Consider the following 72089-nt stretch of genomic DNA (forward strand, 5'->3'; position numbering starts at 1 on the left):
GAAATGTTGTGTAACAAGTGTGTTCTTGATGACTGACTCTACGGTCTTCCCAGTGTGCGACTCACAAAGACACACGAGTCAGTTGTGTGATTAAGGGAACTTTATTGGCAACGACAACTTTGTGTACCTTTGCACAATTCCAACAGCAAATATCGCTGAGTCGTCACATTCCTTCCACGCTGTTGTGTATTCTTCTCACACGTGTCATGGCGGAAACACAAACAACACAAACAACAAGTACACACAACACTTTTTCTGTCATGCAAACTTCTGAACTTTTCAAGCGATGCAAACAAGTTAGAAATATTGGAATGTCTGAAAGAAAAGTCTTCGTATTTACCTTTTGTTGTCATGAACTGTAATTAATACCATCAATATTCAATAATCACCAATATTGATTTCATTTATTCAGTCTTTGGTTGGAAATCATACAGTGTGTGTGTGTGTGTGTGTGTGTGTGTGTGTGTGTGTGTGTGTGTGCGTGTGTGTGTGTGTGTGAATGCATACACTGAATGAGAGCATCAAACGTCTGACAAAAGACGACAACGTCTCTGATGAGTTTCACTCATGCAAAATGGAACATTTATGAAAATAATTTGCAAAGACGTTAAGAATATTTGCCACAGTTTGACGACAGTAAAGATAAAAAATATAAAATTTCTTCCTTGAGCCACAGAAGCTTGAAAGAAAATTCACACAACTTTAAAGCACAAGCGGCCAAAACGAGCACAAAGAGCAATAATCCCAATTTAACTCTGCATGGAGTTAATATATTATATTAATATTAATGTTTAATATTCACTTTTATTCAATGTAATACTAAATATTAATGTTTAATATTCACTTATCTTGGATATAATACTAAATGTTAATGTTTAATATTCACTTATCTTGAATGCAATACTAAATATTAATGTTTAATATTCACTTATCTTGAATGTAATACTAAATATTAATGTTTAATATTCACTTATCTTGAATGCAATACTAAATATTAATGTTTAATATTCACTTATCTTGAATGTAATACTAAATATTAATGTTTAATATTAACTTATCTTGGATATAATATTAAATATTAATGTTTAATATTAACTCATCTTCAATGTAATACTAAATATTAATCTTTAATATTCACTTATCTTGAATGTGATACTAAATATTAATGTTTAATATTCACTTATCTTTAATGTGGTACTAAATATTAATGTTCAATATTCACTTATCTTGAATGTGGTACTAAATATTAACGTTTAATATTCACATATCTTGAATGAAATACTAAATATTAATGTTTAATATTCACTTATCTTCAATGTAATACTAAATATTAATGTTTAGTATTTACTTATCTTGAATGTAATACTAAATATTAATGTTCAATATTCACTTATCTTGAATGTATTACTAAATATTAATGTTCAATATTCATTTATCTTCAATGTCATACTAAATATTAATGTTTAGTATTCACTTATATTCAATGTAGTACTAAATATTAATGTTTAATATTAACTCATCTTTAATGTAATACTAAATATTAATGTTTAATATTAACTTATCTTCAATGTAATACTAAATATTAATGTTTAATATTCACTTATCTTCAATATAATACTAAATATTAATGTTTAATATTAACTTATCTTCAATATAATACTAAATATTAATGTTCAATATTCACTTATCTTCAATGTAATACTAAATATTAATGTTAAGTATTCACTTATCTTGATTGTGATACTAAATATTAATGTTCAATATTCACTTATCTTCAATGTAGTACTAAATATTAATGTTTAATATTCACTTATCTTGATTGTGATACTAAATATTAATGTTCAATATTCACTTATCTTCAATGTAGTACTAAATATTAATGTTCAATATTTACTTATCTTGAATGTGATACTAAATATTAATGTTTAGTATTCACTTATCTTCAATGTAATACTAAATATTAATGTTTAGTATTCACTTATCTTGAATGTGATACTAAATATTAATGTTTAGTATTTACTTATCTTGAATGTAATACTAAATATTAATGTTCAATATTCATTTATCTTCAATGTAATACTAAATATTAATGTTTAGTATTCACTTATATTCAATGTAGTACTAAATATTAATGTTTAATATTAACTCATCTTTAATGTAATACTAAATATTAATGTTTAATATTAACTTATCTTCAATGTAATACTAAATATTAATGTTTAATATTCACTTATCTTCAATATAATACTAAATATTAATGTTTAATATTAACTTATCTTCAATATAATACTAAATATTAATGTTCAATATTCACTTATCTTCAATGTAATACTAAATATTAATGTTAAGTATTCACTTATCTTGATTGTGATACTAAATATTAATGTTCAATATTCACTTATCTTCAATGTAGTACTAAATATTAATGTTTAATATTCACTTATCTTGATTGTGATACTAAATATTAATGTTCAATATTCACTTATCTTCAATGTAGTACTAAATATTAATGTTCAATATTTACTTATCTTGAATGTGATACTAAATATTAATGTTTAGTATTCACTTATCTTCAATGTAATACTAAATATTAATGTTTAGTATTCACTTATCTTGAATGTGATACTAAATATTAATGTTTAGTATTCACTTATCTTCAATGTAATACTAAATATTAATGTTTAGTATTCACTTATCTTGAATGTGATACTAAATATTAATGTTTAGTATTTACTTATCTTGAATGTGATACTAAATATTAATGTTTAGTATTCAGTTCTCTTGAAGAGTTTTAGGAGTGACAGCAGCTCCGTTACAATCCAAGATGTACTGCAAGCAGCCTTGAGGAGGACGAGAACAACCGTTCTTCAGGTTCTCCATCACTTCTTCTCCTTTCTCAGCCACACCCTGAAATCATACAACAATATTTATATACTTGATATACTACATAATACAACAATATTTATATACTACATATTACAACAATATTCATATACTACATATTACAACAATATGTATATACTTTATACACTACATAATACAACAATATTTATATACTTTATATACTACATAATACAACAATATTTATATACTTGATATGCTACATAATACAACAACATTTATATACTACATAATACAACAATATTTATACACTTTATACACTACAAAATACAACAATATTTATATACTTTATATACTACATAATACAACAATATTTATATACTTACAACAATATTTATATACTTTATATACTACATAATATAACAATATGTATATATTTTATATACTAAATAATACAACAATATATCCTACATAATACAACAACATTTCTATACTACATAATACAACAATATTTATATACTTGACATGCTACATAATACAACAATATTTATATACTTTATATACTACATAATACAACAATATTTATATACTTTATATACTACATAATACAGCAATATTTATATACTTGATATACTACATGATACAAAAATATTTATATACTTTATATACTACATAATACAACAATATTTATATACTAGATAATACAACAATATTTATATACTACATAATACAACAATATTTATATACTACATATTACAACAATATTTATATACTTTATATACTACATAATATAACAATATGTATATATTTTATATACTAAATAATACAACAATATATCCTACATAATACAACAACATTTCTATACTACATAATACAACAATATTTATATACTTGACATGCTACATAATACAACAATATTTCTATACTACATAATACAACACTATTTATATACTACATATACTGCATAATACAACAATAGTTATATACTTTATATACTACATAATACAACATTTTTCAAATATTTTATATACTACACAATACAACAATATATACTACATAATACAACAATATTTATATATTACATATTACAACAATATGTATATACTTTATATACTATATATTACAACAATATTTATATACTTTATATACTACATAATACAACAATATTTATATCCTTCATAATACAACAATATTTACATACTTTATGGACTATATAATACAACAATATTTATATCCTTCATAATACAACAATATTTACATACTTTATGGACTATATAATACAACAATATTTATATACTACATATACTACACATTACAACAATATTTATATACTTTATATACACCATAATACAACAATATTTATATACTTTATATACTACATAATTCAACAATATTTATATACTACATAATACAACAATATTTACATACTTGATATACTATACAATACAATAATATTTATATGCTACATAAAACAACAATATTTATAAACCACATAATACAACAATATTTATATACTTGATATACTATATAATACAACAATATTTATATACTACATAATACAACAATATGTATATATTTTATATACTATATAATACTACAATATTTATAAACTACATAATACAACAATATTTATATACTACAAAATACAACAATATTTATATACTTTATATAATACATAATACAACAATACCTATGTACTTGATATACAACATAATACAACAATATTCATGTACTTTATATACTACATAATACAACAATATTCATGCACTACATAATACAATATTCATGTACTTTATATACTACATAGTACAACAATATTGATATACTTTATATACTACATAATACAACAATATTGATATTCTTTATATACCACATAATACAAAAATATGTATATACTACAAAATACAACAATATTTATATAGTTTATATAATACATAATACAACAATATTTATATACTACATACTACAACAAATATAATACATACTACAACAATATTTATGTACTTGATATACTACATAATACAACAATATTTATGCACTACATATTACAATATGTATGGGACGGCGTGGCGAAGTTGGTAGAGTGGCCATGCCAGCAATCGGAGAGTTGCTGGTTACTGGGGTTCAATCCCCACCATCTACCATCCTAGTCACGTCCGTTGTGTCCTTGAGCAAGACACTTCACCCCTTGCTCCTGATGGCTGCTGGTTCGCGCCTTGCATGGCAGCTTCCGCCATGTGTGTGTGAATGTGTGTGTGAATGGGTGAATGTGGTAATACTGTTAAAGCGCTTTGAGTACCTTGAAGGTAGAAAAGCGCTAAACAAGTATAACCCATTTATCATTTATTTATTTACTTTATATACTGCATAATACAACAATATTTATGCACTACATATTACAATATTTATGTACTTTATATACTATTATTACATAATACATCAATATGTATATACTTTATACACTACATAATGCAACAATATTTATGTACTTCATATACTACATAATACAGCAATATTTATATAATATAATATGTATTCCTGCAAATATTGAAGTATTACTGCAAGTAATCTTGCAACTATTGAAGTATTCCTGCAAGTATTCCTGCAAGTATTGCTGCAAGTATTGAAGTATTCCTGCAAGAATTCCTGCAAGTATTGAAGTATTGCTGCAAGTATTCTTTGCAAGTATTGCTGCAAGTATTGAAGTATTCCTGCAAGAATTCCTGCAAGTATGGAAGTATTGCTGCAAGTATTCCTGTAAGTATTTAAATATTGCTGCAAGTGTTCCTGCAAGTATTGCTGCAAGTATTGAAGTATTCCTGCAAGAATTCCTGCAAGTATTGAAGTATTCCTGCAATATGGACGTATTGCTGCAAGTATTGCTGCAATTATTGAAGTATTGCTGCAAGTATTCCTGCAAGTATTAAAGTAGTCCTGCAAGTATTCCTGCAAGTTTTGAAGTATTCCTGCAATATGGACGTATTGCTGCAAGTATTGCTGTAATTATTGAAGTATTGCTGCAAGTATTCCTGTAAGTATTTAAATATTGCTGCAAGTGTTCCTGCAAGTATTGCTGCAAGTATTGAAGTATTCCTGCAAGAATTCCTGCAAGTATTGAAGTATTGCTGCAAGTATTCCTGCAAGTATTGCTGCAAGTATTGAAGTATCCCTGCAAGAATTCCTGCAAGTATGGAAGTATTACTGCAAGTTTTCCTGTAAGTATTTAAATATTGCTGCAAGTGTTCCTGCAAGTATTGCTGCAAGTATTGAAGTATTCCTGCAAGAATTTCTGCATGTATTGAAGTATTGCTGCAAGTATTCCTGGAAATATTTAAATATTGCTGCAAGTGTTCCTGCAAGTATTGAAGTATTCCTGCAAGTATTCCTGCAATTATTGAAGTATTGCTGCAAGTATTCCTGCAAGTATTGAAGTATTGCTGCAAGTATTCCTGTAAGTATTTAAATATTGCTGCAAGTGTTCCTGCGAGTATTGAAGTATTCCTGCAAGTATTGGTGCAATTATTGAAGTATTGCTGCAAGTATTCCTGCAAGTATGGAAGTATTGCTGCAAGTATTCCTGCAAGTATGGAAGTATTGCTGCAAGTATTCCTGCAAGTATGGAAGTATTGCTGCAAGTATTCCTGCAAGTATGGAAGTATTGCTGCAGGTATTACTGCAAGTATTAAAGTAGTCCTGCAAGTATTCCTGCAAGTATTGAAGTATTCCTGCAATATGGACGTATTGCTGCAAGTATTACTGCAAGTATGGAAGTATTGCTGCAAGTATTCCTGCAAGTATTGAAGTATTGCTGCAAGTATTCTTGCAAGTATTAAAGTAGTCCTGCAAGTATTCCTGCAAGTATTGAAGTATTCCTGCAATATGGACGTATTGCTGCAAGTATTGCTGCAATTATTGAAGTATTGCTGCAAGTATTCCTGCAAGTATTGAAGTATTCCTGCAATATGGACGTATTGCTGCAAGTATTGCTGCAATTATTGAAGTATTGCTGCAAGTATTCCTGCAAGTATTAAAGTAGTCCTGCAAGTATTCCTGCAAGTATTGAAGTATTCCTGCAATATGGACGTATTGCTGCAAGTATTGCTGCAATTATTGAAGTATTGCTGCAAGTATTCCTGCAAGTATTGAAGTATTGCTGCAAGTATTCCTGCAAGTATGGAAGTATTGCTGCAAGTATTCCTGCAAGTATTGCTGCAATTATTGAAGTATTGCTGCAAGTATTCCTGCAAGTATGGAAGTATTGCTGCAAGTATTCCTGCAAGTATGGAAGTATTGCTGCAGGTATTACTGCAAGTATTAAAGTAGTCCTGCAAGTATTCCTGCAAGTATTGAAGTATTGCTGCAAGTATTCTTGCAAGTATTGAAGTATTCCTGCAAGAATTCCTGCAAGTATGGAAGTATTACTGCAAGTATTCCTGTAAGTATTTAAATATTGCTGCAAGTATTGCTGCAAGTATTGAAGTATTCCTGCAAGAATTCCTGCAAGTATTGAAGTATTGCTGCAAGTATTCCTGCAAGTATTTAAATATTGCTGCAAGTGTTCCTGCGAAGGCGCACCCCATGGTTTACAGAAGAAACCAGAGCTCATAAATTATCATGTAGAAAGTTGGAACGCAAATGGCGCACGACCAAGCTTGAGGTTTTCCATCAAGCATGGAATGATAGTTTAATATCGTATAAACGCATGCTTACCTTAGCTAAAGCTAAATATTACTCAAATCTCATCCGCCTCAACAAAAACGACCCTAAATTTTTGTTTAGTACAGTAGCATCGCTAACCCAACAAGGGACTCCTCCCAATAGCTCCACCCACTCGGCAGATGACTTTATGAATTTCTTTAATAAGAAAATTTAACTCATTAGAAAGGAGATTAAAGACAACGCATCCCAGCTACAACTGGGTTCTATGAACACAGATACAACTGTATCTACGACGGATACTGCAATACAAAACAGTCTCTCTCTTTTTGATGAAATAACATTAGAGGAACTATTACAGCGTGTAAGTGGTATAAAACAAACAACATGTTTACTCGACCCACTTCCTGGGAAACTTATCAAGGAGCTTTTTGTATTATTAGGTCCATCAGTGCTAAATATTATAAACTTATCACTTTCCTCTGGCACTGTTCCACTAGCATTCAAGAAAGCGGTTATTCATCCTCTGCTCAAAAGACCAAACCTTGATCCTGACCTCATGGTAAACTACCGACCGGTGTCCCACCTTCCCTTTATTTCGAAAATCCTCGAAAAAATTGTCGCACAGCAGCTAAATGAACACTTAGTGTCTAACAATCTCTGTGAACCTTTTCAATCCGGTTTCAGGGCAAATCACTCTACGAGACAGCCCTCGCAAAAATGACTAATGATCTACTGCTAACGATGGATTCTGATGCGTCATCTATGTTGCTGCTTCTTGATCTTAGCGCTGCTTTCGATACCGTCGATCATAATATTTTATTAGAGCGTATCAAAACACGTATTGGTATGTCAGACTTAGCTTTGTCGTGGTTTAACTCTTATCTTACTGACAGGATGCAATGCGTCTCCCATAATAATGTGACCTCGGACTATGTTAAGGTAACGTGCGGAGTTCCTCAGGGTTCGGTTCTTGGCCCTGCACTCTTTAGTACTTACATGCTGCCGCTAGGCGACATCATACGCAAATACGGTGTTAGCTTTCATTGTTATGCTGATGACACCCAACTCTACATGCCCCTAAAGCTGACCAACACGCCGGATTGTAGTCAGCTGGAGGCGTGTCTTAATGAAATTAAACAATGGATGTCCGCTAACTTCTTGCAACTCAACGCCAAGAAAACGGAAATGCTGATTATCGGTCCTGCTAAACACCGATATTTATTTAATAATACCACCTTAACATTTGACAACCAAACAATTACACAAGGCGAATCAGTAAAGAATCTGGGTATTATCTTCGACCCAACTCTCTCGTTTGAATCACACATTAAGAGTGTTACTAAAACGGCCTTCTTTCATCTCCGTAATATCGCTAAAATCCGTTCTATTTTATCCACTAGCGACGCTGAGATCATTATTCATGCGTTCGTTACGTCTCGTCTCGACTACTGAAACGTATTATTTTCGGGTCTCCCTATGTCTAGCATTAAAAAATTACAGTAGGTACAAAATGCGGCTGCTAGACTTTTGACAAGAACAAGAAAGTTTGATCATATTACGCCTATACTGGCTCACCTGCACTGGCTTCCTGTGCACTTAAGATGTGACTTTAAGGTTTTACTACTTACGTATAAAATACTACACGGTCTAGCTCCGTCCTATCTTGTCGATTGCATTGTACCATATTTCCCGGCAAAAAATCTGCGTTCAAAGAACTCCGGCTTATTAGTGATTCCCAGAGCCCAAAAAAAGTCTGCGGGCTATAGAGCGTTTTCTATTCGGGCTCCAGTACTATGGAATGCCCTCCCGGTAACAATTAGAGATGCTACCTCAGTAGAAGCATTTAAGTCCCATCTTAAAACTCATTTGTATACTCTAGCCTTTAAATAGCCCCCCTGTTAGACCAGTTGATCTGCCGTTTCTTTTCTTTTCTCCTCTGCTCCCCTTTTCCTTGAGGGGGGGGGGCACAGGTCCGGTGGCCATGGATGAAGTGCTAGCTGTCCAGAGTCGTGACCCGGGGTGGACCGCTCGCCTGTGCATCGGCTGGGAACATCTCTGCGCTGCTGACCCGTCTCCGCTCGGAATGGTGTCCTGCTGGCCCCACTATGGACTGGACTCTTACTATTATGTTGGATCCACTATGGACTGGACTCTCACAATATTATGTCAGACCCACTCGACATCCATTGCTTTCGGTCTCCCCTAGAGGGGGGGGGTTACCCACATATGCGGTCCTCTCCAAGGTTTCTCATAGTCATTCACATCGACGTCCCACTGGGGTGAGTTTTCCTTGCCCTTATGTGGGCTCTGTACCGAGGATGTCGTTGTGGCTTGTGCAGCCCTTTGAGACACTTGTGATTTAGGGCTATATAAATAAAGATTGATTGATGATTGATTGAAGTATTGCTGCAAGTATTGAAGTATCCCTGCAAGAATTCCTGCAAGTATGGAAGTATTGCTGCAAGTATTCCTGTAAGTATTTAAATATTGCTGCAAGTGTTCCTGCAAGAATTGCTGCAAGTATTGAAGTATTCCTGCAAGAATTCCTGCATGTATTGAAGTATTGCTGCAAGTATTCCTGTAAATATTTAAATATTGCTGCAAGTGTTCCTGCAAGTATTGAAGTATTCCTGCAAGTATTCCTGCAATTATTGAAGTATTGCTGCAAGTATTCCTGCAAGTATTGAAGTATTGCTGCAAGTATTCCTGTAAGTATTTAAATATTGCTGCAAGTGTTCCTGCGAGTATTGAAGTATTCCTGCAAGTATTGGTGCAATTATTGAAGTATTGCTGCAAGTATTCCTGCAAATATGGAAGTATTGCTGCAAGTATTCCTGCAAGTATGGAAGTATTGCTGCAAGTATGGAAGTATTGCTGCAAGTATTCCTGCAAGTATGGAAGTATTGCTGCAGGTATTACTGCAAGTATTAAAGTAGTCCTGCAAGTATTCCTGCAAGTATTGAAGTATTGCTGCAAGTATTCCTGCAAGTATTAAAGTAGTCCTGCAAGTATTCCTGCAAGTATTGAAGTATTCCTGCAATATGGACGTATTGCTGCAAGTATTGCTGCAATTATTGAAGTATTGCTGCAAGTATTCCTGCAAGTATTAAAGTAGTCCTGCAAGTATTCCTGCAAGTATTGAAGTATTCCTGCAATATGGACGTATTGCTGCAAGTATTGCTGCAATTATTGAAGTATTGCTGCAAGTATTCCTGCAAGTATGGAAGTATTGCTGCAAGTATTCCTGCAAGTATTGAAGTATTGATGCAAGTATTCCTGCAAGTATGGAAGTATTGCTGCAAGTATTCCTGCAAGTATTGCTGCAATTATTGAAGTATTGCTGCAAGTATTCCTGCAAGTATGGAAGTATTGCTGCACGTATTCCTGCAAGTATGGAAGTATTGCTGCAAGTATTCCTGCAAGTATGGAAGTATTGCTGCACGTATTCCTGCAAGTATGGAAGTATTGCTGCAAGTATTCCGGCAAGTATGGAAGTATTGCTGCAAGTATTCCTACAAGTATGGAAGTATTGCTGCAAGTATTCCTGCAAGTATGGAAGTATTGCTGCAAGTATTCCTGCAAGTATGGAAGTATTGCTGCAGGTATTACTGCAAGTATTAAAGTAGTCCTGCAAGTATTCCTGCAAGTATTGAAGTATTCCTGCAATATGGACGTATTGCTGCAAGTATTCCTGCAAGTATGGAAGTATTCCTGCAAGTATTCCAGTAAGTATGGAAGTATTGAAGTATTCCTGCAAGTATGGAAGTATTGCTGCAAGTATTCCAGTAAGTATGGAAGTATTGAAGTATTCCTGCAAGTATGGAAGTATTGCTGCAAGTATTCCTGCAAATATTCACCAATTCCTGTGAATGTTCCTGCAAGTATTGAAGTGTTCATGCAAGTATTGCTGCAAGTATTGTAGTGTCTGTGTGTAAGTACCTGTGAGGGCTGCAGGGTGGTGACTCTGTGTCCTTGGTCTTGGTGCAGGTGTGCCAGCTGTGTGAGTCTGCTGAGCACCAGGTCACAGATGAGCTGGCGGTCCTCCGCCTGGTGCTCGCCCACTAGTGGCATGGAGGATCCCACCACCTGCATCACATGACCAGATATTACACACCAGATCACATGACCAGATATTACACACCCGATCAAATGATGCTAAAACATATCCTATTATATAAGGCTCTCTTGGCTCTTATTTTGAAGGTACAATTACCAAATACAAGTTCAACTCCAGTAGTACTTCACTTCTCATGTTTTGTGTTTTATTTTGAAGGTATAATTCCCAAATACACGTTCAACTCCAGTAGTACTTCACTTCTCATGTTTTGTGTTTTATTTTGAAGGTATAATTCCCAAATACACGTTCAACTCCAGTAGTACTTCACTTCTCATGTTTGTGTTTTCTTACAAATATTTAGGACCAAATGGTCTTCTGTGTATATACTTTCACATCTACATGTACTTAGATATGTACATTGTAGTAGATGTACTCTATACATGGACATGCACATTAGTACATAGTAGTTGTACTCTATAGTTTGACATGCACATTAGTACATAGTAGTTGTACTCTATAGTTTGACATGTACATTAGTACGTAGTAGATGTACTCTATAATTGGACATGTACATGAGTACATAGTAGATGTACTCTATAGATGGACATGTACATTAATTAGTACATAGTAGATGTACTCTATAGATCGACATGTACATTAATTAGTACATAGTAGATGTACTCTATAGTTGGACATGTACATTAATTAGTACATAGTAGATGTACTCTATAGATGGACATGTACATTAATTAGTATATAGTACATGAACTCTATAGATGGACATGTACATTAATTAGTACATAGTAGATGTACTCTATAGTTGGACATGTACATGAGTACACAGTAGATGTACTCTATAGTTGGACATGTACATTAATTAGTACATTGTAGATGTACTCTACAGTTGGACATGTACATGAGTACGTAGTAGATGTACTCTATAGTTGGACATGTACATGAGTACATAGTAGATGTACTCCATAGTTGGACACGTACATTAGTACATAGTATATGTACTAATTAGATAGACATGTACATTAGTACATAGTAGATGTACTCTATAGATGGACATGTACATTAATTAGTACATAGTAGATGTACTCTATAGTTGGACATGTACATGAGTACATAGTAGATGTACTTTATAGTTGGACATGTACATGAGTACATAGTAGATGTACTCGTTAGTCGGACATGAACATGAGTACATAGTAGATGTACTCTATAGATAGACATGTACATTAGTACATAGTAGATGTACTCTATAGATGGACATGTACATTAATTAGTACATAGTAGATGTACTCTATAGTTGGACATGTACATTAATTAGTACATAGTAGATGTACTCTATAGTTGGACATGTACATGAGTACATAGTAGATGTACTTTATAGTTGGACATGTACATGAGTACATAGTAGATGTACTCGTTAGTCGGACATGTACATGAGTACATAGTAGATGTACTTTATAGTTGGACATGTACATGAGTACATAGTAGATGTACTCGTTAGTCGGACATGAACATGAGTACATAGTACATGTACTCTATAGTTGGACATGTGCATGAGTACATAGTAGATGTACTCTATAGATGGACATGTACATGAATTAGTACATAGTAGATGTACTCTATAGTTGGACATGTACATGAGTATGTAGTAGAAGTACTCTCTAGTTGTAGTGCTTTGTACCTCGGTGATGTAATCGTTGCCATCTTTTCCATGAATGGCTTTGACAGCACAGACTTCCAGACCTCCAAAGATGTCCGAGCAGGTGTCCACCCAGAGTTTGTATCTGAGGAGAAGAAGACCGCATTTTACTTTCACTTTCACTTTGTGGCGTTCAGGAGGCGACACTCACCTGTCCGTCATGGCCACGCGTTCCAACATGGCCGACCCGATGTTGCTCTTCCAGTTCCCAGACATGGAAGTTCTCCTGCAGGATTATTGTCATGATTTCATCATTCACTTCTTCAACACGACAGTAGTTCTCAAGTACCACGAGTAGTACAAGGGCTCCATCTAGAAGTACTCCATTAAAGTACAGTGTTTCATTGACTTGTAGTCAAACACAGTGTTACTGTTCAAACTGTGTGTAATGTCCAAAATATACTTGTTAAATAAAATCGCTGCTTGTTTTTAATGAATACTTGGGCCTACTAGGCTACTGTGCCTTCATGTTGCTCCCATTGAGAAGCACTGCCATGTTATAATGTTACCAAATATACTTATTAAATACAATTTCTGCCTGTTTTTAATGAATACTTGGGCCTACTAGGCTACTGGGCCGTCATGTTGCTCAGGTTGAAAATCACTGCCATGAAACAATGTCACAGTGTGCAAAATATACTTGTTAAATAAAACATCTGCTTGTTTTTAATGAATACTTGGGCTTACTAGACTACTGTGCCTTCATGTTGCTCCCATTGAGAAGCACTGCCATGAAGCAATGTTCCAAAATATACTTGTTAAATAAAATTTCTGCCTGTTTTTAATGAATACTTGGGCCTGCTAGGCTACTGTGCCTTCATGTTGCTCAGGTTGAAAATCACTGCCATGAAACAATGTTACAGTGTGCAAAATATACTTGTTAAATAATATTTCTGCCTGTTTTTAATGAATACTTGGGCCTACTAGACTACTGTGCCTTCATGTTGCTCCCATTGAGAAGCACTGCTATGCTACAATGTTACAAAATATACTTGTTAAATACAACTTCTGCCTGTTTTTGATGAATACTTGGGCCTACTAGGCTACTGTGCCTTCATGTTGCTCACGTTGAGAAGCACTGTCATGAAAGAATGTTACAAAATATACTTGTTAAATAAAACTTTTGCCTGTTTTTAATGAATACTTGGGCCTACTAGGCTACTGTGCCGTCATGTTGCTCAGGTTGAGAACCACTGCCATGAAACAAGGTGCACGTGTGACTGACATGTAAGCTTTGTAGTCAGCAGCGATCTTCTGGATCCTGATGTCGTATTTGGACTCGATGAGCGGCTCGCTGGTGGTGTAGGTCTGAGTGAGCGCCACGACACTGACTATGTCCTGGAACTTGCTGTGGTTCTCCACCTTCACCTGCAAGAACACCACGTGGATCATCCTCACAACACTCCGGAGTCTTCACGCGTTCACGCCCAACCTTGCCGATGCCAGAGTGGGCGTGGCCAATCTTGATCACCACAGGGAAAGACGGCATGCTGGACTGGAGAAGAAGAGAGTGTGAGCGAATATCTTCTGGGTTAGAAACGGAGGTTCTCACCATCTCCTTGTAGTTTGGGTAGAAGGTTTGTTGGATGAGTGGAAACTTGTCGGCGCCTAACTTCCTGTGAGTGTTGATGAGCTGAGCAAACTACAGATTGAGGGACGTTAGAAATACTGCTGGTCTCCATGGCAACCGTCAGCTTACCGCCCAGGGCTTGTCACACAGGTTGTAGATGGACTCCAGGGAGTTGATGCTGGGGACTCCTGCGTACTGAAGAGCGATGACCAGGTTACGGAAATCTTCATTTTGTGTCATGCTGTAGGCGTGTTGGCGAATTAACACAAAGTCCGGCTTGAAGGACCTGAGAACACACCCTCGTTAGAACCCTTTAAGAACCATACGTGTGTGGGGGGGGGGGCCTACCTGACCATCATGCTTCCATTTCTGAACCCCTGCACGCTGACGTTACAGACTCCATCAGCCTGAGCCGTGATGTTGATCTCACTGAACTCAGCCTGCACAGTTGGAGATTTCATCAACTTTCTAACGTCTGGACTTGGAAACCTTCTCGGATTGTCCGGTCAATTGTTGACAAACATGAAATCACATTTACTGACCTGCTCCACTTTGATGTCATAATCTTCGGCGATCTTCTTCCCACGGAATAACTTTGCCCTGCATGGACACAAAATATGAAATCCTTCTACAACTGCTGCATGTAATTTAGTTATTTCTGAATCATGTTTATGCTGCGTATTTGTATTTGTTAGGCTTTTTACAATCTACAAAACTCCAAACCAGTGAAGTTGGCACGTTGTGTAAATGGTAAATAAAAAACCGAATACAATGATTTGCAAATCCTTTTCAACTTACATTCAATTGAATAGACTGCAAAGACAAGATATTTAATGTTCGAAATGGTAAACTTTGTCATTTGGAATTCGATGCCTGCAACATGTTTCAAAAAAGCTGGCACAAGTTGCAAAAAAGACTGAAATGCTCAGTCATTCACATACTAGGATGGGGCGAGGGTCACCACTTTGTGAACAAATGCGTGAGCAAATTGTTTAAGAACAACATTTCTCAACCAGCTATTGCGAGGAATTCAGGGATTTCACCATCTACGGTCCGTAATGTCATCAAAAGGTTCAGAAAATCTGGAGAAATCACTGCACGTAAGTGGCAAGGCTGAAAACCAACATTGACCGTGACCTTCGATCCGGTACTGCATCAAAAAGCAACATCAGTGTGTAGAGCAGTGTTTTTCAACCACTGTGCCGCGGCACACTAGTGTGCCGTGAGATACGGTCTGGTGTGCCGTGGGAGATTATGTAATTTCACATATTTGGGTTAAAAATATTTTTTGCCAACCACTATTTATAATCTACAAATTATGTGTTGATGTTGTGTGTCGGTGCTGTCTATAGCTCGGCAGCGTAACCGTGTAATACTCTTCCATATCAGTAGGTGGCAACCGGTAATTAATTGCTTTGTAGATGTCGGGAACACGTTGTGTGAGACGACAAGGGTTTGTCGTCGTATCTAATGCTTAAACCAAAAATAAACAAAAGGTGAGTGCCCCTAAGAAAAGGCATTGAAGCTTAGGGAAGGCTATGCAGAACGAAACTAAAACCTAACTGGCTACAAAGTAAACAAAAACAGAATGCTGGACAACAGCAAAGACTTACTGTGGAGCAAAAACGGCGTCCACAAAGTACATCCGAACATGACATGACAATCAACAATGTCCCCACAAAGAAGGATAAAAACAACTGAAATATTCTTGATTGCTAAAACAAAGTAGATGTGGGAAATATCGCTCAAATGAAGACATGAAACTGCTACAGGAAAATACCAAAAAAATAGGAGCGTAAGACAAGAACCAAAAAAATCACACACAGGAAAACAGCAAAAAATATAAAATAAATCAGGGCGTGATGTGACAGGTGGTGACAGTACACCTACTTTGAGACAAGAGCTATATTGATACAGTACACCTACTTTGAGACAAGAGCTATAGTGATGCTTGGTTGGTTATGGTTTAAAGTCATATCCAAAAATTGCGACTACGACTTTTTACTGTCAACTGTGTTTCTTTTTTTTAATGATTTCTGCTGGTGGTGTGCCTCCGCATTTTTTCAACGGACAAAATGTAGAGGATATCACCACATGGGCTCAGGAACACTTCAGAAAACCACTGTCAGTAGTTGGTCGCTACATCTGTAAGTTCAAGTTAAAACTCTACTATGCAAAGGGAAAGCAATTTATCAACAACACCCAGAAACGCCTCCGGCTTTGCTGGGCCCGAGCTCATCTGAGATGGACTGATGCAAAGTGGAAAAGTGTTCTGTGGTCTGACGAGTCCACATTTCAAATAGTTTTTGGAAACTTTGGACGTCATGTCCACCGGACCGAAGAGGAAAAGAACCATCCGGATTGTTATAGGCGGAAAGTTGAAAAGCCAGCCACCATTAATGCTGAAAGGTACATACAGGTTTTGGAGCAAACATATTGCCATCCAATCAACGTTTTTTTTTCATGGACGCCCCTGCTTATGTCAGCAAGACAATGCCAAGCCACATTCTGCATGTGTTACAACAGCGTGGCTTCGTGGAAAAAGAGTGTGGGTACTAGACTGGCCTGCCTGTATTCCAGACCTGTCTCCCATTGAAAATGTGTGGCGCATTATGAAGACTGAAATACCACAACGGAGACCCCCAGACTGTTGAACAACTTAAGCTGTACATCAAGCAAGAACGGGAGATAATTCCACTTAAAAAATTGGTCTCCTCAGTTCCCAAACGTTTACTGAGTGTTGTTAAAAGGAAAGGCCATGTAACACAGTGGTAAAAATGCCCCTGTGACAACTTTTTTGCAAAGTTAATGATTATTTGCAAAAAAAAATAAAGTTTCTCAGTTGGAACATTAAGTATCTTGTCTTTGCAGTCTATTCAATTGAATATAAGTTGAAAAGGATTTGCAAATCATTGTATTCTGTTTTTATTTACCATTTACACAACGTGCCAACTTCACTGGTTTTGGGTTTTGTACTTGTGGAGTCAGCGACAGCCACCCTCTCAACATGTCTGAAGGAGGAACCCAAACAAAGTCTCTGTGAAAGCTCTTGGATGCTGCTGGTGCACTAAAAGCGAGGACTTGTTCCCTGGGAAGCCAAGAAGGATTCGATGAGACACTCCCAGTGGAGTCCAAGTCATCCTCTGCCTCCAGAGGGTGGACAAAGTGTCACACACAGCCTAAAACTCAATGATACTGTGCCTTTTCCAAGACTCTGTGAAGACACCTGCTATGGACTTGGTGCTAAACCGAAGCCAAGTCAGGACGTTGGTATCCATGGCCAACAGTTAACACATTTTTACCAGATTGAATATCACAAAGAGAAAGAAGCTAGCGTCAGACAGACACAGCAAGTGTGCCAATTTCCAAGGTCCAAGACACGCTTCTGCTTGGAGGCGGAGTCATATCTACCGTGAACATAAACAATGGTCACATGCAGCTCTCAGACCTCACACAGCAGCTCCCTGAGGTCTTGGCTAAACACTAAGAGATCAAACAGCTGATTCTACACGTGAGTGCCGTGGACCTCAGAAACCACCAGTTTGAAATCCAGAAGAAAGACTTCAGTAAACTATTAGAGAGTGTTGAGAAAGTGGAAATATCTACACTCATCAGTGGACCTCTTCCAAACATCGACAAGAGGATAAACACATTCAGCCGGCTGCTGCAGACGAAGACATGGTTGTTCAAGGTCTGTGACTCCAGATGACTGCAGTTTAGTGACAACTTCAATCTCTTCTGGCAAAGTCTTCATCAGATGGCTGCTGCAGATTAAGACATGGTGGTCCAAGGTCTGTGAGTCCAGAGGACTGCAGTTTAGTGACAACTTATATCTCTTCTGGCAAAGTCTTCATCAGCTTGCTGCTTCAGATGAAGACATAGTTGTCCAAGGTCTCTGAGTCCAGAGGACTGCAGTTTAGTGACAACTTCAATCTCTTCTGGCAAAGTTCATCAGTCGGCTGCTGCAGATGAAGACATGGTTGTCCAAGGTCTATGAGTCCAGAGGACTGCAGTTTAGTGACAACTTCAATCTCTTCTGGCAAAGTCTTCGTCAGCCGGCTGATGCAGATGAAGACATGGTTGTCCAAGGTCTATGAGTCCAGAGGACTGCAGTTTAGTGACAACTTCCATCTCTTCTGGCAAAGTCTTCATCAGCCGGCTGCTTCAGATGAAGACATGGTTGTCCAAGGTCTGTGAATCCAGAGGACTGCAGTTTAGTGACAACTTCCATCTCTTCTGGCAAAGTCTTCATCAGATGGCTGCTTCAGATGAAGACATGGTTGTCCAAGGTCTGTGAGTCCAGAGGACTGCAGTTTAGTGACAACTTCCATCTCTTCTGGCAAAGTCTTCATCAGCCGGCTGCTTCAGATGAAGGTTTGTGAATCCAGAGGACTGCCGTTTAGTGACAACTTCAATCTCTTCTGGCAAAGTCTTCATCAGATGGCTGCTTCAGATAAAGACATGGTTGTCCAAGGTCTGTGAATCCAGAGGACTGCAGTTTAGTGACAACTTCCATCTCTTCTGGCAAAGTCTTCATCAGATGGCTGCTTCAGATGAAGACATGGTTTTCCAAGGTCTGTGAATCCAGAGGACTGCAGTTTAGTGACAGCTTCAATCTCTTCTGGCAAAGTCTTCATCAGATGGCTGCTTCAGATGAAGACATGGTTGTCCAAGGTCTGTGAATCCAGAGGACTGCAGTTTAGTGACAACTTCCATCTCTTCTGGCAAAGTCTTCATCAGCCGGCTGCTTCAGATGAAGGTTTGTGAATCCAGAGGACTGCAGTTTAGTGACAACTTCAATCTCTTCTGGCAAAGTCTTCATCAGATGGCTGCTTCAGATGAAGACATGGTTGTCCAAGGTCTGTGAATCCAGAGGACTGCAGTTTAGTGACAACTTCCATCTCTTCTGGCAAAGTCTTCATCAGCTGGCTGCTTCAGATGAAGACATGGTTGTCCAAGGTCTGTGAATCCAGAGGACTGCAGTTTAGTGACAACTTCAATCTTTTCTGGCAAAGAGAGGATCTGTTTCAAGGGAAAAGCCCACACCTGAACAGAGGTGGAGTGAGTCGACTGATGGATAACCTCCTCCAAGCTCTGAGGCCTCAGACTAAGCCTGGACCAGATCCTGTGCTGCCACAGAGAGAGAAGGGGAGCGGAAGAAGAACTCCTCCTCCGATGCCATGCAGGAACCCAGCAAAGGACTCAGCCACAGCGACCAAAGCACCTCCTGAATCCCGAACACAAGTCCTCCATTATAATCACCTTCATCATGGCCCACACCCCAAACCTGGATCCTGTCTGCTGCATCTACACCCTCCAGAGATGCTTCACAGTCTTTCTCCTCTCCATCATCACCCATGAGACTTCCTGACCCTCTTCAGAATTTGTGAGATCAGGGATTAAAAGTATTCCCCTTACTCCGGACATGGCCCGACCAAGGATTTTGTCATCAAAAAGATATTCACTCCATTAACAAAGCTGCTCCAGCTTGGCCTCCTCCAGCGAGGCCCAAAAAGGAACGCTCTCTTCTAAAACAATAACTACTATCACAGCACAAAGATTAGTTAAAAGGCAGACAGTTAAATGATCTGATCAGATATTTAATCCACATTCTTTTGAAGAACACCATGTCCAAATGTACATATAGATGTAGTCAATGACATAATTAAATGTACATATAGATGTAGTCAATGACATAATTAAATGTACATATAGATGTAGTCAATGACATAATTAAATGTACATATAGATGTAGTCAATGACATAATTAAATGTCATGTAGATGTAGTCAATGACATAATTAAATGTCATGTAGATGTAGTCAATGACACACTTAAATGTCTCGTAGATGTAGTCAATGACAGACTTACATGTCATGTAGATGTAGTCAATGACAAACTTAAATGTCATGTAGATGTAGTCAATGACAGACTTAAATGTACATGTAGATGTAGCCAATGACAAACTTAAATGTACACATAGATGTAAATGACAAACTTAAATGTCATGTAGATGTAGTCAATGACAGACTTAAATGTACATGTAGATGTAGTCAATGACAGACTTACATGTCATGTAGATGTAGTCAATGACAAACTTAAATGTCATGTAGATGTAGTCAATGACAGACTTAAATGTCATGTAGATGTAGTCAAGGACAGACTTAAACGTACATGTAGATGTAGTCAATGACAGACTTACATGTCATGTAGATGTAGTCAATGACAGACTTAAACGTACATGTAGATGTAGTCAATGACAGACTTACATGTCATGTAGATGTAGTCAATGACAGACTTAAACGTACATGTAGATGTAGTCAATGACAGACTTACATGTCATGTAGATGTAGTCAATGACAGACTTAAACGTACATGTAGATGTAGTCAATGACAGACTTAAATGTCATGTAGATGTAGTCAATGACAGACTTAAACGTACATGTAGATGTAGTCAATGACAGACATACAGATGTTGTTGTTTCATACATACAGATGTTGTTGCTTCATACATACAGGTGTTGTTGCTTCATACATACAGATGTTGTTTCTTCATACATACAGATGATGTTTAATACAGATGTTGCTTCATACATACAGGTGTTGTTGCTTCATACATACAGATGTTGTTTCTTCATACATACAGATGATGTTTAATACAGATGTTGCTTCATACAGATGTTGTTTAATACAGATGTTGCTTCATACAGATGTTGTTGTTTCATACATACAGATGTTGTTTCATACATACATATGTTATTCTTTCATTCATGCAGATGTTGTTTTTTCATTCATACAGATGTTGCTTCATACATATGTTGTTGTTTCATGCATACAGATGTTGTTGCTTCATACACACATGTTGTTGTTTCATACATACAGATGTTGTCGCTTCATACATACAGATGTTTCATACGAACAGATGTTGTTTCATAAATACAGATGTTGTTGTTTCATACATACAGATGCTGCTTCATACATACAGATGTTGTTGCTTCATACTTACAGATGTTGTTTCATACATACTGATGTTACTTCATACATACAGATGTTGTTTCATACATACAGATGTTGTTATTTCATACATACAGATGTTGTTATTTCATACATACAGATGTTGTTTCATACATACAGATGTTGTTGCTTTTTACATACATATGTAGTTGTTTCATACATACAGATGTTGTTGCTTCATACATACAGATGTTTTTATGTCATACATACAGATGTTGTTTCATACATACGGATGTTGTTTCATACATACAGATGTTGTTGCTTCTTACATGCATATGTAGTTGTTTCATACATACAGATGTTGTTGCTTCTTACATACATATGTAGTTGTTTCATACATACAGATGTTGTTGCTTCATACATACATATGTTGTTGCTTCTTACAAACAGATGTTGTTGTTTCATACATACAGATGTTGTTGCTTCTTACATACATATGTAGTTGTTTCATACATACAGATGTTGTTGCTTCTTACATACATATGTAGTTGTTTCATACATACAGATGTTGTTGTTTCATACATACAGATGTTGTTGCTTCTTACATACATATGTAGTTGTTTTATACATACAGATGTTGTTGCTTCTTACATACATATGTTGTTGCTTCTTACAAACAGATGTTGTTGTTTCATACATACAGATGTTGTTGCTTCTTACATACATATGTAGTTGTTTCATACATACATATGTTGTTGTTTCTTACATACATATGTAGTTGTTTCATACATACAGATGTTGTTGCTTCTTACATACATATGTAGTTGTTTCATACATACAGATGTTGTTGCTTCTTACATACATATGTAGTTGTTTCTTACATACAGATGTTGTTGCTTCATACATACATATGTTGTTGCTTCTTACAAACAGATGTTGTTGTTTCATACATACAGATGTTGTTGCTTCTTACATACATATGTAGTTGGTTCATACATACAGGTGTTGTTGCTTCTTACATACATATGTTGTTGCTTCTTACAAACAGATGTTGTTGTTTCATACATACAGATGTTGTTGCTTCTTACATACATATGTAGTTGTTTCATACATCCAGGTGTTGTTGCTTCTAACATACTGTACATATGTTGTTGTTTCATACATACAGATGTTGTTGCTTCTTACATACATATGTAGTTGTTTCATACATACAGATGTTGTTGCTTCTTACATACATATGTAGTTGTTTCATACATACAGATGTTGTTGCTTCTTACATACATATGTAGTTGTTTCATACATACAGATGTTGTTGCTTCATACATACATATGTTGTTGCTTCTTACAAACAGATGTTGTTGTTTCATACATACAGATGTTGTTGATTCTTACATACATATGTAGTTGTTTCATACATACAGATGTTGTTACTTTAGACATACAGATGTTGTTATTTCATACATACAGATGTTGTTTCATACATACAGATGTTGTTGTTTCTTACATACAGATGTAGTTGTTTCATACATCCAGGTGTTGTTGCTTCTTACATACTGTACATATGTAGTTGTTTCATACAACTACAGATGTTGTTGCTTCATACATACATATGTTGTTGCTTCTTACAAACAGGTGTTGTTGTTTCATACATACAGATGTTGTTTCATACATACAGATGTTGTTGCTTCTTACATACATATGTAGTTGTTTCATACATACAGATGTTGTTGCTTCTTACATACAGATGTTGTTGTTTCATACATACAGATGTTGTTGCTTTAGACATACATATGTTGTTATTACATGCATACATACGATGTTGCTTCATACAGATGTTGCTTCATACAGATGTTGTTGCTTCATACAAATGTTGCATATGGAGACATAATCGCCCACTCAGCAGAAAGGAGGACCGCGGTCATAAAAATCAAGACTCACCAATCCTGTTGAGGTTCGTCGATGACCAGCAGAGTCTTGAACTTCTTGGGCGTGGTGACGGAGGTTTGCTCCACTAGTCCTGCCGAGGCCGCCGTCTGCTTGACCGCGTTGGTGATGGAGCTGAAGAATCCGGCTCCAGTGGACTGAGGAGGCTGAGGAGACGTCGCGGGAGGAGCAGGCCCCGCCGTGGGGGACTTGGCGAGGGCGGCGGAGGCGGGCGCCGGAGGCTGAGTAGTGTCGGGCCTCTGGAGGTCCGTCATGTAGCCGTTGGGCAGGTTGGAGATGAAGGTGCTGTCAGAGAGACGCCGTCGCAGGTAATTCATGGCTGCAGAGAAGGAGATCAAGCGCTCAGTGAATGTGCTTCCTCTCAGCTCTGAGGAACATCCTGCCAGCTCCTCCTCGCCGGCTGGTCACGTGGCCGCGTCCTGCAGCCAATGGCCTCCCTCTCTGCACGCCGCTCAGCCATTCTGAGGATGCTCTCACTATTGCTTTTTTTGCCACCCCTCCCCCACACACTGCTGCCTCGCACCGTCTCTGCACCATTGTGGTTTCTCTGCACCGAGAACATGAAGATGCCCACAATCACCTGCCCTTCTTTGACGTCTCACACCTTCTCCCAGGACGCGTGTGTGCATATGAGTATGTATGTGCCTGTGTGTGTGTGTGTGTGTGTGTGTGTGTGTGTGTGTGTGTGTGTGTGTGTGTAAAATGGCTGATTAAGGACAAGCGGTCATTCACAATCCACACACACTATTGATTTATTCATGTACACAGTCTAATATGTAATATTTATTCATTAACATCTGAATGTAAACAGCAAATAGTCCAAAAATTCTTGATTCTTATTCTTTTTTTGGCTTTTAATGATGAAACTGCATTTATCCAAGGGCCGTGTATTTGATATACTGTCGCTGTTCTTCTTCATTCATCAGTCAGCAGCTGACAGAAAAGGGGATTTAAAGCATATCAGAAATCACGTTACCGAATGGTGGAGAAGACTGATAAGAACGACAATAATAATATCAATTTAATAATAATATTCACAATAATCACATTAATAATAATAGCATTTATTAGAATAATGGAAAGACAGATGTATTACTAAACCTTATCATATTATTCATGTACACTCCTTTAAACCGTTCAATGAATTAGTTGATCAATATAATTTGTTTTTATTTTATCTCTTTAAAATAACACTGTAAAGAAATCTGAAAGTATGTCTTTTACAAACCCCGTTTCCATATGAGTTGGGAAATTGTGTTAGATGCAAATATAAACAGAATACAATGATTTGCAAATCCTTTTCAACCCATATTCAATTGAATGCACTACAAAGACAAGATATTTGATGGTTTTTTTGCAAATAATAATTAACTTAGAATTTCATGGCTGCAACACGTGCCAAAGTAGTTGGGAAAGGGCATGTTCACCACTGTGTTACATGGCCTTTCCTTTTAACAACACTCAGTAAATGTTTGGGAACTGAGGAGACACATTTTTGAAGCTTCTCAGGTGGAATTCTTTCCCATTCTTGCTTGATGTACAGCTTAAGTTGTTCAACAGTCTGGGGGTCTCCGTTGTGGTATTTTAGGCTTCATAATGCGCCACACATTTTCAATGGGAGACAAGTCTGGAATACAGGCAGGCCAGTCTAGTGAGTGTGAATTATATTTATATAGCGCTTTTCTCTAGTGACTCAAAGCGCTTTACATAGTGAAACCCAATATCTAAGTTACATTTAAACAGTGTTGGGTTAGTTACTGAAAACCAGTAACTAGTTACAGTTACTAGTTACTTTATTTCAAAAGTAACTCAGTTACTAACTCAGTTACTTACACCAAAAAGTAATGTGTTACTGTGAAAAGTAACTATTTAGTTACTTATTTTTTTTTTTTTTTTTTTAAAGCTCCCATTAATGCCCTTTTAGCCTTCATTTCAGTACTGTTGTTGCACTGGAGAATAATACAATCTGTTGATCAACTTGACATGCATTTTTATTTCCCTTTTAACATAATTAATGAAAAACAGTGCAACATAAAAAGGCATTCCTCCTTTCTTTAAACTTGGACCAATGACCATTAATAAAAAACAAGTTAAAGTGCAACATAAGAAGGCACATTAAGCCTGACATCTGGAGTGATGCTGCTGTCTTCCACACTTGGAGCCATGGATTGTAGAATCCTTGTTTTCAGTGGCAGGATCATTGACACAGATGGTGAAGTTTCAGTGCTCAGTAGAGATTTAACACTTTTGAGGGGTTTAAGCACCTGGAGGACCTCATCTGCCACTCTCACATCATCATCAGACAGGGTGACATTTGTCTTCAGGGTGTTGTGGGTCAATGCAGAGTATATAGCTGCCTGCTGCTCCAACATACCATAAGTGGAGTTCCACCTCGTTGGGACATCATGTATGAGCTTATGATTAGGCAGCTTTAGCATTTCTTGCTTTGTCTTAAGCACATGAGCAGCTGTTGTGCTTGGGTGGAAGTAGGAAACCTCCTTCCTGATCCTCCCAAGGAGGCACTCCATCCTATTGACTGAGATTCCCTTCTGTGATGCCAAATTCACTACATGTGCAAAGCACCTATCTGTGGTCCCAGTCCTGCCTCATTCACTGTAATTATTTGATTTTTGGCATTATCACGTGTGACTGGGATATCTTTATCTTCCATTCCTCCACTGCTTGTGTCAGTACCTGCGCAAGGTGACTCTCGTAGAGGGGGCGTGTCTTCTCATCTCCCAGTCTGCTGTGATGAAGTGAGCGCTTATAGTTCCCCTGGACGTCCAGCCGTCTGTCATGAGCGCAACAGATGATGCTCGGGATAGTTCATTCACAACTTTTTTCTTCTCCTGCTCATTAAGATCTGGCACAATCTTATCGCTGAAGTGGGTGTGCGACGGGATGTCGTAACGTGGCTCAAGCACGTTCAGCATGTGTTTAAAACCCTCGTTTTGCACAACCGAGTCTGCACCTATAAACACACCGATTCAATGGCGCGGGGCGTTCAAGCTCCTCCGTTACTGCGCTCGCCATGACCACGCTGTGTGTGGACTGAACGTGACAACAACTTTTTTTTGTTTGTTTCCTATATCAAACCGCGTATCACGTGTGTGCCTCCCCTCCCCACACACACACACCCAGAGCGCGCCTCTTTTCTTCTCTCCGGCTTGTGACAGAGGAAGTGTTACGATCCGCTGCCCGGATCATAGTTTGTTTATGTTTTTGTCACGTGTTTTCAGCACCTTGATTTTGTTTGTTTTCAGTTGCCATGTCAACCGATTACATGCACCTGCCTCTGGTTAGTGTTCGGGACGCGCACCTGTTGCCCGGGCACTAATCAGAGGGCTATTTAGTCTTTGCCCTGGCCTCACTCGGTCTGGCTTCCTAGTTTGTTCTTACACAACTGATGACGACAACTTTGATCCCCGCTAGCTTTTCACGCTATGCCATTTTGCCTGCTAGCTCCCACGCTAGTCCTTTTGTTTTTGCCTTTTGCTATTTGCACGTCTTTTGTTTGATCCCCGTACGATTTATATTTTAAATTAATCATTTTCCTACCTGCAAGCTGTGTCCGAAGCCGTCTGCATCCTTGGGAGAACCACACCCGCATCACTATGCGACCACGTCGTTTCAGTAGGAAGCCAGCAGAAGACAATTCTCCCGCACTGGCTAACGAGGAGTGGGACGAAGGTACGCTCATGGTGTTGCGAGCGATGGAAGCCGAGACGCTTCGCTATTCGACGGAGGAGAGGTCGAAACTCATGTGGGGAGCTGGAGGCTCTCTTATCCCCATCGACTCCCTCTGGTCGGAAGACATCGCTGCTACACCGCAGTACCGTGCGCGCCGTCAAAGACGGAAGCCGGCCAGGAGGTCTTTCCCTCGCCGCCAAGACGCGCCGCTCCTGCAAACTCCTCCCCCGGACCGAAGCAAGCTACATGCAGCTCAAACTTCCCCTCCTCAGACGTTTGGCAACCCAATCGACCACTTCGCCAAACATTTCTCCGATTGGGCTGTCAGTCACATGGACATTTCCAACAATGACGTCATTTCATTGGCGCCCCCCGAAGAGGTAACTCCGCCCACTCCCGATGACGTCATTGAGCAAGATTTTTTTTTTCCATCTGCTTCTTTCTGTCAGCCAATGCCAAATAACTTTCATTCTAAGATAAGACATTATCAGGACATTTTTGCTAAGTGTAAGTCTAGTCAGTCACATTCTGATTTTCAAGCTCCGCCCCCAATTACTTTGGCCTCGCCCCCAGTGACTATTGCTCCGCCCACTGCACATATTTTCTCCCCCTGTTCTCTCACCCAATCTCAAGTGGGGGGTGAGAATAGACAATTTGGACAATTTAAAGAGGAGGAGTATACCCCCCTCCTTACCTCCCCCCACCCACCCTTGAAGACGGTTCCAAACCGCAAAGAGCGCGTCTGGTATCCGCGTCTTGAGGGGGGGCTAGTACTGGGAACTGTGCTAGTGCGGTGGCACAACTTCGGCGTACTAAGCCGCAACCACCTGCACGGCCACCGCTACCAGTTTTTTGGCGTGCTAAACCGCAACCTCCTGCACGGCCACCGCCACCAGTCTTTCAGCGTGCTAAGCCGCAACCTCCTGCACGGCCACCGCCACCAGTCTTTCGGCGTGCTAAGCCGCAACCTCCTGCACGGCCACCGCCACCAGTCCTTTGCCATGCTAAGCCACAACCGCCAGCTAGGCCACCTCCAGCTGCACCTCGGCTAGCACCTGTTCCTGCACCTCGGCTGACACACCAAGCTTCGTCTCCTGTACCTCCACCACGCCAAGCTCCACTATGCCAAGTTCCTCGGCTGGTTCCCACACCAGCGCCGGCTCCAAGGCTGGTTCCCACACCAGCGCCGGCTCCAAGGCTGGTTCCCACACCAGCGCCGGCTCCAAGGCTGGTTCCCACACCAGCGCCGGCTCCAAGGCTGGTTCCCACACCAGCGCCGGCTCCAAGGCTGGTTCCCACACCAGCGCCGGCTCCAAGGCTGGTTCCCACACCAGCGCCGGCTCCAAGGCTGGTTCCCACACCAGCGCCGGCTTCAAGGCTGGTTCCCACACCAGCGCCGGCTCCAAGGCTGGTTCTCACACCAGCGCCGGCTCCAAGGCTGGTTCCCACACCAGCGCCGGCTCCAAGGCTGGTTCCCACACCAGCGCCGGCTCCAAGGCTGGTTCCCACACCAGCGCCGGCTCCAAGGCTGGTTCCCACACCAGCGCCGGCTCCAAGGCTGGTTCCCACACCAGCGCCGGCTCCAAGGCTGGTTCCCACACCAGCGCCGGCTCCACGGCTGGTTCCCACACCAGCGCCGGCTCCACGGCTGGTACCCACACCAGCGCCGGCTCCACGGCTGGTACCCACACCAGCGCCGGCTCCACGGCTGGTACCCACACCAGCGCCGGCTCCACGGCTGGTACCCACACCAGCGCCGGCTCCACGGCTGGTACCAGAACCTGCACCTGCTTCCACGGCGACGACGACTCCTCCTGCTTCCACGGCGACGACGACTCCTCCTGCTTCCACGGCGACGACGACTCCTCCTGCTTCCACGGCGACGACGACTCCTCCTGCTTCCACGGCGACGACGTCTCCTCCTGCCTCCACGGCGACGACGTTTCCTCCTGCCTCCACGGCGACGACGTTTCCTCCTGCCTCCACGGTGACGACGTCTCCTCCTGCCTCCACGGCGACGACGTCTCCTCCTGCCTCCACGGCGACGACGTCTCCTCCTGCCTCCACGGCGACGACGTCTCCTCCTGCCTCCACGGCGACGACGTCTCCTGCTTCCACGGCGACGTCTTCTCTCTCCTCGTCTCCGGTGGGCTTTTCCAGGACGCCGCCACCTTCCTCGCCCTCATCGTCGTCTCAGCGACCTCGAGTGGTCTGGCTGCGCAAGCGGCGCTCTCTGAGGTGTGTGTATGGACGCCTGTGGCGCAAACAGCAGCGACACCCGAGACATAGACTTAGAACTCTGCGGCTGTTGAACTTCTGGCGCCACTCACGCCCACCTTCTCGGCAGCCACGAATGTGGCCTTTCCGTGGTCGCCCGCCTCGCCTGCGGCAGCGGCGTTCCACTCGCCGCCGCCACCTGACTCTTCCCCGGTGGATTCGGGGACACGTGGCCTGGCGACCCACCACCAAATCCTCCCTCCACCCTCCCTTGACTCTCGAACTATTTCTTGTTTTTTGGGTTCTAGTTTTATTTAGTGTCAAGGGACATCTGGAATCTGTCCTTTAAGGGGGGGGGTACTGTTACGATCCGCTGCCCGGATCATAGTTTGTTTATGTTTTTGTCACGTGTTTTCAGCATCTTGATTTTGTTTGTTTTCAGTTGCCATGTCAACCGATTACATGCACCTGCCTCTGGTTAGTGTTCGGGACGCGCACCTGTTGCCCGGGCACTAATCAGAGGGCTATTTAGTCTTTGCCCTGGCCTCACTCGGTCTGGCTTCCTAGTTTGTTCTTACACAACTGATGACGACAACTTTGATCCCCGCTAGCTTTTCACGCTATGCCATTTTGCCTGCTAGCTCCCACGCTAGTCCTTTTGTTTTTGCCTTTTGCTATTTGCACGTCTTTTGTTTGATCCCCGTACGATTTATATTTTAAATAAATCATTTTCCTACCTGCAAGCTGTGTCCGAAGCCGTCTGCATCCTTGGGAGAACCACACCCGCATCACTATGCGACCACGTCGTTTCAGGAAGATTCAGAAGAACGACACCGCAGCGCTTCTGTTTCTAGCCGATACTACATCAAAAGTAACGTAAAATAACACAGTAACGCATCATGTAGTAACGGTAACTGAGTTACTGAATATAAAAAAATAACGCGTTAGATTACTAGTTACCGCCGAAACTAACGACGTTACAGTAACGCATTACTTTGTAACGCGTTAGTCCCAACACTGCATTTAAACCAGTGTAAAGTACCCGCACTCTTTTACTATGAAGCCATGTTGATGTAACACGTGGCTTGGCATTGTCTTGCCGAAATAAGCAGGGGCGTCCATGGTAACGTTGCTTGGATGGCAACATATGTTGCTCCAAAACCTGTATGTACCTTTCAGCATTAATGGTGCCTTCACAGATGTGTAAGTTACCCATGTCTTGGGCACTAATACACCCCATACTATCACAGATGCTGGCTTTTCAACTTTGCGCCTATAACAATCCGGATGGTTCTTTTCATCTTTGGTCCGAGGACACGACGTCCACAGTTTCCAAAAACAATTTGAAATGTGGACTCGTCAGACCACAGAACACTTTTCCACTTTGTATCAGTCCATTTTAGATGAGCTCAGGCCCAGCGAAGCCGACGGCGTTTCTGGGTGTTGTTGATAAACGGTTTTCGCCTTGCATAGGAGAGTTTTAAGTTGCACTTACAGATGTAGCGACCAACTGTAGTTACTGACAGTGTGTTTCTGAAGTGTTCCTGAGCCCATGTGGTGATATCCTTTACACACTGATGTCGCTTGTTGATGCAGTCCAGCCTGAGGGATCGAAGGTCACGGGCTTAGCTGCATACGTGCAGTGATTTCTCCAGATTCTCTGAACCATTTGATGATATTACAGACCGTAGATGGTGAAATCCCTAAATTCCTTGCAATTGCTGGTTGAGAAAGGTTTTTCTTAAACTGTTCAACAATTTGCTCACGTATTTGTTGACAAAGTGGTGACCCTCGCCCCATCCTTGTTTGTGAATGACTGAGCATTTCATGGAATCTACTTTTATACCCAATCATGGCACCCACCTGTTCCCAATTTGCCTGTTCACCTGTGGGATGTTCCAAATAAGTGTTTGATGAGCATTCCTCAACTTTATCAGTATTTATTGCCACCTTTCCCAACTTCTTTGTCACGTGTTGCTGGCATCAAATTCTAAAGTTAATGATTATTTGCATTAAAAAAAAAAAAGTTTATCAGTTTGAACATCAAATATGTTGTCTTTGTAGCATATTCAACTGAATATGGATTGAAAAGGATTTGCAAATCATTGTATTCCGTTTATATTTACATCTAACACAATTTCCCAACTCATATGGAAACGGGGTTTGTATATCAAAGTTCATAAATGGCAGTTAGTAATGTAGTTTTGAGGAGATTGCAGTGCAGTGTTTCGTCCAGCAGGGCACTTTAGAGTCTTTGTCCACACTGACAAATAAACACACCGTTGGGTTAAAATAGCGTGTTCTTGTAAAGCGCCCACTTGTGTAAAAGTTCCACTAAGGGTTCGAGCTACTTTTGCCGGACGCCGTGGACGCGCCGCAGCTTACATGTAAGTTATTTTTTTGTTTTTTTTGCGTGTATTCGCATGAAACAACACAATGTTGACGACTAGCTAGCGGCTAGTTTGTTAGCGCGCTAGCTAAAGTTGGCTAACTAGTGTGACTCTTGTACAACTTGTGAAACCAGCTAACTGATATTGTTTAAGTATATTATTCTTATAGTAGCAACACGTTGACCTCTGAAATTTGTACCCTGGTAATATAATAAGTGAATATAAGAACATTAGCGTCAGTCAGTTAGCTTAGCATGTGTTCGTAGGACGTCTCAAAGCGTTCACTCCGCCGACGTCAAGCCAACGTCAGCAACTTGTCTTAAAGTGCTTTAAAGTAGTGTTCTAAGATCTTTATACTCTACTAATTGATTCATAGAATGTCACCTTTTTCAGGACATACGTTTATCTTCGCCGCTGTTGCCTGCTAGCGTCCATGTTAGCAGCTAGCACGTTGGCGTAAATGCTGTTGCCTGCAATGGACCTGTTGGACCCTCAGTACCTGGACAAGGTGAACAATAAGGTAACTGCAATGGACCTGTTGGACCCTCAGTACCTGGACAAGGTGACCAATAAGGTGCCTACAATGGACCTGTTGGACCCTCAGTACCTGGACAAGGTGAACAATAAAGTGCCTACAATGGACCTGTTGGACCCTCAGTACCTGGACCAGGTACCTACAATGGGCCTGTTGAACCCTCAGTACCTGGACAAGGTGAACAATAACATCGGGAGACTTCACTATGGAGGTGATATTCTCAATCTTTCAAACCTCTGTGTGACTACTTATTTGTTAGACCAGGGGTAGGGAACCTATGGCTATAGAGCAGGGGTCGGCAACCCAAAATGTTGAAAGAGCCATATTGGACCAAAAATACAAAAACAAATCTGTCTGGAGCCGCAAAAAATTAAAAGCCATATTACATACAGATCAGTGACGTGCAGGAAAGAAAATGTAAAAAGAAAAACAAATATATTAAATTGTTAAATGTATCCAGTGATTATACTATAAAGTTATCCATTTAACTTCACCAGTTTTAGATTATTTTTATTCAAAATCGCTGAATTTTCACATTTGCCGTTCAAATACTGAGAAGAGACGGTGCGGTGAACAGCAGCCAGTCGAGGCACGTCACTCATTGCCTCAACATGGATTGCGGACTCGGCTAACTGCTGGTCTGCTGTGCAGTGAGACCGTATTGCTATATGAACTATATTATACATTTCCATAGTTTAGTTAGCTGAGGTATATAATGTACAGTGTATTTTGTCAACAACTGTATGTGTGTAACGTATTTCTTGTGCTGAGCGATCATAAAACGGCTGCAAAAGACGCACTGGCTGAGGCTCGCCTCCTGCACCCCCGCCGTAGAATGCACGGCAACCCCTGACGAGAGTGTTATATCAACTAAAGCCCACACTTAAACTTTCCACGTGCAAGATTGAATCTATTTAAAAAAGTTATTTCATAAGAAGCCAAAAAGTGCAAAAACAATAATGTTCGTGTTGGAGGAGTTGTGAATGACTGCAGGGCCACAACATTAGGTACACCTGCAGATTGCAGGTGTACCTAATTCACAACTCCTCCAACACGAACATTATTGCTTTTGCACTTTTTGGCTTCTTATTAAATAACTTTTGTAACCTATTTTCATGGGCTTTCCTCTTTGTGATGTTAAGTTCCTGTTATGCGCTGTTATACAGTATATGCCTTGAGCTCTTATTTTGAAGGCGCTAAGAGCGGAATTTTGACACGTTGGAGTGGAGCGGAAGTTTTTGAAAGAAGGTAAATAAAGTGGTCCTCGTGTAAACTGGAGCCTCCGTGTTTGTTATTTTGTAGTTTCATACAGTATAGGCGACATTTATAAACCCTCGGTTACACTTTTTTAAATAGATTCAATCTTGCACGTGGAAAGTTTAAGTGAGGGCTTTAGTTGATATAACACTCGCGTCAGGGGGTTCATTAATCAGCACAACAGCGGCGCATTTATAAGTAAAGGTAAGACCATAATAACGTTTTTTTATTAAATGTGCTTTTTTTGTGTGCTACAGTTTGTATGTGTAAAGTTAAAGTTAAGTTGAAGTACCAATGATTGTCACACACACACTAGGTGTAATGACATTTGTCCTCTGCATTTGATCCATCCCCTTGTTCACCCCCTGGGAGGTGAGGGGAGCAGTGGGCAGGAGCGGCGCCGCGCCCGGGAATCATTTTTGGTGATTTAACCCCCAATTCCAACCCTTGATGCTGAGTGCCAAGCAGGGAAGAATGCTGGTATGAGCTTTTAAACATAACCCGTTAACTGCTGCCAATCAAATGGTGAATAAGATACTCTGTAGGGTTCATATGTTTGTAAATCTGACTGATGAAGTCAGTGCCTCACCAGCAATCAACCTCACCGCATGTCACTGATACAGATAGTGTGTCATGAGATATAAATTGAATTAAGAGGACTTAAAGGAAACTAAATGACCTCAAATATAGCTACAAATGAGGCATAATGATGCAATATGTACATATAGCTAGCCTAAATAGGATGTTAGCATCGATTAGCTTGCAGTCATGCAGTGACCAAATATGTCTGATTAGCACTCCACACAAGTCAATAACATCAACAAAACTCACCTTTCATGCTCAACGTTAAAAGTTTGGTGGACAAAATGAGACCGAAAAAGAAGTGGCATAAAACACGTCCTAGAAAGTCGAAGAAAGTTATACATGTAAACCAGGGGTGCTCATTACGTCGATCGCGAGCTACCGGTCGATCTCGGAGGGATTGTCAGTCGATCACCAGCCAGGCATTAAAAAAATAGTCCTAAAAATGAGCGATCATAAATCTTCACTATGACGTCACTTTTGTCACTTGATTGACATTCACGGCACCCGAGGGTCTTCTGAGATGACGCTGGCTGCTGCCAGCTCATTAAAATTACCGACTGGAAGGCGAGAAACACTTTATTTCAACAGACTGGCGCCGTACCTGTCGTCAAAACTCCAAAGACCGACTGCATAGTTGCACAGTTGCGCTAACAAAATAAGAGTCTCAGAAAGCTGGCGTGCACAAGCTAGCAAGCTACGGAGTTTGCCGACAATGTATTTCTTGTAAAGTGTATACAAAGGAGTACGGAAGCTGGACAAATAAGATGCCAAAAACCAACCACTTTAATGTGGTATTGGACAGAAAGGAGGACTTTTTTTCTCCTCCATTCGAAAATGCGGACGTTATCCGCAACACTGTCTGATTCTAATCAATGCAAGTCATCAGAATCAGGTAATACACCAACTTATATTCTTGTCTTCATGAAAGAAAGGAATCTATATGTGTTAAACATGCTTGTATTATCTTTAAACACCTTTAATTTATTAACAATATTAACTATGTGTTAAACATGCTTGTATTATCTTTAAACACCTTTAATTTATTAACAATATTAACTATATGTGTTAAACATGCTTGTATTATCTTTTAACACCTTTAACTTATTAACAATATTAACTATATGTGTTAAACATACTTGTATTATCATTAAACTCCTTTAACTTGTTAACAATATTAACTATATGTGTTAAACATGCTTGTATTATATTTAAACACCTTTAAGTTGTTAACAATATTAACTATATGTATGAAACATTCTTGTATTATCATTAAACACCTTTAATTTATTAACAATATTAACTATGTGTTAAACATGCTTGTATTATCATTAAACACCTTTAACTTGTTAACAACATTAACTATATGTGTTAAAAATGCTTGCATTATCATTAAACACCTTTAACTTGTTAACAAAAACATATATTTCATAAATAAGTAAATATAAATTATATATATGAATGAGGTAGATCCCCACGACTGCAGAAAAAGTGTGAGCACCCCTGATGTAAACAAACTACGGTGAGTTCAAGGACCGCCAAAATTAGTAGGACAAAACGGCGCTCGCCAAATACTCGAATCAGTGAAGCATGTTTAATACAAACAGTGTGCTTTGTAACAATTAGGGAGGCTTGTGTCATGTTTGTCCTCCTACAGAAACCATATTAAAACAAAAAATAGATTTTTTTCCCCCTCATCTTTTTCCAGTTTTCATACATTTTTTAAAAAGCTCCAGAGAGCCACTTGAGCGGCGCTAAAGAGCCGCATGCGGCTCTAGAGCCGCGCGTTGCCGACCCCTGCTCGAGAGCCAGATGTGGCTCTTTTGATGACTGCATCTGGCTCTCAGATAAATCCTAGCTGACATTGCTTAAAGGCCTACTGAAACCCACTACTACCGACCACACAGTCTGATAGTTTATATATCAATGATGAAATCTTAACATTGCAACACATGCCAATATGGCCGGGTTAACTTATAAAGTGCAATTTTAAATTTCCCGGGAAACTTCCGGTTGAAAACGGCTAGGTATGATGACGTTTGCACGTGACGTTGATGGTTGAAACGGAAGTATTCGGTCACCATTGTATCCAATACAAAAAGGTCTGTTTACATTAGGGATGTCCCGATCCAGGTTTTTGCACTTCCGATCCGATATTGTTTTTGCATTTCCGATCCGATACCGATACTGACCGATACCGATACTGACCGATACTGGCCTATCCGAGCATGTATTAAAGTTTAAAGTTATTTAGCCTACTTAGTTGTCAGAATCATGTTGAAAAGGGTTTTAATACTCTTGATAACAACTAGCCAGCTGAATTAGGGGAGTTTGAATAATACACAATGGTTGGTAACAAGAAACTGACCTGTTTATTCAAGGATAAACACAAAATAGACAAAATGATACATGACAAACAGAAATGGCATCATTGAAACTAGGGCTGGGCGATATGGCCTTTTTTTAATATTGCGATATTTTAAGGCCATATTGCGATACACAATATATATCTCGATATTTTGCCTTAGCCTTGAATGAACACTTGATGCACATAATCACAGCAGTATGATGATTCTATGTGTTTTGATTGATTGATTGAGACTTTTATTAGTAGGTTGCACGGTGAAGTACATATTCCGTACAATTGACCACTAAATGGTAGCACCCGAATAAGTTTTTCAACTTGTTTAAGTCGGGGTCCACTTAAATTGATTCATGATACAGATATATACTATCAGATATATACTATCATCATAATACAGTCATCACACAAGATAATCACATTGAATTATTTACATTATTTATAATCCAGGGTGTGGAGGGGGGCGCCGGATGTAAGTGTCAAAAAGACAGCCAAAAGAGTTTGATATGAGAATAAATCTAAAGTTAAAATATAGGGTAGAAATGCACCCATTTGCAGGAAATGTAGTCTTGATTTTCAAAATTTTCTTTCAAGGCTTGCATGTCTACATTAAAACATTCTTCTTCATACTGCATTAATATATGCTACTTTTAAACTTTCATGCAGAGAAGGAAATCACAACTAAAAAAATGACTAATTTTTTCATACGGTGTTGATGTGGAAATTTTTTCCTCTGCATTTTGATGGTGTGGGCGTGTGGCACCGAATGGAGATGAGCGTCTCGACAGACGTCACAGTATTTGAACAATGATGACGAAAACTGTTTTCTCTGTCGTGTCCGTGTGTCGAAAATTGTTATGCGTTTATTTTTTTATTTGATTTTGTGCGTGGCATAGATTTGCTATGCGCAGAGGACGCTTAAACAGTGCGCAATTGCACAAGCGAGCACCTTAGAGGGAGCGTTGCTCGCACAAGCGAGCACCTTAGAGGGAGCGTTGCTCGCACGGCTGCGCTAGCATCACAGCTAACGTTAGCCATGCTGCTACCTCTCTGCTCGGGGAGGACGTATACGTATGTGACGTATGACGTGACAGTATGTGACGTGTGTAAAAAGGTGCACTTGCTGTCTGTGAGAAGGAGACACAGGAAAGAGTGAGAAGAGCCTGTCGTGTAATGCCAGCAGCTAAAAGCAACTGCGTGAGAATCCACAGACCTGTGGATGTGTTGAAGGTGTGCTGGAAAATGCGGAACGGAAATTACGGAGCAGCAGAAAAGTGGAATGTATTATTTAAATCGGTGTGTTGGAAAACACGGACCGGAGTTTTTTTTTTAAACTGGATCTGGATCGGCATTTCCCCATGCCTTGCCGATACGCAATTTTTGGCAAATATCGGCAGCCGATCCGATCCAAATATCGGATCGGGACATACCTAGTTTACATCGCAAAATTCCACAGTATTCTGGACATCTGTGTTGGTGAATCTTTTGCAATTTGGAGACTGCAAAGAACAAACCTGTAGGTGGGATCGGTGTATTAGCGTCTGGCTACAGCAACACAACCAGGAGGACTTTGAGTTGGCTAGCAGACGCTATCCGACGCTAGCCGCCGACCGCACCGATGATCGGGTGAAGTCCTTCGTCGCGCTGTCGATCGCTGGAACGCAGGTGAGCACCGGTGTTGATGAGCAAATGAGAGCTGGCTAGGTGGAGAGCTTTTTTTTTATCATAGCTCTGTCAAGTCCCGTAGCTAAGTTAGCTTCAATGGCGTCGTTAGCAACAGCATTGCTAGGCTTTGTCAGGCGGTACATCATTAACCGTGTAGTTACAGGTCCATGGTTTAATAGTATTGTTGATAATCTGTCTATCCTTCCAGTCAGGGGTTTATTTCTTTTGTTTCTATCTGCATTTAAGCACGATGCTATCACGTTAGCTCCGTAGCTAAAGTGCTTCACCGATGTATTTTCGTGGAGATAAAAGTCACTGTGAATGTCCATTTCATGTTCTCGACTCTCATTTTCAAGAGGATATAGTATCCGAGGTGGTTTAAAATACAAATCCGTGATCCACAATAGAAAAAGGAGAGAGTGTAGAATCCAATGAGCCCTTGTACCTAAATTACGGTCAGAGCGAAAAAAGATATGTCCTGCACTGCCCTCTAGTCCTTCACTCTCACGTTCCTCATCCACAAGTCTTTCATCCTGGCTCAAATTAATGGGTTAATCGTCGCTTTCTCGGTCCGAATCGCTCTCGCTGCTTGTGTAAACAATATGGAAATGTGAGGAAACTTTAAAATTGTGACGTCAAGCTACTTCCGGTACAGGTACGGCTTTTTTTTATCAGCGACCAAAAGTTGCGAACTTTATCGTCGTCGTTCTATACTAAATCCTTTCAGCAAAAATATGGCAATATCGCGAAATGATCAAGTATGACACATAGAATGGATCTGCTATCCCCGTTTAAATAAAAAAATGTCATTTCAGTAGGCCTTTAACACCATAAGTAATGAATAATTCCGCTGGTAATCACAGTGTTAAAAGTAACCATGTATCAATCAGACTACAAAGCCATCAGCAAAACCATGCAGCACCAGAAGTCGCGTTAATGGTAAGAAGCATTTTATTTATTATTGGTTACCTTCAGAATAACTGTTATTAAAAAGAAAAAGAGACTTATTATACTGTATTTTTCGGAGTATAAGTCGCTCCAGAGTATAAGTTGCACCGGCCAAAAATGCATAATAAAGAAGGAAAAAACATGTATAAGTCGCATTTTTGGGGGAAATTTATTTGATAAAACCCAACACCAAGAATAGACATTTGAAAGGCAATTTAAAATAAATAAAGAATAGTAAACAACAGGCTGAATAAGTGTACGTTATATGACGCATAAATAACCAACTGAGAACGTGTCTGATATGTTAACGTAACAATTTATGGTAAGAGTCATTCTAATAACTATAACATATAGAACATGCTATACGTTTACCAAACAATCTTTCACTCCTAATCGCTAAATCCGATGAAATCTTATACGTCTAGTCTCTTACGTGAATGAGCTAAATAATATTATTTGATATTTTACGGTAATGTGTTAATAATTTCACACAAGTCGCTCCTGAGTATAAGTCGCACCCCCGGCCAAACTATGAAAAAAACTGCGACTTATAGTCCGAAAAATACGGTATTCTAAAAATGTTGGTCTTACTTAAAAATGCCCGCATTTAGTTGTATTCAGTGTTAAAGAATATTATATGGCTCTCACGGAAATACATTTTAAAATATTTGGCTTTCATGGCTCTCACCCAAAAAGGTTCCCGACCTCTGTGTTAGACAGTTGTTTTGATCTGACAGGGCAGCACGGTGGAACAGGGGTTAGTGCATGTGCCTCACAATACAAAGGTCCTGAGCAACGCTCCCTGTATGGTGCGCGCCTGCGCAATTACGCACTGCTCAGACGTCCTCTGCGCACTGCAAATTACCGGTAATGCCGCGCAGAAAATCAAAAATCCCATCTGAACTTTAAACAAAATAAACACATTACAATTTATTCTGTATGATTTTGCAATGCAACTCTGTGAGTGACCGGTGACAACAAGAGTGGCCCCAATGAATAAAACAATCTTTGTCAACACAGTTCAATTATCGTCTGTCGAGACACTTTACGGACAGGAATTCCATCAATCACTTTATTGAGCAAAACTGTTTGTAACCACATCAAAAACATGAGTAATGGTAATGGTAATTTTCTGCCATACAAACCAGGCTCAAACCAACGTTGTCATCCGTCGTTTCAACAGAAGCCGCTCGCTCTGTCTCACCTGCACCAACACACGCACTCATGGCACTTAGCCAGTGCTGCGTTTATGGCCACACAAAAAGTCGGACAACCCCAACGCCACACAATGTGTAAATGACAGGTTGTAACACTCTGACTGCTCAATCAGATGTGTGCTTATTTTACTGCCATTTATTAAGAATGTTAATCTAAGGATATTATTCATGAAATATTGTCACTAGAGTTCATAAATGCTAATAAAAAGATGTATTTTACAGACAGAAAGTTACAGGAACTAAATGTAATCTCTGAAAGGGGTAACATTTCTTTTAAAGGCAGGACCCGTAGCCAGACATACAATACTAGCACATAGGTCATGAAAAACATGTTTTTTTTGTTATTGTCAAATAAATTTCCCCCAAAAGAGCGACTTATACTCGAGTGCGACGTATAATGTTTTTTTCCTTCTTATGCATTTTCGGCCGGTGCGACGTACACTCCGGAGCGATTTGTAATCCGAAAAATACGGTATGTCTCCCGGCTGGCCTGGGAATGCCTCGGGATCCCCCGGGAGGAGCTGGATGAAGTGGCTGGGGAGAGGGAAGTCTGATAAGCGGAAGAAAATGGATGGATGGGTGGAATAAACACGGAAATCATAAACATTCCAGGAAATCATTATCATTCAAAGTCAAGGCTAACAATTGTTACTGCAGGTGAAACTACGAATTTATAATTTCTATGACTCTGTTTACTTCCGCTGTACCCTAGAACAGGAAGTGGAGCGGGAAACGGTCGCCTGTGATTGGCTGTTGTCATGGACATGTTTGATCAAAGTACCGTATTTTCCGCACTATAAGGCGCACCGAATTATAAGGCGGACCTTCAATAAATGGCATATTTCAAAACTTTGTTCATATATAAGGCGCACCGGATTATAAGGCGCACCTATGCCTCCATTAGATAAAGCTGCGCTAAAGGGAATGTCAACAAAACAGTTAGATAGGTCAGTCAAACTTTATTAATAGATTACAAACCAGCGTTCTGACAACTCTGTTCACTCCCAAAATGAATAAACAGCTGTTTTATTATTTTCCCGAAGGTAAAGTCAATGACGTGGTGTGCTGTTTATCACAACAGCAAGGTATAACATGTAGCGCAACATTTATATCACATAGTGGAGGGGAACTTTTCCCTGATTCAATAAACACGTAAAAAACAGTGATACTGTTATGGTAAATCAAACGTTAGTGCAATCACAATATAGTAACACTCGAAATAGTGCAGAGCAATAACAATATCAATAACTCAACGTTGCTGAAACGTTAATGTCACACAACACAACACACAAAATAAACATGTAAAGCTCACTTAATGAAGTTATTCCTCATCCACGAATCCCTCGAATTCTTCTTCTTCAGTGTCCGAATTAAACACCATTGATTCGTTAATGTTAAATTCTCTCGCTGCTGCTCTATTCCCGTGTTGTATTGCGTGACTGATCGTCTTAAGTTTAAACTCTGCGTCGTAAGCGTGTCTCTTAATAGGAGCCATTTTTGGGTTAGAAGCGCTTCTTCTACGGGGGGAAATGAACTCGGCGGTTCCTTACCGAAGAAGAAAAACTTCTTTTTCTACGGGGGAAAATGAAGTTGGCGGCTGCTTACCGTAGAAGAAGAAGCGCTTCTTCTTCTATGGGGGAAAAAGAAGTTGGCGGCTGTTTACCGTAGTTGCGAGACCTAAACTTTATGAAAATGAAGTTTAGGTTTGTTGTGGCTCAATATTGGTCCATATACAGTATAAGGTGCACCAGATTATAAGGCGCACTGTCAACTTTTGAGAAAATTGGAGGTTCAGCGGGATCCACCTGACATCCCGATCATTGATCGTATCATCAACCAGCTCTACTCAGGACGACAGTCCGCTTTCAGGCAGACTTAAGGTCAAGTCTCAGACCTCTTTGGTCCAGTTGCGGGCCCAATGCCCTGCGTTGACAGTTGACCAACCACTTGACCACTTGTTCTGGCCCAGCAAGTGACCTAGAGTTTGTTTTAATGACACCGCTTAGGGCGGTCATTTTTGTCCTCGTAAAACAAAGTGGTCCGGTTGCTAGGCTGGTACGGTTTGGTCTGGATATGCCTGCACGTGTGAAGGTCGTCAGAACCAACGCAGCAAAACAGTTTTGATGACAGCAAGTAACCAAGTAAAGAAGGGCAGCTGAGAGCAAATCATCCCCAAAGAGTAGAATAATTCAACTTCCTAAGCGTGTGTTGCCTGCTGCACATCTCCAGGAACTTTTTCATGCACTTTGTTGCTTCTCAGCTGCTAAAAACATGCCACCATGGAAAAAAGTGGTGAAGACATGTGATTTGACCTGATTGGACAACGAACACACTTTATGCATATGATGAACTGCTAACCATTATGTCAACTATTGATATTTAGTATTGTAGTTGACCATATTGTCAACTATTGATATTTAGTATTTAGTGGACCATAAGTGTTATTCTGCTGACCATGATGTCAACAATTAATATTTAGTATTGTAGTGAACCATAAGTGTTATTTTGCTGACCATGTCAACTATTGATATTTAGTATTGCATACCTGCCAACTACTCCGGTTTTCCCGTAATTAGTACGGTTTTCATCAACTTATTCCGGGTTACGGTTGCAGTGATAAAAAATACGTTTTTTCATTAATTAAATTTTTTTTTTTTTTTTTTAAGTTTTATTCACGAAATCGCGTAACAACAATGACAATCGACACTGCTTCCCGTAACTTCCTATCGAGCCATTCCGAATGCCACGCGCGAGGCTATTTATAGCACCGCTGCCAAGCACGAGGCACCAGTTGCCATTGTTTCCAAACGAGCGAACGATCATGGAATCAGCCGGAGAAAAATCGCAAACGAGTCTTAAACCGAAAAGAAAACTGCAGTCATTCCGTGAAGAATATTCAAAAGCCTATCCGGGAATAATTATCCGTTCCACAAAGGGTGAAAACTACGCGAATTGCACCTTGTGCAGACAAGATTTTTCGATCGGACACGGAGGAATTAGCGATGTAAAAGACCACGTTGGGACAAAAAAACACAAGTCTAATGCCGTTGCTAGCGATACAAGTGGAAAACTTTCAACGTTTTTCGTCGCCCAAACAGATTCTTTGGATGTGATAAATGCCGAAGTTTTATTTACGGAGGCAATAATTGAGCAAACAAAAAGGTAATGACACCAATGTTATCTATTGGAATTGTTTAGTACTGTTATACTGTTAAAAGTGTTTATACTATTTATGCTTTCAAGTCCAAGTTGAAGAAATCTTGTTAAATGTTGACAGCATAACTACCAAAATACAGAAGTATGTCCTTAATATTTTTGCAGTGCTATTTCTGTTGAAAAGTTAAAATGATTACATTAGAGATGTGATGTGCCACTTTTCAAGTGTCTGATGGCTTAAATTAATTTTCATAAATTTTTCGTATTTTGAATTCTTTTGAAAGGCTTACAAAAAAAGTACATTTGAATTGTAATTCCATGCTATTGACAGGACTATTAATTTTAATGAAGTTAGCTTATCATGTTTACAGTATGATAATTGTGATAGAAATGTGAATTTTAGGCACAGAATATTTTTTACAATTGAACAAGGCAGTAGATTATACAAGCTTGGACAGAAAGTTAATAATGACACCAATTTTTTTTTAATGGAATTGTTTAGTACTGTTTTACCATTTGTTTACTGTAAAAAGTGTTTATACTGTTTATACTTTCAATTAACAAATTGGAGTCTTGTGAAAGGTTGACAGGATAACTGGCATTAACTGTCAAAATAATTTCAAACTATTGAAGTTAGCTTACAGAATAAACATGTCAATCAACCCATATGATTTTTTCTGTAATATTTTTGTTTTGAAAAGTCACTGTGACTGATAGAAAAGTGATGGTTTTAGCAACATTTTAACCTAATAATCTATTGATATTTAGTATTGTAGTGGACCCTAAGTGTTATTCTGTTGACCATGATGTCAACTATTGATATTTAATATTGTAGCGGACCATATGTGTTATTCTGCTGACCATGATGTCAGCTATTGATATTTAGTATTGTAGAGGACCATAAGTGTTGTTCTGCTGACCATGATGTCAACTATTGATATTTAGTATTGTAGTGGACCATAAGTGTTAATAATAATAATAATAATAATAATACATTTTATTTAGTATAGCGCTTTTCAGAGCACTCAGACGCTTTACAGGATAAAAAATTTAAATATGAAACAGTTTAAAGTAATAATATAAAATACAGGAAATATAAATGCTGGCCCTACTATGGACTGGACTCTCACTACTATGTTAGATCCACTAAGGACTGTTCTTCCACAATATTATGTCACTCGACATCCATTGCTTTCGGTCTCCCCTAGAGAGAGGGGGTTACCCACATATGCGGTTTCTCATAGTCATTCACATCGACATCCCTTATGTGGGCTCTGTACCAAGGATGTCGTTGTGGCTTGTACAGCCCTTTGAGACTTTTGTGATTTAGGGCTATATAAATAAACATTGATTGATTGATTGATACATTGTAAAATACATAATAATACAGGACAATTACAAGACAGGACATTACAAGACACAGATCACTAATCACAGGTTAAAATCAGATCTGAATAGGTGTGTTTTGAGAAGGCTTTTGAAGGTGGGAAGGTCTGGGCAGTCACGGATGGGTTTGGGAAGAGTGTTCAAGAGGGTGGGAGCAGCGATGGAGAAGGCTCTGTCACCCCAGGTCCGGAGCTTGGTTCTGAGTGGTGGGGAGAGGAGGTTGGCATCAGAGGAGCGGAGGCTGCGTGAAGGTGTATGGCAGGTTGGTGAGGTAGCAGGGGGCCTGGTTGTGGAGGGCTTTGTGGGTGAGGAGGAGGATTTTAAAGTGGATCCGGTGAGGAACGGGGAGCCAGTGGAGTTTCTGGAGGACTGGGGTGATGTGCTCACGGGAGCGGGTGTGGGTGTTTTTGAATGTATTGGAGTTTATTGAGAATTTTGCAAGATGAGCCGTAGAGGATGCTGTTACAGTAGTCAAGTCTGGAGGTGATGAAGGCATGGATCAGGGTTTCAGCGACAGAAGGAGAGGGATGGACCGAGACGGGCAATATTTTTGAGGTGGAAGAAAGCAGTTCTTGTAATGTGGTTGACATGGTGTTGAAAAGAGAGGTTATTGTCCAGAATGACTCCGAGGTTGCGGATGTGAGTGGATGGGGACAGAGTGGAGTTGTCGACGTAGAGGTGGAAGTTGTGAGGGATTTGGGGCCGATGATGAGCATGTCAAAGATGTATAGCTGGACATCATCTGCGTAGCAGTGGAATTGGAGGTGATGGCGGCGGATGATGTTACCGAGGGGGAGCATGTACAAGATGAAGAGAAGTGGACCAAGCACTGAACCCTGGGGGACACCTTGTGACAGAGGGGCAGTGGAGGAGGTGCAGTTGTTTATACTGATGTATTGTCTGTTTGTGAGGTATGACCTTAACCAGGAGAGGGCAAAGCCGGTGATGTTGAGGGATGATTCCAGGCGGGAAAGGAGGATGGTGTGGCTGACGGTGTCAAAAGCTACTGTGAGGTCAATGAGATTATTATTATTATTAAGGAGTGTTATTCTGCTGACTATGATATCAACTATTAATATTTAGTATTGTAGTGGACCATAAGTGTTATTCTGCTGACCGTGATGTCAACTATTGATATTTAATATTGTAGTGGACCCTACGTATTATTCTGCTGACCATGATGTCAACTATTGATATTTAGTGGACCATAATTGTTATTCTGCGCCTTCTCCTTCCCAACAGAAGAGTCCAGCGCCAATTCCAACATGAGCACACCACCTCGTCTGTGTCCAACTATTGATATTTAGTATTGTAGTGGACCCTCTGTTATTCTGCTGACCATGATGTCAACTATTGATATTTAGTATTGTAACGGACCATAAGTGTTATTCTGATGACCATGATGTCAACTATTAATATTTAGTATTGTAGCGGACCATAAGTATTATTCTGCAGACCATGATGTCAACTGTTGATATTTAGTAGACCATAAGTGTTATTCTGCTGACCGTGATGTCAACTATTGATATTTAGTATTGTAACGGACCACAAGTGTTATTCTGCAGACCATGTTGTCAACTATTGATATTTAGTATTGTAGTGGCCCATAAGTGTTATTCTGATGACTATTATGTCAACTATTGATATTTAGTGGACAATAAGTGTTATTCTGAGGACCATGATGTCAACTATTGATATTTAGTATTGTAGTGGACCTTAAGTGTTATTCTGATGACCATGATGTCAATTATTGATATTTAGTTGACCATAAGTGTAATTCTGCGCCTTCTCCTTCCCAACAGAAGAGTCCAGCTCCATGTCCAACATGAGCGCACCGCCCCCTCTGTGTCCAAGCAAACGGAAGTACGGCGATGAACAAAAGGACCAAATCAATTGTGATGACGACCACATGAACAAAATGAGCAGATTGTTTGCAACTCATCTGTAAGTTGAGTCAACACTCACTGAGTTGACGTCAACATTTAGATATGACGGAGCAGGTCTGCAGGTGTCAAAGGTCACCTTCTTCTTGTCCTTGCCAAGGTCCCGCCCTTCTGCTGGAGACAAGCGCAATGAGCACTGGAACACAAGCCACAGTCCTGTGGAGCACATTGGTGCTTCCGCCAACGGTCTCCATGGCAACCGTCTGTATGCTTCCATTTCTGGCTATGCTGTGGACCAGCCTCTGGCCCTGACCAAAAACAGCATTGACAGCACGGTTGGAGGCGGAGAGAGGTCTGTTGTTGAACGGCAGCAGGTACGACACACATGTCCACCTGCGTTATTGACCACATACATACTTTGGTCATTAGGGACAAAGCTTGTAATACTTTTCTTTTTGTTTCCATCTGTAGAATCGCCCGTCTGTCATCACTTGTGCTCCTGCAAGCAACCGCAATTGTAACCTGTCTCACTGCCACATGAACGGCTGCTCTCCGAGCCCACCCGACGATGGAAGGAAGAACAATGGTGAACATTCTCCTTGGAAATATCGCCTAGACAGAAGATGACACAAATAATAGTGCAATAAATGATCATTAGAAGATTATATAAATAATAGTGCAATAAATGATCATTAGAAGATTATATAAATAATAGTGCAATAAATGATCAACATTAGAAGATTATACAAATAATAGTTCAATAAATGATATGTATTAGGAGATTATATAAATAATAATGCAATAAATGATCAACATTAGAAGATTATACAAATTAGAGTGCAATAAATGATTAACATTAGAAGATCATACATATAAAAGTGCAATAAATGATTTACATTACAAGATTATACAAATAATAGTGCAATAAATGATCAACATTAGAAGATTATACAAATAGTGCAATAAATGATCAGTATTAGATGATTATACAAATAAAAAATGATCAGTATTAGAATATTATACAAATAAAAGTGCAATAAATGATCAACATTAAAATATACAAAAAATAGTGTAATAAATGATCATCATTAGAAGATTATACGAATAATACTGCAATAAATGATCAACATTAGAAGATTATACAAATAATAGTGAAATAAATGATCATCATTAGAAGATCATACAAATATTAGTGCAATAAATTATCAGTATTCGGAGATTATACAAATAATAGTGCAATAAATTATCAACATTAGAAGATCATATAAATAATAGTGCAATATATGATCAACATTAGAAGATTATACAAATAATAGTGCAATAAATGATCAACATTAGAAGATTATACAAATAGTGCAATAAATGATCAGTATTAGAAGATTATACAAATAAGTAACAAATTATCAAACATTGAACCGTTATTATTCCAATTGACATTGCAGATATAATATTTGTGGTCAAAAAAACGGTTTGCTTTGATAGGAAGTTGGGTGTTGTGTATTTCACCACAAGGTGTCACACTTACCTTGTGCATGTGATGTTGTATATGTCAACAAAACATTCATTCACAATCTTCTGAGGAACTTGTATCATGTTCTCTCACACCCCCTCCAGAAAGAAGTGGTGTATCATTTATGAGATAACTTACGGTTGTCTGTCTGGACCACCACAGTTTGTATCATGTTCTCTCATACCCCCTCCAGAAAGAAGTGGTGTATCATTTATGAGATGACTTACGGTTGTCTGTCTGGACCACCACAGTTTGTATCATGTTTTCTCCCACCCCCTCCAGAAATAAGTGGTGTATCATTTATGAGATGACTTACGGTTGTTTGTCTGGAGTCGACTACCACAGTTTGTATCATGTTTTCTCATACCCCCCCCCAGAAAGAAGTGGTGTATCATTTATGAGATGACTTACGGTTGTCTGTCTGGACCACCACAGTTTGTATCATGTTTTCTCCCACCCCCTCCAGAAATAAGTGGTGTATCATTTATGAGATGACTTAAGGTTGTTTGTCTGGACTACCACAGTTTGTATCATGTTTTCTCATACCCCCTCCAGAAATAAGTGGTGTATCATTTATGAGATGACTTACGGTTCTTTGTCTGGACCACCACAGTTTGCGATCCTGTGATCGAGGAGCACTTCCGTCGCAGCCTTGGCAAAAACTACAAAGAAGCCGAGGTGGCGGCCGACTCGATGTCCAACTCGGTGTCCATCACAGGCTCAGTGGACGATCACTTTGCTAAGGCGCTGGGAGACACCTGGCTCCAATTAAAGGCCAAAGGTCATCAGGCCCCAGAAGAGGATCCATAAGGTGAACAAATGTTCCAATCACTTTTATGTCCACTGGTGTTGGTTGCCATGAACAATCGGAGACATGTGGCCTTCTGGACTTTGATTGCCTTCTGACAAGAATGGTCCACAGTTTTAGCTGAACAATCATAAATACATACATGTATTTTTGTACTGTTAATGACGACAACACCACAACAATGTTTTATTAGAGAGCTGTTTGTTTCAGGGCTGACTTTCAGACTCCAATCGGATTCTTAGATTGAACTCAAATCTATGGCGTTTGTTTTTTTTTAAGAGCAGTTATTGGCCATCCCCACAAAGATGACATCTTTGCGCTTTTTCCTCCTCAGAGAAAAAAGGCTGAAATATTGAATAGTTTAGTTGGAAGCCCAAGCTGGTGTTTGAACATCCTCCCATCATCACACTCGCTGTACGAAGGATGAAGTGATTCAATATTCAACCAACAATTCTACTTTGTTTTCTCGCATAGACACAGAAAGTCCTTCACTTTTTCCATCAGCTTGCAAGTCTCACATTTCTGTTTTGGCTGAATGCATGCCATCTTTATTGCTCATTCTTCAGTCATATCTTCCCTGCCGATTATACTCACTTCTATCAGTTTAATGGCTGTGAGGAAATATTAAATTTTCACAAAATGCAATCAAGACGTTCTAGAAGAACTGGATTCACTCCTGTTAACTGAAACGTTAGCGTTAACTGAAACGTTGGCAATAACTCCAAAGTTGGAGAAGCCGGCAATAACTCAAACGTTAGCCTGTAGCTCCAATGTTGGCTATAACTCAAACGTTAGTGGTTACTCAAACATTAGCAGTAACTCCAACTTTGGCGAAGTTAGCGATAACTCCAAGATTGCTGATCACTCGAAAGTTGCCAGCGTTGGCGATAACTCCAACGTTACCGGTAACACAAAAATTGGTGAAGTTGGCGATAACACCAACATTAGCGGTAACTCCGTTAGCAGAAACTCCAATGTTAGCGATAACTCCATTAGCGGTAACTCCAATGTTGGCGATCACTGCGAAGGTGGCGATAACTCAATACGTTAGCGTTAACACCAATGTTGGCGATAATTCCGACGATGGGGAAGCTGGCAATAACTCCAATGTTAGCGGTAACACCAACATTGGTGAAGTTGCCGATAACTCCAATGTAGTGTTAAATAACTCCAATGTAGTGTTAAATCAACATTAGCGGTAACTCCAATGTAGCGGTAAATCAACATTAGCGGTAACTCCAATGTAGCGGTAAATAAACATTAGCGGTAACTCCAACATTACCAGTAACGCCAACGTTGGTGAAGTTGGTGATAACGCCAATGTAGCGGTAAATCAACATTAGCGGTAACTCCAATGTAGCGGTAAATCAATATTAGCGGTAACTCCAATATAGCGGTAAATCAACATTAGCGGTAACTCCAATATAGCGATAAATCAACATTAGCGGTAACTCCAATGTAACGGTAAATCAACATTAGCGGTAACTCCAATGTAGCGGTAAATCAACATTAGCGGTAACTCCAACGTTAGCGGTAACTCCAAAGTTAGCGGTAACACCAACGTTGACGTTGGTGATAACTCCAATGTAGCGGTAAATCAACATTAGCAGTAACTCCAATGTAGCGGTAACTCCAACGTTAGCGATAACTCCAACGTTAGCGGTAACTACAACGTTAGCGGTAACATCATCGTTGAAGTTGGTGATAACTCCAATGCAGCGGTAAATCAACATTAGCAGTAACTCCAATGTAGCGGTAATTCAAAATTAGCGGTAACTCCAATGTAGCGGTGAATCAACATTAGCGGTAACTCCAATGTAACGGTAAATCAACATTAGCGGTAACTCCAATGTAGCGGTAAATCAACATTAGCGGTAACTCCAACGTTAGCGGTAACTCCAAAGTTAGCGGTAACACCAACGTTGACGTTGGTGATAACTCCAATGTAGCGGTAAATCAACATTAGCAGTAACTCCAATGTAGCGGTAACTCCAACGTTAGCGATAACTCCAAAGTTAGCGGTAACTACAACGTTAGCGGTAACATCATCGTTGAAGTTGGTGATAACTCCAATGCAGCGGTAAATCAACATTAGCAGTAACTCCAATGTAGCGGTAAATCAAAATTAGCGGTAACTCCAATGTAGCGGTGAATCAACATTAGCGGTAACTCCAATGTAGCGGTGAATCAACATTAGCGGTAACTCCAATATAGCGGTAAATCAACATTAGCGGTAACTCCATCGTTGGTGAAGTTGGTGATAACTCTTATGTAGCGGTAAATCAACATTAGCGGTAACTCCAATGTAGCGGTAAATCAATATTAGCGGTAACTCCAATGTAGCAGTAAATCATCATTAGCGATAACGCCAATGTAGCGGTAAATCAACATTAGCGGTAACACCAATGTTAGCGGTAACTCCAACATTGGTGAAGTTGGTGATAACTCCAATGTAGCGGTAAATCAACATTCGCGGTAACTCCAATGTAGCGGTAAATCAATATTAGCGGTAACTCCAATGTAGCGGTAAATCAATATTAGCGGTAACTCCAACGTTTGCGGTAACTCAACGTTGGCAGTAACACCAACGTTAGCGGTAACGCCAACATTGGTGAAGTTGGTGATAACTCCAATGTAGCGGTAAATCAACATTCGCGGTAACTCCAATATAGCGATAAATCAACATTAGCGGTAACTCCAATATAGCGGTAAATCAACATTATCGGTAACTCCAACGTTTGCGGTAACTCAACGTTAGCAGTAACACCAACGTTGAAGTTGGTGATAACTCCAATGTAGCGGTAAATCAACATTAGCGGTAACTCCAATGTTATAACTCTATGTTGCCGAAATATAAAGGATAGCCTTGAAGTGGAAAGCATGTTTCAAATAGCTGGATTCTATCAAACTTTGCTCTTAATGAAATATTTACTCAGAATGTATTTGTATGTAACAAAATACTCACTGCTGGTACAGTTGTACTCCATATATATTTTTTCTATCTGGTTGCCATTTTGGCGCGGAGTTCTTCAAAGCACAGCCTCTGGAAAGGTTGTCCAAGGCAGGTTGCAAGGCAACATTGCGATAAATGCTATTTCTTCACCCGCGACTGAACGACTTTCTGTTCGCTTTGAATATTCCCAGCACGCTGGATTCTTTTCATCTCGTCTTTGACGCGTCTACAAAAGGCAGTCCGGTGTTTATTTGCAAGTGTGGTGTGACACAACTAGGAGATGTGGTCCACCTAGTTTTTTTGTATACCTTCAGAATAGTCTGTGATAACCTTAGTTTCTAAACTCTGATTGCTAGAATTCCACCTAGCAACCGCCTTTACTTTCCTATTGGTTCAGCTGTTACACGCTTTCCTGTCTTCATATTTGATTGTACTCCTACGTGACCATCATTGCGCCGAGCGGAATGATCATATTATGTATTTGTTTGTATTTCGAGTAGCGTACTCACATGTAGCGTGGACGTTTCTTATCTAGCCATGCATTTACACCTGGATGACGTGATGAGCGTGCAGGAACACATCTGGACCTCAGCCGAGTGTCAAAGGTCTGCGTTTATTGACTTGTTTGACACAAGCTCGCATGTGTGATGATATTATTTAATTGCTCAGAGATGTGTCACCCTCATGATGATACGTTTGTACACTTGGCTCCGTATTTCTCTGGAAGAAAAAATGCCACTGTTTTATAAAGAATGTCTTCCAAATAAACAGAAAACCTCACTTGTGGATTACTTCCTTGAAACAACGAACCGTCTTCAAGCTGACCTTTCTATCGTTACGGTAAGAGCCTCTGATGAAGAGCCTGCTCCTGCTTGTGTAACAGCACTTCATGCAGCAAATGATTTGACGTTACCTACCTCAAGACAGAAAAGCACTCAGACATGCTCTTCTAAACTGATTTCATGTTTCGACACTGCACCAATCTTTTGACGGACACGTTGGAGCTTAAAGCAAAGAGGTAACCATAGAACTTAATGGGACATGTAGAATGTTTCATTGACTAAACATGCTAAATTAACAAGCTTCCATAACTATTACTGTCTTTTTAAAGGGGAACATTATCACCAGACCTATGTAAGCGTCAATATATACCTTGATGTTGCAGAAAAAAGACCATATATTTTTTTAACCGATTTCCAAACTCTAAATGGGTGAATTTTGGCGAATTAAACGCCTTTCTAATATTCGCTCTCGGAGAGATGACGTGAAGCAATCCGCCATTTTCTCAAACACCGAGTCAAATCAGCTCTGTTATTTTCCGTTTTTTCGACTGTTTTCCGTACCTTGGAGACATCATGCCTCGTCGGTGTGTTGTCGGAGGGTGTAACAACACAAACAGGGACGGATTCAAGTTGCACCAGTGGCCCAAAGATGCGAAAGTGGCAAGAAATTGGACGTTTGTTCCGCACACTTTACCGACGAAAGCTATGCTACGACAGAGATGGCAAGAATGTGTGGATATCCTGCGACACTCAAAGCAAATGCATTTCCAACGATAAAGTCAAAGAAATCTGCCGCCAGACCCCCATTGAATCTGCCGGAGTGTGAGCAATTCAGGGACAAAGGACCTCGCTAGCACGGCAAGCAATGGCAGCAGTTTGTTCCCGCAGACGAGCGAGCTAAACCCCCTATCGACCCTAGCTTCCCTGGCCTGCTGACATCAACTCCAAAACTGGACAGATCAGCTTTCAGGAAAAGAGCGCGGTCATGAGGGTATGTCTACAGAATATATTAATTGATGAAAATTGGGCTGTCTGCACTCTCAAAGTGCATGTTGTTGCCAAATGTATTACATATGCTGTAAACCTAGTTCATAGTTGTTAGTTTCCTTTAATGCCAAACAAACACATACCAATCGTTGGTTAGAAGGCGATCGCCGAATTCGTCCTCGCTTTCTCCCGTGTCGCTGGCTGTTGTGTCGTTTTCGTCGGTTTCGCTTGCATACGGTTCAAACCGATATGGCTCAATAGCTTCAGTTTCTTCTTCAATTTGGTTTTCGCTACCTGCCTCCACACTACAACCATCCGTTTCAATACATGCGTAATCTGTTGAATTGCTTAAGCCGCTGAAATCCGAGTCTGAATCCGAGCTAATGTTGCTATAGCTTGCTGTTCTTTCCGCCATGTTTGTTTGTGTTTGCTTCACTATGTGACGTCACAGGAAAATGGACGGGTGGTTAAAATCAGGCACTTTGAAGCTTTTTTTTAGGGATATTGCGTGATGGGTAAAATTTTGAAAAAAACTTTGAAAAATATAATAAGCCACTGGGAACTAATTTTTAATGGTTTTAACAATTCTGAAATTGTGATAATGTTCCCCTTTAAGACTATAAGGTGCACTTAAAATCTTTTCATTTTCTCAAAAATCGACAGTGCGTCTTGTAACCCAGTGTGCCTAATGTACGGCATAATTTTGGTTGTGCTTAACCGACCTCGAAGCTATTTTATTTGGTACATGGTGTAATGATAAATGTGACCAGTAGATGGCAGTCACACGTAAGAAATACTTGTAGACTGCAATATGGTTGCAGTAAACAACACCACAACTTTAAATGTTCCATTGAGAATATAGAACATTACACACGGCGCTCAAAAATCTGTCAAAATGTTTTTAGTACGACTTTGGTAAGCTATGAAGCCGCACCGCCTGATGGATTGTCGGTGCATTAAACATACGAGTATTAGTATGGTGTGTGTGTATAAAGACCGCAAAATGGCACCTATTAGCAGACATTTTACCTGGCGTTTTGTTTCGCAATATTATCAAAAAACAACTTTCTTACCTTCTGGTACCTGCTGATGTGTATTTGGGATCTGCATAAGTCCTGAAAATGTGGGTGCGTCCGCCATTGTAGTTCGTGCCGACTCCGTAGTCATAAGCTTCTACTTTTCCTCTATCTTATGTGGCATTCATCTTCCGCTGTTGCCATTTCTAATATAAAGTAGCGCAAAGTTCTTACTTATATCTGTCAGTAGACTAGCTATCAAAGCGCTAAAAACTAGTGGGTTAACATAATTCACTCACGGAACTTTTGTTATTATAGCGTTCCGGTCGGACGATTTTTCACAGGTCATCCATGTTGCTGCTTCTTGATCTTAGCGCTGCTTTCGATACCGTCGATCATAACATTTTATTAGAGCGTATCAAAACACGTATTGGTATGTCAGACTTAGCCTTGTCGTGGTTTAACTCTTATCTTACTGACAGGATGCAGTGCGTCTCCCATAACAATGTGACCTCGGACTATGTTAAGGTAACGTGCGGAGTCCCCCAAGGTTCGGTTCTTGGCCCTGCACTCTTTAGTATTTACATGCTGCCGCTAGGCGACATCATACGCAAATACGGTGTTAGCTTTCATTGCTATGCTGATGACACCCAACTCTACATACCCCTAAAGCTGACCAACACGCCGGATTGTAGTCAGCTGGAGGCGTGTCTTAATGAAATTAAACAATGGATGTCCGCTAACTTCTTGCAACCGAAAAAAAAAGAAAACGGAAATGCTGATTATCGGTCCTGCTAAACACCGACATTTATTTGATAATACCACCTTAACATTTGACAACCAAACAATTACACAAAGCGACTCAGTAAAGAATCTGGGTATTATCTTCGACCCAACTCTCTCCTTTGAGTCACACATTAAGAGTGTTACTAAAACGGCCTTCTTTCATCTCCGTAATATCGCTAAAATTCGTTCCATTTTGTCCACTAGCGACGCTGAGATCATTATTCATGCGTTCGTTACGTCTCGTCTCGATTACTGTAACGTATTATTTTCGGGTCTCCCTATGTCTAGCATTAAAAGATTACAGTTGGTACAAAATGCGGCTGCTAGACTTTTGACAAGAACAAGAAAGTTTGATCATATTACGCCTATACTGGCTCACCTACACTGGCTTCCTGTGCACTTAAGATGCGACTTTAAGGTTTTACTACTTACGTATAAAATACTACACGGTCTAGCTCCAGCCTATCTTGCCGATTGTATTGTACCATATGTCCCGGCAAGAAATCTGCGTTCAAAGAACTCCGGCTTATTAGTGATTCCCAGAGCCCAAAAAAAGTCTGCGGGCTGTAGAGCGTTTTCTATTCGGGCTCCAGCACTATGGAATGCCCTCCCGGTAACAGTTAGAGATGCTACCTCAGTAGAAACATTTAAGTCCCATCTCAAAACTCATTTGTATACTCTAGCCTTTGAATAGCCCCCCTTTTTTAGACCAGTTGATCTGCCGTTTCTTTTCTTTTCTCCTCTGCTCCCCCCTATCCCTTGTGGAAGGGGAGACACACAGATCCGGTGGCCATGGATGGGGTGCTGGCTGTCCGGGGTCGGGACCCGGGGTGGACCGCTCGCCTGTATATCGGTTGGGAACATCTCTGCGCTGCTGACCCGTCTCCGCTCGGGATGGTTTCCTGCTGACCCCACTGTGGACTGGACTCTTACTGTTATGCTGGATCCACTATGGACTGGACTCTCACAATATTATGTTAGACCCACTCGACATCCATTGCATTCGGTCTCCCTAGAGGGGGGGGGGGGTTACCCACATATGCGGTCCTCTCCAAGGTTTCTCATAGTCATTCACATCGACGTCCCACTGGGGTGAGTTTTTCCTTGCCCTTATGTGGGCTATACCGAGGATGTCGTTGTGGCTTGTGCAGCCCTTTGAGACACTTGTGATTTAGGGCTATATAAATAAACATTGATTGATTGATTGATTGATTTTGTTATTGCCCTCGTGAACCACGGATGAGGAGATGTTGCTCCGTTGTTAATTTAAGTAAAGTCTGAATGTCATTAAAACGGTTAGCTCCATCTTTTGATACATTTTCTAAATGTAAAACACTTCCTTGTGGTCTACATAACATGTAATGGTGGTTCTTTGGTCAAACTGTTTCATAGATGATGTTTTACAGATCATCTTCAAGACGCTTTCTGACAGTCACTTCAGGATGCGCCGTTTTGTGGGCAGTCTTATTTACGTGGCTCACCTTTTGACAAAGTCTTCTGCCCGTCATCTTTGTTGTAGCGTGCAAGGACGGGAGTGGAAGAAGTGTCAAAAGCTGGAGCTAACTGTTTTATTGACATTCAGACTTTACTTAAATCAATAACGGAGCAGCGTCTCCTCATCCGTGGCTCACTTGTGCAACATCAACGCCGAAAATGTGTCCCGTGAAAAACCGTCAGACCCGAACTCTCTAATAACTAAAGTTCCTTGGGTGAATAATGTAAACTCACTACACTTGTAGTTTTTAGTGTTTTGATAGCGAGTCTACTTGCCAACCCTCCCGGATTTTCCGGGAGACTCCCGAAATTCAGCGCCTCTCCCGAAAACCTCCCGGGACAAATCTTCTCCCGAAATTCAGGCGGAGCTGGAAGCCACGCCCCCTTCAGCTCCATGCGGACCTGAGTGACGTCAGGTGCGCAACACCACGTAAATCGTTGGCCAACCAAAAAGTAACCCCAGTACGCTATAGCTAACATTCACCAGGAGATGGCAACAGACAAAAATAGATCACTATTACATTCCTCCCCTTTTAAAAATGTATAGAAGTTACTCAAAATAAATAAACAACCCAACCAAAAAATGCAGCAGCTCAATTAAAAAACTGTACTTAAGCCACATTCTTTTTTTTTTTTTTTTTTAGTAATGAAATCTTAACCCTCATTTGTAAAAAATAACATGCTTATTATACAAACAGTATTTGTACACCTTTAACACAGATTTTTATACTGTCTTCAGAGATTCAGTTTTTTTGGTGGTACTCGAAACCTTTCTGGGTACCTGCGAAAGGGTGTTCAGCATGGTTGGAAAAATAGTGACAGAGAATAGAACAAGGATGGACAATTCAACCCTTAACTCAACAATGAGTAGATGAGTGTTATGTGTGTGTATATGTGTAAATAAATGAACACTGAAACAAGTATTTCTTTTATTTATATATATATATATATATATATATATATATATATATATATATAGGTATGCTATATCTTGCTGTTCTATGCGCCATGTTTGTTTGTATTGACGTCACAGGACAATGGACGGGTGTATATAACGGTGGTTAAAATCAGGCACTTTGAAGCTTTTTTTAGGGATATTGCGTGATGGGTAAAATTTTGAAAAAAACTTCGAAAAATAAAATAAGCCACTGGGAACTGATTTTTAATGGTTTTAACCCTTCTGAAATTGTGATAATGTTCCCCTTTAATGACTTCTTTTCATCTTCTTGTAACTGAGATACAAGTTTCCCTTGAGGATCAATACCGTTTGATAACTTTTTGGTTATTCGAGGCCATGCTCGCTGCACCTAAAACTTTTTGACCTTTGACCAGGCAGCACCTTCTATGGAAACAGGTTAAAGATCATACTTGCAGCGGGGTGTATTTTTGATGTCCAGGACGAACAATTAAGGATGAATAAGTTTGATGAGACAGAATTGACTTCGTTCATGCGGCCTTGGTAATGACGTCATGCTGTTGTTGGGGCACGTGGTGTTTGCCACCAGTAGGTGTCAGTGTGGACCCACTATGGTGGTCAAAGTCTGGAGTCTGCACTCGGCATGCAGACAAGGTGTGCAGCTAACAAGATGTTGATTTTATGCTGACATAGCAATCATATTTGTTCTCCCAGCATTATTATAGGTATTTGAATTGGAGATTGCCCAATGGGGACACAGAGTTGGGTCACATGTTTTGTCACGGAGTTGGGTAACGTGATATTTGTCTGTCAATATAGGCGTTACGTTGACGCATGAATTGCTGTCCCTGTTGATGAATCCAAAGAGAACAAATCCTCCTGTCTTTAGTTCCTTTTCTAACCCTGAGGGTCAAGTGTGCTCCAGTAGACCACTGGCTGACAAAAGCACACTCCGCCATTGAGCAACCTTCTAGTCTTTTTTAGAACATTGGCTCTCCCACGGACGGTGTCAGGCGTCATCAATGTAGACAATCTGTACACCAAGATGACAGATCAGGGTCACGTTCATCTCACGTGAGCTACGACGGCCATTAGAAGCGCAACACGTTACTGGTGAAACGCTGTCAGACCCGGTCAAGACCTCCATTTTCCTTCTCGTGGTTACGTAAAGGACAAGGACCAATGAACGGGCTCCAGCGCGGCGTCACTCTGCATGTGCTACCCACTTCTTCTCGATCCAATTGGATGAAAGCAAGATTTCACTGCAGGCGAACTGGGGAGAAGTGCTCCTTATTGTGTCGCCCATGTTTGCTCGGCCATTAGTCTACACAAGCACACCACTCGCCTCCACGCTGCTCGGCGTCTGAGCAAGGTCGTCTCCCAAATGTGAGTGTGCTGTGAAAGTATGGAAAATGGATCATACAAACAAGCGGATGATGCGCAGGGAGAGAAAGTAGCTCACGGGCAGACTTGAGTCATGCTGGCAAGATCATGCACCCCCAGCTGACAGTCTAACACGCCACGGTACAGAGGAGTTCCTCCCATCAAACGGGAGGTCGCAAACAAGAGTGGAGATGGTCCACCATCTCGCAGAAAATGTCTTGTGCTAACGTGGTCCTGGCTCATTCTTTGTGTCATGTGACTGCTGGCGATGGCGTAACCTTTTGAGGAGGACAGCAAGACAAGGCGGTGGTTGTGGGTCACAGTCGTCCAAGGAACACAAACAGACTCTGTCAGGACGTCTTCATGTCAGCTCTTTTTCCTTACATGCTTCCTCCGCCAGCACACACGCGCAAACACACACTCACACTCTCTCTCTCTCTCACACACACACACACACACACACACACACACACACACACACACACACACACACACACACACACACACACGTGTTCTTGTATTTCTTACCTTCTTGAGACCTCCGAAAAATGCCTACCTCTTTAGGACCACCCTTTCTAGATATATAAAGATTTATATTTACAACACTAATAATATATACATACTATGTAAATATAAAAAAGTTAAGCTTTCATTTTTTTCATTTTGTATTTTCTTTTGTTTGTAATTGGTTTTTTTACACGGTGGAAGAGGGGTTAGTGCAGGGGTCGGCAACCTTTACCAGTCAAAGAGCCATTTTAACAAGTTTCACAAATTATAGAAAACAATGGGAGCCGCAGAATTTTTTTGAAATTTTAAATGAAATAACACTGCATACGATGTTTGTTTTTTTTTGCTTTGAGCTATGTATAACCAGGGGTCTCAGACACGCTGCCCACACCTTTATGTGGAATTTGAAAGCTGGTGCGGCACGCGGGTTTTTATTTAATGGTGCTTGTCAGCGTCATGCGTGCCGTGATGGTACAACATTTAGCACCCACTACAGTCAGCGTGCCTGATCAGCCACACATTGTATGAGGCTTCCGCTTTGCTCATGTAGGCAACAGCATGGCATGCTTGGTCAACAACCACACAGCTCACACTGACGGTGGCGGTATAAAAACAAAACTTTAACACTCTTACTAATAATGCACCACACTGTGAACCCACACCAAACAAGAATGACAAACACATTTCGGGAGAACATCTGCACCGTAACACAACATAAACACAACAGGACAAAAACCCAGAATCCCATGCAGCCCTAACTCTTCCGGGATACATTATACATTATTATGGTAGCACGGGTGTATAATGTAGCCCGGAAGAGTCAGGGCTGCATGGGATTCTGGGTGTTTGTTCTGTTGTGTTTATGTTGTGTTAAGGTGCAGATGTTCTCCCGAAATGTGTTTGTCATTCTTGTTTGGTTTTGGTTCAAAGTGTGGCGCATTATTAGTAAGAGTGTTAAAGTTGTTTTATATGACCACCGTCAGTGTAACCTGTGTGGCTGTTGACCAAGTATGCCTTGCTGTCACGTACGTGTGAAAGCAAAAGATGTATATTGTTTAACAAGTGTTGGGCTGGCACTCTGTTAATACAGATTGTAGAGGGCGCCAAATGTTGTACCATCATGGCACGCCCTTATTATAGCCGTAAGGGTGAAAACCGGTGAATATTAATCCCGGGAGTTTTCTGCGAGAGGCACTGAAATCCAGAAGTCTCACGGGAAAATTGGGGGATTCAGCAAGTAAGCTGCTGAGCCGCATCAGAGTGATCAAAGAGCCGCATGCGGCTCCGGAGCCGCGGGTTGCCGACCCCTGGGTTAGTGCGTCTGCCTCACAATACGCAGCTCCCGTTGTGTCCTTGGGCAAGACACTTTACCCACCTGCTCCCAGTGCCACCCACACTGGTTTAAATGTAACTTAGATGTTGGGTTTCACTATGTAAAGCGCTTTGAGTCACTAGAGAAAAGCGCTATATAAATATAATTCACTTCACTTCACTTCACTGAGTAGTCCTGAGTTCAATGCCGGGCTTCGGGATCTTTCTGTGTGGAGTTTGCATGTCCTCCCCGTGACTGCGTGGGTTCCCTCCGGGTACTCCGGCTTCCTCCCACTTCCAAAAGACATGCACCTGGGGATAGGTTGATTGACAACACTAAAATTGGTCCTAGTGTGTGAATGTGAGTGTGAATGTTGTCTGTCTATCTGTGTTGGCCCTGTGATGAGGTGGCGACTTGTCCAGGGTGTACCCCGCCTTCCGCCCGATTGTAGCTGAGATAGGCCCAAGCTCCCCCCGCGACCCCGAAGGGAATAAGCGGTAGAAAATGGATGGATGGATGGTTTTAATCTTCATTATTTACCGTATTTTCCGGAGTATAAGTCGCACCAGAGTATAAGTCGCACCTGCCGAAAATGCATAATAAAAAAGGAAAAAAACATATATAAGTCGCACTGGAGCCCGGCCAAACTATGAAAAAACTGCGACTTATAGTCCGAAAAATACGGTACTTCAAGTTATTGCAGTATGCCCGTATATACAAATTTATTCATTTATTTTTATTAATTTTGGCCAAAGGGGGCACATTTCAACTTCTTACACACACTTGTTATTTCATATGTTGGCCAGAGGGGGAGCACTTTAAATTTTTACACACACTTGTTATTTCATATGTTGACCAGAAAAGGAGCACTTTTAAAAGCGACACACAGTCAATTTGAAAAATCCCTCCTTTTTGGGACTAACCTAATTTTGATAGATTTCACCATCAGGGGTGCAAATGAAATCTCTGTTGTTTTTTGTAATGTGCTTAAGGCCGATGACAAAACGAGTCACGGACCACAGATGGCCCCTGTGCCGCACTTTGGGCAACCCAGCTGTAGAAGCTAACTGTCAATGGCCACCATAGTCTTAGTACCGTAGTGTAGTTCATCCTATGGTCACATATGGGATTCGGGTTGTCTTACGTCAGCACCGGAAGTCGTAAAATCAGCTGTTCATTTGGCGGGTTTTTTCGGGGATGAATAGGGAAGTCCTTCTTTAGCTGCCGTCTTGTTTTATACAGTCATGGTCAAAAGTTTACATACACTTGTAAAGAACATAATGTCATGGGTGTCTTGAGTTTCCAATAATTTCTCTTATTTTTTTGTGATAGTGATTGGAGCACATACTTGTTGGTAACAAAAATATTCATGAAGTTTGGTTCTTTTATGAATTTATTATGGGTCTACTGAAAATGTGACCAAATCTGCTGGGTCAAAGTATAGATACAACAATGTTAATATTTGCTTACATGTCCCTTGGCAAGTTTCACTGCAATAAGGCACTTTTGGTAGCCATCCACAAGCTTCTGCTTGAGTTTTTGACCACTCCTCTTGACAAAATTGATGCAGTTCAGCTAAATTTGTTGTTTTTCTGACATGGACTTGTTTCTTCAGCATTGTCCACACGTTTAAGTCAGGACTTTGGGAAGGCCATTCTAAAACCTTAATTCTAGCCTAATTTTAGCCATTCCTTTACCACTTTTGACGTGTGTTTGGGGTCATTGTCTTGTTGGAACACCCAACTGCGCCCAAGACCCAACCTCCGGGCTGATGATTTTTGGTTATCCTGAAGAATTTGGAGGTAATCCTCCTTTTTCATTTTTCCATTTACTGTTTGTAAAACACCAGTTCCATTGGCAGTAAATTAGGCCCAGAGCAAAATACTACCACCACCATGCTTGACGGTAGGGATGGTGTTCCTGGGATTAAAGGCCTCACCTTTTCTCCTCCAAACATATTGCTGGGTATTGTGGCCAAACGGCAAAATTTTTGTTTAATCTGACCACAGAACTTTCCTCCAGAAGGTCTTATGTTTGTCCATGTGATGTCAATATTTGATGCAAGTCAGAATTTTATATGACACATGTCACCATTTCGCATTAAAAAGTAATAATTTTACATGAAAAAAAGTAAGAATTTTACGAGAAAATATTGCAATATGACAGAAACAGAAAGAATATGAGAAATTGTTCCTAATTTTATAAGAAAAGAGTCGACACATTATGAGAGACTGCTTTTTAAATAAAAATGTTTTGTTTGTAATTGTTTTTTAATCTTCATTATTTACTTCAAGTTATTACAGTATGTCCCTATATACATACTTATTTTCTGTTTTTTATTCATTTTGGCCAAAGGGGGCACTTTTCAATTTCTTACACACACTTGTTATTTCATATGTTGACCAGAGAGGGAGCACTTCAAATTTTTACACACACTTGTTATTTCATGTTGACCAGAGGGGGAGCACTTTTAAAAGGGATACACAGTCAATTTGAAAAATCCCTCCTTTTTGGGACCACAGTAATTTTGATAGATTTCACCACCAGGGGTGCAAATGAGATCTATTTTTTGTTTTTTGTAATGTGCTTAGGGCCGATGACAAACGAGTCACGGACCACAGATGGCCCCTGTGCCGCACTTTGGCAACCCAACTGTAGAAGCTAACTGTTAATGGCCACCATAGTCTTGGTACCGTAGTGTATTTGTTCATCATATGGTCACATGGGATTCGGTTTGTTGTACGTCAGCACCGGAAGTCGTAAAATCAGCTGTTCACCTGGCGGGTTTTTCCGGGGATGAATAGGGAAGTCCTTCTTTAGCTGCCGTCTTATCCTATCATCTATTGCTGCCTTTGCACCTGTCAATGTTTACTATTGTATGCACAGTAAATCAACAAAAAATCCCGACTTTGGAGCAATGTTCACAGACTCTAGTATTTGGCTCTCTATTACAGTGTTTTTCAACGTTTTTTGAGCCAAGGCACATTTTTTGCGTTGAAAAAATTCGGAGGCACACCACCAGCAGAAATCATTAAAAAACGAAACACAGTTGACAGTAAAAAGTTTAAAGTCAATTGTTGGGTATGACTTTAAAGCATAACCAAGCGTGCATCAATGTTGCTCTTGTCTCAAAGTAGGTGTACCTGTCACATCACGCCCTGACTTATTTTTAGTTTTTTGCTGTTTTCCTGTGTGTAGTGTTTTAGTTCTTGTCTTGCGCTCCTAATTTGGTGGCTTTTTCTCTTTTTTTTGGTATTTTCCTGTAGCAGTTTCATGTCTTCCTTGACCGCTATTCCCCACACCTGCTTTGTTTTAGCAATCAAGAATATTTCAGTTGTTTTTATCCTTTGTCAGGACATTGTTGATTGTCATGTCATGTTCGGATGTACTTTGTGGACACCGTCTTTGCTCCACAGTAAGTCTTTGCTGTCGTCCAGCATTCTGTTTTTGTTTACTTTGTAGCCAGTTCAGTTTTAGTTTTCTGCTGCATAGCCTTCCCTAAGCTTCAATGCCTTTTCTTAGGGGCACTCACCTTTTGTTTATTTTTGGTTTAAGCATTAGACACCTTTTTACCGGCACGCTGCCTCCCGCTGTTCCCGACATCTACAAAGCAATTAGCTACCGGCTGCCACCTACTGATATGGAAGAGTATTACACGGTTACTCTGCCGAGCTCTAGACAGCACCGACACTCAACAACAACACATAATGTGCAGACTATAATTACTGGTTTGCAAAAAATATTTTTAACCCAAATAAGTGAAACTAGATGATCTCCCACGGCACACCAGACTGTATCTCACGGCACACTAGTGTGCCGCGGCACAGTGGTTGAAAAACACTGCTCTATTAGATGCAATGGTTTTCTGTATTGGGACCATGATTTCGGTTCTAACTTGTTCACCAGTCCTCATATGAACGGTACTTTTCCTTGTTGACGTCTCAAGAAGGGTAGAAATGCAAGAACACACACACATTCTTGTATTTGTTACCTTCTTGAGACCTCCGAAAAAATACCTCTTTAGGACCACCCTTTTTAGATCTATAAAGATTTGTATTTACATTAATAATATATGCATACTATGCTAATATAAAAAAGCTTGTGAAAAATGAGAAAAAGAAAAAGGTCACAAGTTTGCAAAAAAACCTTAAAATTTGGTAGTGTTATAATAAAAGTCTGTGCAATATTATAAGTTGGAATTTTACTCTTAACAGTCGCAATTTCACAAGAAAAGCTTAAAATGTTGGCAACTTTCTGAAAAAAGTTGTAATTTTACTCGACAAAAGTCACAGTTTTATAAGAAAACTTGAACATTTTGCCAATATTATAATAATCAACAATAATGTTACTTGGCAAAATGACGACAAAAGTCATGGATGCAAATGAGACATTCTCTATTAGATGCAATGTTATTGTGACCATGATTTAGGTCATCACTTGTTCACACCTCATATGGAAGCTACTTTTCCTTGATGTCTCAAGGAGGGTGGAAATACAAGAACACACACATGCACACTATAGTGGCAGCATCGTACAGTTCTATGTTTCTCCTTTATGTGGACTCAGCTGCCACTTTGACCTCCTTTCACTTGTGCTCATGTATTTCTTCCTGGCTTTCATTTCAAACTTTTATTTATTATTGACTCATTTGTCAATGATTGATTCGAATGCCATCTGGTATATCATAACATGCTGCCAGTTATCCCCACCGTAATCTTGCGCAGGGTCAGATACCATTTGTACATTTTACTATACTTTAAACTATACCATTACACCCCCCCCCCCCCCCCCCCTTTTTTTTTTAACGAGCATCATCACGTTGTGACATTGCTGGAGCATGTTCGGCAGCGCGCACACACACACGGAGTACTTACAAGCAGACACAGTGTGTGGACAGAAAAGGGAGAATGGACGCATGTTGGCTTAAAAACTAACGATAAAGGCGAAATTATAACACTAACTAACAGCTACTTTTACTACTTTTAGCCACTTCTAAATCAGTAATCCTCGCCTCCATGGCGACAAATAAAGTACATTTCTTACAAGTATCATCCCTGCAGGACGAGGAATAGCTAAACATACTTCACTAGACACCGTAGCTCACCGGCATCCCAATGTAAACAAACGACACCTAACATCCACTGTAATGATACCAAGTACAGGAGCGTATCTAGTTGATACTACTATGATTACACCGATTTTCTTTTAGCATCACAACATCTTTTTTCGTTAAAAAAATTATATTATGTTTATAAACTCAGGAAATCCGTCCTTGGACATATAACACCATTTTTTGTTGTCCCCTTTATTTATAAAAGTATCAAAGTATCGAAATACATTTTGGTACCGGTACCAAAATATTGGTGTCGGGACAACCCTACTTTAAATAGATTCCTCCAGAAGCAACACAACACGTATCTGAATACATCTTCATCCATCCATCTTCTTAAAGGGGAACATTATCACCAGACCCATGTAAGCGTCAATATATACCTTGATGTTGCAGAAAAAAGACCATATATTTTTTAAACCGATTTCCGAACTCTAAATGGGTGAATTTTGGCGAATTAAACGCCTTTCTATTATTCGCTCTCGGAGCGATGACGTCACGTTGTGACGTCACATCGGGAAGCAGTCCGCCATTTTCTCAAACACATTACAAACACCAAGTCAAATCAGCTCTGTTATTTTCCGTTTTTTTGACTGTTTTCCGTACCTTGGAGACATCATGCCTCGTCGGTGTGTTGTCGGAGGGTGTAACAACACGAACAGGGACGGATTCAAGTTGCACCAGTGGCCCAAAGATGCGAAAGTGGCAAGAAATTGGACGTTTGTTCCGCACACTTTACCGACGAAAGCTATGCTACGACAGAGATGGCAAGAATGTGTGGATATCCTGCGACACTCAAAGCAGATCAGAATCAGAATCAGAATCAGCTTTATTGTCATTACGCAAGGTAACGAGATTGAGGCCATTCCATACAGTGCGATGTGTGCATGCTAGAAAAACAATGTGCAAATATATAAAAATTTAAAAAATGTAGAAGTGCAATGAATATGGTGTGAAATGAATATATACATGAAAAAACAAAGCAAAAACAGGGTTGTTGGTGGAATGGGTTATTGCACCGAAGAGAAGGCAGTTATGAGGGACAATGGGGCAGTCCGTTCAGGATGGTTATGGCCCTGGGGAAGAAGCTGTTCTTTAGCCTGTTTGTTTTGGTTTTAATGCACCTGTAGCGCTTCCCAGTGGGCAGCAGGTGGAACAGGTCAGAGCCAGGGTGGGTGCTGTCTTTGATGATGGCACTGGCTCTGTTGAGGCAGCGGGAGGTGTAGATGTCCGTCAGAGAGGGGAGAGGGCGGCCGATGATCTTCTGAGCCGTCTTGACCACTCTTTGCAGCCTCTCCCTGTCTGCTGCAGTGCAGCTGCCGTACCATACCGTAATACAGTAGGTCAGCAGGCTCTTGATGGACGAGCGGTAGAAGGTCAGCAGCAGGTCAGGCTTCAGGTTGTACTTCCCGAGGACTCTAAGGAAGTGTAGCCGCTGCTGAGCCTTCTTGATGATTGATGTGGTGTTGACTGTCCAGGAGAAGTCATTAGAGATGTGGACTCCAAGGTACTTGAAGGTGTGGACCCTCTCTACACGCTCGCCGTTGATGTAGAGGGGGGCAGGGTCGGTGCTGCTCCTCCTGAAGTCGACGATGATCTCTCTGGTCTTGCTGGTGTTGAGAGCGAGGTTGTTCTACGAAGACCAGGCCGTCAGCTTCAGGACCTCCTCTCTGTAGGCAGCCTCGTCACCCCTGGAGATGAGCCCGACCACTGTGGTATCGTCGGCAAACTTGACGGTAAGGTTGTCACTGTGGGCCGGACTGCAGTCATGGGTGTAAAGGCAGTAGAGGAGGGGGCTCAGCACACAGCCCTGTGGGGAGCCGATGCTCAGCGTGCGGGAGGATGAGAGGTGCGGGCCAAGTCTCACATTCTGGGGTCGGTCCGTTAGGAAGTCCCTTATCCAGGCGTTTGTGAGAGGGGGGAGGCCAAGAGTGTCCAGTTTATTGCAGAGTCTGTCCGGGATTATTGTATTGAAGGCAGAGCTATAGTCCACAGAGAGCATCCGGACGTAGCTCTGCTGCTGCTCCAGGTGGTTCAGAGCAGAGTGGAGAGCAACAGCGATGGCGTCCTCTGTGGACCTGTTCGCCCGGTATGCGAACTGGTGGGGGTCGAAGTCTGATGCATTTCCAACGATAAAGTCAAAGAAATCTGCCGCCAGACCCCCATTGAATCTGCCGGAGTGTGTGAGCAATTCAGGGACAAAGGACCTCGGTAGCACGGCAAGCAATGGCAGCAGTTTGTTCCCGCAGACAAGCGAGCTAAACCCCCTGGATGTCTTGGCTCACACCATCCCTTATGCCACCGAAGATGATCAAGAGAAGAATATCGACCCTAGCTTCCCTGGCCTGCTGACATCAACTCCAAAACTGGACAGATCAGCTTTCAGGAAAAGAGAGCCGATGAGGGTATGTCTACAGAATATATTATTTGATGAAAATTGGGCTGTCTGCACTCTCAAAGTGCATGTTGTTGCCAAATGTATTTCATATGCTGTAAACCTAGTTCATAGTTGTTAGTTTCCTTTAATGCCAAACAAACACATACCAATCGTTGGTTGGAAGGCGATCGCCGAATTCGTCCTCGCTTTCTCTCGTGTCGCTAGCTGTCGTGTCGTTTTCGTCGGTTTCGCTTGCATACGGTTCAAACCGATATGGCTCAATAGCTTCAGTTTCTTCTTCAATTTTGTTTTCGCTACATGCCTCCACACTACAACCATCCGTTTCAATACATGCGTAATCGGTTGAATCGCTTAAGCCGCTGAAATCCGAGTCTGAATCCGAGCTAATGTCGCTATAGCTTGCTGTTCTATGCACCATGTTTGTTTGTGTTGGCATCACTATGTGACGTCACAGGAAAATGGACGGGTGTATATAACGATGGTTAAAATCAGGCACTTTGAAGCTTTTTTTAGGGATATTGCGTGATGGGTAAAATTTTGAAAAAAACTTCCAAAAATAAAATAAGCCACAGGGAACTGATTTTTAATGGTTTTAACCCTTCTGAAATTGTGATAATGTTCCCTTTTAAGTTGATCTGAGGCCGGACACAGCAGCCTAAGCAGAGAAGCCCAGACTTCTCCTCAGATACTTGTTCCAGCTCCTCCCGTGGGATCCCCAAGTGTTCCCGTAGTCTCTCCAACGTTTCCTGGGTCTTCCCCCTTGGCCTCCTACTGCTCTGAATACCTACCCAGATGTAACCAGATGCCTGAACCACCTCATCTGGCTCCTCTCGATGTGGAGGAGCGGTGGCTTTACTCCGAGCTTCTCCCGAATGACAGAGCTTCTTACCTTACCTCTATAGGTGATCCACCACCTTACAGAGAAAACTAACTTTGTCTGCTTGTACCCGTGATCTTGCCCTTTTGGTCACAACCCACAGCTCAGGACCATTAGTGAGGATAGGAACGGAAATCCTATCCTTTGCTTTCCAGCTCAACACTCTTTAACGACGACTGATTGATGCAGAGCCCACATTGCTGCCAAAACCGCACCGAGCCGCCTGTAGATTTCACCATCCACTCTTCCCTCACTGGTGAACAAGATGACCCTGAGGTACTTGGACTCCTCCACTTTGGGCAGGATCTCTTCCCCAACCTGGAGACGGCTCGCCAGCCTTTTCCAGGCGAGAACCATGGACTCAATTTGGAGGTGCTTTACAGTACGCTTCAAACCGATCCAGTGACCGCTAAAAATCACGACCAGATGAAGCCAGCAGAACCACATCATTTGTATAAAAGCATATATCCAATTCTGCATCCACCAAAGCAGTTTCCCTTAACTGTGTCAAGGAATTCTGTCCATAAAAGTTAGGAGCAGAATCAGTGACAAAGTCCAACCCTCCGCCAGGGCTGTGGACCAAGCTCTGACACCACAGGGAGTGGTTCTCCACAATCAGACGATCCGATACCCCTTACTCTCGGAGTACTCCCCACAGGACTTCCCAAGGGACACGATCAAATGCCTTCTCCAAGTTCACAACACATGCAACTAGTTACGAAACACATGGACCGTCAAGGACCCTGCCGAGTGTATAGTACTGTTCCTGGACAAAAATCACAACCTCTTAAATCCGAGGTTCTACAATCCAGTATTGCCTCCTCTCCAGTACACTTAGACCACCACCTAGTCCCTCTTCTTAAAGAGAGAAACCACCACCCCATTTGCTAATCCAGAGGCACCGCCTCCGGTGTCCATGCAATGCCGCCTCCGGTGTCCATGCAATGCTGCAAAGTTTTGCCAACCAAGACATTCCCACAGCATCTAGGGCAGGGGTTGGCAACCCGCGGCTCCGGAGCCGCATGCGGCTCTTTGATCACTCTGATGCGGCTCAGCTGCATACTTGTTTGATCTGATCTCATCAGCAAAACAAATCTACCTGCGGAAACAAGCGGCCACCTTCAACCTCGAACCAAGCCCAATTAGCTTCTTAACTACCTCGACAACCTTAGCTCCTCATAGAAAGATGTGCAGGTGGGATTGAGGAGTTCTTTGAAGTAATTCTTCTACCGATTCACAACATCCCAATCCGAGGGTAGTAGCACGCTGTCCTCACCATACACGATGTTACAATACAAATACTGTTGATAATGAATAATAACAATAGTTACCTCTATTATCAACAGTACAATTGTTTCAAATGCAACAATACATATATGCAATGATAACTTGAAATACAAAGGAAAAAAGGTAAATGGAGGGGAAGAAAGGACTATTATACCTTGTAGATTGTTATAGTAACAATAGGCTAAGCTTTAGAAGCAGTGTGTGGTGTTTTACTCAAATGTACAATTTAATGGATAACATAAGTCAATCATATTTATTTAAATTTTAACAAAAAAGGTTTGTAATCAAAGATTAACTAATATTTGATGCGATAATTAGAAACACAAAACTAATAGTTAATTATGATTACAGATTATAGCTACTTTCCAATCTACATTCATACACATGTAACATTATATCAAAGTGAACATTAGTATTAGATTCATACATAAGTCAAGCAGATAACTGACCATTTTTATTTCAAGAAGAAAAAGTAATTCATAATATTTGTGATATTATTAGATCTATTAAAGAAAATATATGCAATTGCATGTGTTTTTTCTGTCAAAGTGGAAATAATATTTTATAGTATTCATCCTCCATAAAGGGATACCCCCCTACCAGGAGAACCGTCATACTCGTTCGAGTGACCGCCGATGATGTTTGTACAGTGAATGTATGTGTACAGTATGTATATGTATGTTTGTACAGTGAATGTGTATGTACAGTATGTGTATATGTATGTATGTATGTACAGTGAATGTATGTGTATATGTATGTTTGTACAGTGAATGTATATGTACAGTGTGTATATATGTATGTATATACAGTATGTATGTTGGTACAGTTAATGTACAGTATGTGTGTATGTATATATGTACAGTGAATGTATATGTACAGTATGTGTATATGTATGTATATACAGTGAATGTATATGTACAGTATGTGTATATGTATG

At 40.4% G+C, this 72089-nt stretch overlaps 2 protein-coding genes across 3 annotated transcripts; one reads left to right on the top strand and one right to left on the bottom strand.

Annotated features, from left to right (window-relative positions):
• Positions 1–2266: 2266 nt before the first annotated feature.
• Positions 2267–24194, bottom strand: syn2a (synapsin IIa). Its single transcript, XM_061923916.2, has 11 exons — positions 23733–24194; positions 15384–15441; positions 15190–15281; positions 14971–15127; positions 14824–14913; positions 14704–14766; positions 14497–14639; positions 13423–13497; positions 13254–13356; positions 11440–11586; positions 2267–2907 (listed from the first exon to the last, which is right to left on the bottom strand). The coding sequence occupies exons 1-11, from the start codon at positions 24053–24055 to the stop codon at positions 2773–2775; spliced, it is 1386 nt and encodes a 461-aa protein (XP_061779900.1). The 5' UTR covers positions 24056–24194; the 3' UTR covers positions 2267–2772.
• Positions 24195–31842: 7648 nt separating this feature from the next.
• vgll4a (vestigial-like family member 4a) lies at positions 31843–53699 on the top strand. 2 transcript variants are annotated; one of them, XM_061923941.2, is made up of 6 exons: positions 31843–32032; positions 32429–32781; positions 46949–47087; positions 47187–47400; positions 47498–47612; positions 49150–53699. In XM_061923941.2, the coding sequence occupies exons 2-6, from the start codon at positions 32496–32498 to the stop codon at positions 49344–49346; spliced, it is 951 nt and encodes a 316-aa protein (XP_061779925.1). In that variant the 5' UTR covers positions 31843–32032; positions 32429–32495; the 3' UTR covers positions 49347–53699. The 2 variants fall into 2 exon arrangements, with proteins under 2 accessions (XP_061779925.1, XP_061779915.1); XM_061923931.2 differs by having other exon boundaries at positions 31851–32032; positions 46946–47087; positions 49150–53698.
• The last annotated feature ends 18390 nt before the right edge of the window (positions 53700–72089 follow it).

This window comes from Nerophis lumbriciformis, linkage group LG01 (assembly GCF_033978685.3).
Source record: "Nerophis lumbriciformis linkage group LG01, RoL_Nlum_v2.1, whole genome shotgun sequence".
NCBI lineage: Eukaryota > Metazoa > Chordata > Actinopteri > Syngnathiformes > Syngnathidae > Nerophis > Nerophis lumbriciformis.

Coding starts and splice junctions, on each gene's coding strand:
- syn2a (XM_061923916.2), bottom strand. CDS start 24,055: ATGAATTACCTGCGACGGCGTCTCTCTGACAGCACCTTCATCTCCAAC. Junction 14,914..14,970: donor TGTGTGACAAGCCCTGGGCG/GTAAGCTGACGG, acceptor CTCAATCTGTAG/TTTGCTCAGCTCATCAACAC. Junction 11,587..13,253: donor GCAACGATTACATCACCGAG/GTACAAAGCACT, acceptor CATGTGATGCAG/GTGGTGGGATCCTCCATGCC.
- vgll4a (XM_061923931.2), top strand. CDS start 32,496: ATGCTGTTGCCTGCAATGGACCTGTTGGACCCTCAGTACCTGGACAAG. Junction 32,782..46,945: donor CGGGAGACTTCACTATGGAG/GTGATATTCTCA, acceptor CCTTCCCAACAG/AAGAGTCCAGCTCCATGTCC. Junction 47,401..47,497: donor CTGTTGTTGAACGGCAGCAG/GTACGACACACA, acceptor TTCCATCTGTAG/AATCGCCCGTCTGTCATCAC.